The sequence below is a fragment of the Apium graveolens genome, chromosome 4 (assembly GCF_009905375.1).
Source record: "Apium graveolens cultivar Ventura chromosome 4, ASM990537v1, whole genome shotgun sequence".
NCBI classification, from domain to species: domain Eukaryota; kingdom Viridiplantae; phylum Streptophyta; class Magnoliopsida; order Apiales; family Apiaceae; genus Apium; species Apium graveolens.
In genome coordinates, this window is record NC_133650.1 from 296,028,843 (window position 1) to 296,100,252 (window position 71,410).

Below are 71,410 nucleotides of genomic sequence, written 5' to 3' on the forward strand. Positions count from 1 at the left end.
ATTTTTATCTAAATTAAACATTAATTTTTATTATTTAAAAAACTGAAAAATAAATATTAAACTAGATTCTATGTACTTTTTAATGATAATTTTTTATAATTATTTTCAATTGTATTTTATATGAAATTTTCAGTCAAAAATAGGTCAATTTGACCACAAAACAGATAAATTGAGACGGAGTAATATAAATATCATGATGATACAAAACCGGTCAAACCACATATTTAATTTAAAAAAGTTCGATTTGTAAATTCCAATTAAACTATATTTCACTTGATTTGTAATTATATCCTATATATAATTGAAATGATTTGGTCGTCATAGGTACAATAGTAATTTCAGAAATAGTATTATCAAGTAAAAATAGGCAGAGATCCGACTTCTCACAAATACAAACATTAACTTATTATACCTATATATAATTGGATCAAGAGAGTTAATATGACATGATTTGGTCGTCATGGGTACAATAGTAATTTCAGAAATAATATTGTCAAGTAAAAATAGGTAGAGGTTCGACTCCTCACAACTACAAACATTAACTTATTATATCCTATAATATTTTATTTATAATTGGTATAAAGGAGTTAACTTGATTTGGTCAGTACTAACTTAATTATGCGGCTAAATAATAATTTCAAAAATATAAAATATAACGTGGATATAATAAAACAAACGGTGGCAAAAATAACCAAATTAAATAACATATTATCCGATGAACTGGATAAAACTTAAATAAATATAGAAGTAAATGTTAAGGAAAAGATAATAACGAGTAAAATTAAAATCATGATGGTCTTAGTATGTGTCCAGCAAAGCAAAAGGTTTTGGACTTTTGGGTTTAAAGTTTAAACTGGAGTTGCATTGGTGTTTAAGGCTGTGAAGCTCATTTCGCCCTCCCCATTAGTAGGCTTGGCCCAATGATTTTATTTAATTTACTAGCTACTGTAGAAACAGCACATTTCTGTTATTCCACTTGCATGTATGATAGAACTCATGCTGCAACTAAATGAGCTTAATCTCCATTAACAACAGAATGATAGCTCTTTATCTTTATTCAACAATGAAGATTACACCAAAGTCTTACACAGTCACAATATAGAGAATATTGATGAAGTATATTGAGAAAGTAAAAATATGATCTTTAGTCTGTTAAAGAGCCCATACATCTAAACTTATACATCACAAGTTCACAAATCTCACAAGCAGGTAGGATTATGGCATTACGCTAATGCATTATGCAACCCCCAGTCTGTTACCTTTTCTACTTTTAAGCGGACGAGTCTGTACAATTTATTTTTCTCAAATCCCAACCCTATTTACGAGTTCATCATTTTTCTCATACTCTACTCTCGACAGTGATGCACCGAATATGTTTGATTAGGATAGTCTATTATGAGTTCTATGACTATTGACTGCCAAAGGAGGATGCACCGGAGACTTGAAGAACCTCCTCGTACAAATATTAAGCAACTACAATAAATTAGCTCATGGTTGCAAGTTTAAACTATAAGTTATTCACTTAATCTATGCATAAAACATCTTAAAGCTTCAACACAGAAATAGCACTAGCACACTGAATATTCCATATCTTGATTCAACCAAATATTCTAGCATTCTTCTTATCTGGTTCATGTATTTAATTCTAAACAAAGGACTCTCAGTTAATATCCTCAGCTTGAATATGCTCCGATATCGATACATGAGTCTACCGTGTCTACCAGAGTAGGAGTAGCAAAATATAAAATGTATAGTCCCCATTCCTCTGAAAGTATATAACCAGAAGCAAAATCCAAAAACATAGAATAAATAAATTAGCAGGACCTAGTGGGACTTTGGGAGTGTGGAATTGCATAAAGAAGCTCATCCACAAGCAGCTAACTAGAATAATCAATAATTGTTCAAAAGAACTTTGATGATTGCATTTGAAAATATCACAACAATTTTCGAAACTTTCAGGGTTTACAGATTACCACAAAACAGGGAAGGAGAGCTCTGGGATTTAGCAGATAAAGCTCCTCAATATTAGCATGAAGACCAATTTTCCCGGCCAACGAATCAAATCCTGACTGACCAGCCATTTCTTGTATGTTTTCCAGAGGTCGATGTACTCTCCCTGCTATAACTCTGCAAACTATTAAAACTTTTCTCAAGGTGTGATCATTTTCATCCATTTCTATCGACTCCAAAGCTTTCTGACTAGTGGAAGTTGTGAAAACACCTATGCCGCCCTTCAGTTCTTTTTTATTAGATGACCCGTTTCTTATTATTCGACAAACGCAACATTTGTCAGATAAACAGAGGCTGCAGCAACCATTTATGCCGAGGGAGCAAGACACGGTTGTTCCATAAAACCTCAATAGTTCATTACCATCTGCAAGACAACGGGGATGTTTCTTTTGGAGTCTGCTAGCGTTGAGCTTCACCATCTCCCTGTATTCTTCAAATCGAGCCAACATCTTTTGCATGTTATGAACTTTAAATACCTTCTCAATTCGACCACAATGGTTTTCTGATTTTAACCAGCTTGAACGGCAAATTATTTCAACAATTTTCCTAGATGAGTCACCCTCTACGAGCTCAGTAACTGTGTAACAAAACATTTGTAAGCCTCTAGCTAAACTAAAATAAACAATCTGAATGCAACTGACTTTCCAAAGCTATAACTGTGCATCAAACAGACATGTAAATATAATCATGTGCATTAAACAACAAAGTAGAAAGATCAATTGACAAAAGGCACAGTCTACTGAGCAGAAGGTTATCAAGAATCTAGCCTTTTAACTTCAAAAGTAGAAAGTGATAAAAAGAAAATTTGGTTCAGATATGAAATTATAGTAGGCAGTAGTCAATCTTCTGTTTTACTTTGAAAAAAAAGTACCACATCCTCAAAACAATCCCAATGGCCAATACAAAAAGATAAAATTGTAATCCAATTCACTATCATTTCACATTGCAGTCTATATGAAAGTTAGGTCCTTCAAAGAATAGTTGGCATATATATAGAAATACAAGTAAAAAAACTGTTGTTTAGAGACAAAAAAAACACTGGTAACATGGTAAACAAGGCTAACTTTGATATGAGACTGTGAGTAAAGAACATGAACAGAAATGCAGAAATGCAGAATGAGGAATACTTGCCAGCGTGCTTGGACAGGTGATGAGCTTCAAGAGCTTCCATTTTCCCAAACTGCTCTCCACATTTATGGCATGTCACTGAGGAAGAAGACCCATTATCGTCTGTCTCAACAGTCGGTCTAGCTTCCGAAGAAATTCCATTTCCACCCCTCAAATTAGAAACCCCTCCAAATCGAGTCCCTTCCCTTTCAGCCAAAAGTGCAGACTTTCTGGGAGGAGTTGCTGCCGGATTTTTAATCGAAGAGCTAAAATAGTGCATTGTAGAATGCCCACCAGGCCCTGGTGTACCAGGCCTCAAAGTACCTACATAAGTTGAATTAACACCACCACCAGCACCACCGCCGCCATCTTCTTGAAACCCACCACCAAAACCACTGATATGAAGCTCAGTCTTTGAATTACTCAAAATGACTTCATGTGTAATTGGGTTCAAGAACTCACTGCTACCAATTGATCTTGGACTACAATTAACAGGAGTCTCCCAGTGTCTTTTACTCCCATGAATCACATCTTTGAGATTTGCAATAGACCTTGAACAACCTGACCTCCTGGACTTTCTAGTCAAGATGTTGCTCAACTGTTTCTTGGTTTTTGGATCATGAACTTCTGATGCTTCTGATTTACAATGCAAAGATCTCTTCAAAGAAAACCACATTGTTGGCATTTTAAATTACCCTTCTTTCTTCTCACCCACCACAAAGCTTCAAACTCAAAACCCCTTAAATTCTTCAAATGTTAAAAACCCATCTTCATTAACAAGCTGCACAATAGCTTATACAGATACAATATTAATTCTACAAATGGTAAAGAAATTATGCTTTTTTAAATGCAGAGAATCAAGAACACAAAAGTTAAAAGAAATTACCTAATCAGTGAAAGCATTACATCAAGTGGAGCTTAAAGATTTGTCTGAAATAATTGTTGCCCATAACAGTGAAAATTCAAATTACTAATTAAAATGGATTTTTATTTTTATGAATTGTAGTAAAATGCACTGTAATGACTAGTTATATCTTGGCAGTGTGACCAGCATCCTGGCTGTAATAAATGATACTAAATGCTTAGGTAAACATCATAAACAATGAAAGAGACACCGCCTGATTTTAATATAGACACAGTCTGTACAGTTTTGCAGTTAAATTTATTAAAGACTTAACCCATTCATTTTTTTAAACTACATGCATATGAGATTTTTGTAAAGATCTGACAGATTTTTACAATGATTTACTACTAGATTCTGTATTGATGTTTGAGATTTTTAGCTTAAATTTCAGGAAGCACAACAATGTCTCTCAGTTTTTTTGTTCAGTGTGTTTGATGAAACATTGTGGGACAATGTTACAAATTTCACTTGTTTCACATGTGTGATGTGTTTGTTATTCAAAATTGTTAAGGTGACATATGTTGACTTGTAAATCTGATGGCAATCTTGAAAAATGTTGCTAGCAAATAGTACTAGAAAGGTAAAAGTACAGGGCCTACATAAAATAATTTTTTAGTTATATGACATAATCAATTCTATTCTTTACCCAAAAGGAATAATCACTAATTATCTTAGTGCGGGAGCATTTATAACATAAGAACAACTGAGTGCCCATTTACCTGGACAGGCTTAAGATAGAAGTTATCATCAACTGTTTTTCTAAATCTTTGCATCAGCCGAAATAGTACCAAACATTGCAGATTTGCAGTATTTTGTAATTACATCTTCGCCTGTTTACACTACGGCTGCTAAAGTTTGAGCCCATTGACCCAATAATGGTCCGGAACCAAGGGAGATAAAGATCCACTACAAAGCTCAAGAGGCCCACGAGTATATGAGCTCGTTTGAAAAATTTTAAAATATCTAATTTATAAATTAGAATGAATAAATAACTTATAAGTAATAAGCGGATGAATATTTATAATTTACTTATATAGTTTTTTAGATAATTTTACCTATGAGTCAGTTTTTTTTTACTTAAATGTATTAAAATCAATAGTTCTTAAATACAATTATCTTAATTCGTGAATTTTACATTATAAACACATTTATAAACATTTCTACTATATTATACTAGACAAAACATTAAAAGTTTGGTAGTCGGTCGGTCGGTACTAGCTGAAATTACTTAATTACCCTTACTCAATTGTTCGAATTCTAATTATTGGGTCGATCAATTTCAATTCTAATCGATATTGAAGTGAACTTCCTCTATTAATTTACTACATTCAATTCTATTTTATATCGAACTCTATATGTATCACTATAATTTATGTTAAATTCAACTTTTTCTACCATTTAAATTTTAATTCATATCGAGTTCTTTATCATCCTAATTTGTTAATTCGGGTTAAATTAAATTTAAACAAACTAAATATAATTCTTAAGATTTAATTGATATATAATGTGACTCGGGTTAAGATAAATTAATAATACTATCAATTCTCCTAAAAAAATTATATTAATGAACTTGGATAAACAAAATAATATATTTTATTTATCCAGGATAAAAAAATACATTAAACAATTGATTCAGACTAACACAAAACTAAAATAAAAATACAATTCGACCAACAAAAAAAAACATAAATACTAATTATTTACTCTAAAATAAAATTATTTTATTGATCTGGAATTTTAAAAAAATTAAAATTAAACTAAAAATAATTAGTTTTATTGGTCTGGGCATCAGGTTAAAATAAAATAAAGTAAATCATTGATCCGAGATAAATCAAATTAATATTAGAATAAGTATAATTCGTATCCTATTCATGTGCAATAAAAAATCAAATTTTATTTAAAACATAATTTTTTTTTTAAATACACTTAAAATTATCAATAAAACTATATCGTTCAATCAGTAATATTGCCTTTTTCAAATATTTTTTATACAATTATAGTTAATCGATTAAATAATCACCTTGCTAAAATAATAGATTCTTAAGGTATCAACATAATAAAGACATTATATTTTTACCCTCAATAAAATAATAAATTTATTATAATAATATTTCCTCCCTTACTAATATGATCACTTTAAATAAGTTTAAATGTTCTAAAAAATTATGAAAATATACGTTTACTTATATAATTATCATGAAATCGTATCATTTAAAATTTTAAATTAACAAGATTAAGAATTGAATTTAACTATTTTTTAAAAAATTATGTAATATTAAAAAAAAATGTGTGATCCGTGCATCGCACGAGTTTTAAATTAGTATATTTTAAAATTAAAGTTAATTAAAAGAAAAAAATCAGAATAACTTTAGGGCGTCGTTACTAACATTCAATTATCAACTTATAAGTTGTAAATTCGACTTATAAGTTGAGTTGACAAACAATCGTAAATAAGTACTGACAGTCTTATAAACGATTAAGCCACTTAAATCGGGTCAGCCAAACATGCCCTATATATGTTGTTTAGAGTGCTATCCAGGGTAAGATCTACGCGTAACATGCCTCTATCCTTTAAGTTTTAAGTAGGTCGGTTGTTTTCGTGAAGACCCTCGGTGCAAAATTAATAAATAGTGTGATATATGACAAGAGGCCAGGTATTTTGAAGATAAATTTGGCATAAATATACTAAGGAGGACAGCAACATGATCATGCTCACATGCCGCATGGTCATGCCAAAATAATAAAATATTCAAGAAGCCAGGAAGGACAACAACATGATAATATTGACGGGGTGCATAATCATGCCAAAACATGAAAGTATTACAGTGATTTGAGTTTTATGGTGCATGATCATGGTATTTTTATTTAATATTTATTTTAACTATATTTGTTTTTATATTATTTTAGGTTTAATATCCCTATATAAACAATGATATTATGTAACATGTGAGAATCTTTGATTGGATAAAAACTCCAAGAGTTTTCTCTTATTTTTCTTATGTATTCAAGAATTCTTACTCGTAAATTCGATTTTTGCCTTGTGAATTCAAGGTTTTTAAGTATTTCTCGTGTGAGATTCCTTGCGAGAATTAGCATTTGATTTTTTTCGCTTTATCATGCGTCATAGTGTGTGATTTTCTAGAATATACCTAGGCCTTGACATTGTTCCTACATGAATTATTTCAAATTGAATGCATGTACACAATCAATGCAATCCTAATATCCAAGATAATTGTCGATGAACGTTCGTAACTGATTTAATGGATCAAAAATGAAACGTGATTTTCTACCCACCATGATTGCCTTACGGGCGGTACGTCTAATCCAAAATTACCAAAAAAAACTTCATAAAAAGACCTTTGTCCTCTACACCACAATTGACGGATTTAGATTGTTTGTTGCTCGGTGATAAGGGTGTTCATCTAATCCATCAAAACGCAATTTTAAACCAAACCAATACAATTCAGTTCAATTAAATCCGTAACCACAATTTTTTTTCTTAATGGTTATGTTATTTGAACCATATAAATATAAATTATTTGGTTATGGTTTGTTAAAAATAATTTATGGTTAATCTGAACCGGACCGTGTAGATATTGTAATAATAATAATATATTTATAATGAACAATTTATTTATTTAACATTCTTGATTTAGTTCTATAGTTGCCAATTTTATTTTCTGATGAATATAAAATAATCAGGGTGTGTGTTAGTTTATGTCTTTGTTGGAGAGTTTGAAAAAAAACAATCTAGCAAATTATTACAACTTTTGTCTCCCTCATTTCTTTACATTTTTTCACATGCTTCATACGTATTTTAGGGCAGCTATAAAGTATAGTTCTGGAATTCATTTTTAAAATTTTCTTGTTTTATAAAAAATTGAACATTATATTATTATTTAAAAGAAAAAATCAAAAAAATATGCAACTACGTTTAATAAGAGCATTAAAGTGCGAGTCGAGCCCCGTCACTCGATATAAAGAATTGAGGGTGATAGAGATAATACATTTTAGAAAGTCTTTTTACTTACTTTTTGATAAAAAAATATTATTTTTTTAAGTATTAAACCAACAATCTCGTTATACAAAATAGACCGCAAAACTTCTATTATGATATCATTATGTATTTTATGTTGACATTTTTAAATTATTTTTCTACACATTCTTTGTTTGGTATCATTATTTACGGTCTCAAATAATGTTTACGATGGTGAAATAAAATCTTATACAATAATCAATTTTTATAAAATTAATCCGCGGTTAAACCGACCAATCCATCTTATATAGATTGGTTTGGTTTGGTCTCTTCATTTTACCGGTATGGTTTGGTTTCAAAATTTAAAAAACTGTTATTATCGGTCTAATTCAAGAAAGTGTAGATACCGGATTAAACCAATCCGTGAACACCCATACTCGGTGATAGGAATCTTATATGTCATGTTTGACAATTGAATGCAATGAATAATGAACATGGAGTTTTAGAGAATATAAAGGGGTGGTGATTTGTATGAAAATATATGTGTTGTGCAAAACATGCATGTATAATAACAAGTCTAAGTCATATTGACAGCCCTGAGATTAAGTTGTATGATAATCAATATTTGTATTATGTAATTGTATTACTTGAGTCTGTAAAAATATTTAGTAGATTAGACTGGGGGATTTTTATGTGAACGAATTCTAAGATAAGGAATAAATTTCGGAAGAAGATCAAGTCTTGATCATGTCTCAGAGAAAAATGAAGAAACTTGGAGTTAAATAATGCTGTTATAGGAAAAATGTTCTAAGTCCAAATGACTTATAGAGAAATCTCAGATATATCGACAAGTCAAATGAAGATGTAGAGAATTGGAGATATCGACAAGTCAATACCTCATGTAGAGATCTCAAAGATATCTACAAATTAAAATTTGTATGTAGAGATCTCAGAGATATCGACAAGTCATTTTTGCATGTAGAGATCCCATAGATATCGACAAGCCATTTTTGCATGTAGAGATCTCAGAGATATCGACAAGTCATTTTTGCATGTAGATATCTCAGAGACATCGACAAGTCATTTATCGGCTCCAGTGACTTTTTGGAAAGAGAATAGAAAGTAAAAAGAGTAAAGTAAAAGAAGAAAGTGAAAAGACTTGTATTTATTGTCAGTGTTTGTGCCCCTATGATGTTTTAGTTTAAGACATTTGGATTATTAGTATTTATGTTCTACCGATTATTCTTTTTATAATATATTAATTCTTAATTTACTCCGATATAAATGTTAGATTAATAAATGTCCTTGAAATATAATATGAATTCTATAGCTCTAAGTACGTGACTTATAAATGAGATTATGAGAATAGTAACAATATTCTTGAAGGTCCCTGGTCAAGTATTATTATTAATGGACAATAATAATGCATTAAGACTGGTGTGTTTGTTGACTGATGATCACATCTCATTGATCATGGGTATAGTGATACTAAAGTAAAAAACACAGGCATATGTAAATGTATATGGTGCTGGACAGATACTATATGGGGTTATACTCTAGAAACAGCTGCATATACACTTAACTAAGTTATGACTAAAGCGGTTCAAAATACTTCGTATGAGATATAGAGTGATAAAGGTCATAACATGTCATTTATGAAAAATTGGGGACGTAAAGCGTTTATAAAACATTTAGCCTCTGACAAGCTTGAACCAAAATTAGATAGGTGCTATTTTGTGGGATACCCAAGTGAGACTAGGGTTTAGTTTTTATAATCCTTTCGAGAACAAAGTGTTTGTTGCTCGGGCCGCTGTATTTCTTGAGGAATAACTACTTTCTAAGAAAATCAGCAGGAGGACAATACATCTCGATGAAGATCGAGAACCACACGATAACATTGAACCGAGGTTGGAATAAGATCAGGGTGTACATCAAAATGTTGAAAGTAATCATGTTCAGGAAACACAATTTATTCGCAGATCTAGTTGGATTCACTATGAGTCCGGGAGAAATTATGGATTTTTTTTACTCAAGATAGTGATGTGATACTTACGGATAATGATAAGCCTCTCACCTACCAAATGCTATGAACAGTCCAGACTCCGAGAGATGGCTAGAGCCCATGAAATTTAAGATAGAATCCATGTATCAAAATAAAGTATTGATTTTAGTTGATCCACTCAAAGGGGTAAAACCTATAGGGTGCAAGTGGGTTTTCAAGAAGAAAACTGACATGGATGGTAAAGTACATAACTATAAAGCGCGAGTAGTGGCAAAATGTTTCAAGTAAATTCATGGTATAGACTATGATGATACTTTTTCACCAGTTACTCGTCACGTCTATCAGGCTTTTGCTAACAATAGCTGCTTACTTTGACTATGAAATTAGGCAAATGGATGTCAAAACCGCTTTATTATATGGGAGCCTTGGAGAGGATGCGTATATGATATAACCTGAGGGTTTTGTCGATCCAAAGTTCGCTAAGACGTTTTATAAGTTGCTTCTATCTATTTATAGATTGAAGCAAGCCTCAAGGAGAACGAATATTCATTTTCATGAAACGATCAAAGAGTTTGGATCTTGCAGTTTTCGTATTTATAAAATTTGTGTAATAATCAAACAATATGTTGATCTACGAATTAAATATTTGTTTTTCGCATAAATCCTGCGACGGGTTTCGAAAATTCTGTTTTTCACGTTTTTAATTACTGTTTTTGTTGCGTTTATGTGCTCGAAACCCTTCATTTATAAGTGAAAAAACATGTGACAGTTGTCACGTCACGTCAATCACGTCTCTCATTATTCTCGAAAAAGTGATTGTTTAACTTCTGAGGCCGCGCCCTATAAAGAAGGTACGCCCTATGGATTGATTATTACACAAATTTTATAAATATCGAGAAAAGTTAAAAAACCAATTTTTTTTCAATAACATATGTAATTTGGTGGTAGCTGTTAGGCCCAAAATTTGGTACAAAGATTATTCAGGTCAAATGAATGAAATTAGGTCAAAGGTATAATAATCCAAACAAGGATCGGGGCTTGCCTACATTCCTAAAAAGGGAAGGGCACTCTCTCTTAAAATGACAACTGATGTCATATTGAAAGACAAGGAATGCCCTAACTTCCCAAAAGGTTAGGGCACGCCTATGTATTAAAAGACAACCCATTATGAAAGAGGGATAAGAATAGAAAACATCTTGTTGGGCCTCAGAATAGGAAAACAAGTAAAGATATTAGATATGATTAGATGATATGAATTTCTAAATTAATAGCCCAATAGGGGTCCAATTGTAAGAGAAAAAGGCCCAATTGGGACTACCTATAAATAGAGCATACTTGTCCTACTTGTAAGGGGTTGGAAAAATAAGTATCAATAAATAGTATTGTTTCTCATATAACATGACTCATATTTAGGGTAATCATCACAACCCTTAAATAAGGAAAAGTCTTGGTTTTATTATGGGACAAGGCGCGCCCTCAATTGATAGACCAGGAAGAATATGACCAAATTCTTAATGAGCACCAACACATTAAAATGTTAGGGTGCACCTTCATTGGTAAGATTGGTAAGATGGATTTGGGAATAAACGTCAACATATTGTTTGTACGAATTTTTTGGATGCTTCAAGTGGGGAAAATTATAGTTACTAACATATTTGTTTTAGGGGGTCTATAATTATTAAAAAATAAATAATTAAAATAAATTAAATATATAATTTTACGTGCTTATTCCGTTATTTTGGGTACCCGATAGAAAATTCGTTTTTAAAATTATAGTAAAAACTTTCCGATTTTAAGAGGGAGGGTTGCTTATTTCAAAAACAAAACCAGCACGTACTGATTGGTGGGACGTGGGAGGGAAATAGGGAGCGCGAATCTGAAAAACCAAAGTTAAATCCGCGTGTCTCTTAAACGCTCATCCAACCGTCAAACAAAAACCACATCCAACGGACTACACTCTAAATCCGCGTGATCACCTCTCATTGGCTAAAAATCACACCCCTCTACTATATAAACACACATCTTCTCTCATCCACAACCACAAAAACCCAAAATTCAAATCTTACAAATCCCCAATTCAATTTCTTCATACTCTCAATTCAATGGCAGGAAGAGGAAAATCACTCGCAGGAAGCAGCGCTTCGAAGAAAGCTTCGACTTCTCGTAGTAGCAAAGCAGGCCTTCAGTTCCCCGTCGGTCGTATCGCTCGTTTTCTCAAAGCCGGCAAGTACGCTCAGCGTGTCGGCGCTGGTGCCCCTGTTTACCTCGCCGCCGTTCTCGAATACCTCGCCGCCGAGGTAGTTACTTATTTAATTGATTGATTGAATTGATAAATTTTTGATATTGTTGTGTTTTTGATTGATTGATTGATTGAATTATGGTTTGATTAGGTTTTGGAATTGGCCGGGAACGCGGCGAGAGATAACAAGAAGACTAGAGTTGTTCCGAGACACATTCAATTGGCGGTGAGAAATGACGAGGAGTTGAGTAAGCTATTGGGAGCGGTTACGATTGCGAACGGTGGAGTTATGCCCAATATTCATGTTAATTTGTTGCCCAGGAAGGCTGCTGCTTCCAAAGGCGGCGATGAAGATTAGACTCTCAAAGTATTGATTTAGGGATTGGTGGTGGGGGTTTATTATTATTGTTCTTTGAGGGGATAGGATTAGTGATTGTGTAGATTGTTTCGTAGTAGTTTCAATGCTGATTTGTGATTTACGTTTTTTAGATTATTAGTAGAGATTCGAGTTTAAGTTCAATGAAATAGTGCTTTTTTTAAATCATATTTATGATTTATTGCAACTATATTTTTTTATAACTATCTACCGATTATGATGTAACTATAGGGGATAGACCTTGTTTACACAAGCTTTATCAAGCATATATGATAAAACACAGGAATTGTAACTTGAAATTTAACCATGGAATATTTTAAAATACTTTGATTTTGGCAGAAGATAATAGGTTTGATTGCTTCTGTTTGTCATAAAATCAGAATCAATTATTCGCATAATTTATTTTCTGTTTGTTTGTTAGAAATGAAACGGAAGGTTATGTAAATTAGGAAGAAGTGAACGGAAAGTATTTATTGGGGTTTTGGAATCTTTGAAAGATTTTTTTTTTCATTTTAGGATTTAATTAGGATTTCGGCCATGTTAAAAAATCAAACTGAATCAGCTTGGCTGATTTTGGGATTTGGATACTTGAAATTATTTTATTCGACATTTGAAGACAATTTCATCGTAGTAACTAACTATCGGTTATGCAGCCCTGTTTTTTTTTTATTTGAAATTGGGCATCACATTTTTTAAACTTTGATTGGCAATTGTTAAATTTTGCATATTTTTTTAACAGAAATTTATTTGCATAGATTTGTTTAAACCTTTTGATGCAGCACAACCAATTGTATTGTAGTTGTGCAGGCCGAGGTCAACTTTTCTTTTAGCTGTGTATGTTTAGAAGGTCAGTAGCTCGCACTAGAGACCCCTCGGGCCTTCTCTTAGAATGAGGAAATGTTACGCTTTTACTGAACTAAAATTGGGCTCGTCCAAAAAGTAGCTCAATAAATTATGGGCCTGTTTGGGAAGAAGAAAATAAGTTGCTTATGGACTTATAAGTCCGTAAGTACTTATCGACGAGTGTTTATACAGCCAATTTATAAGTAAGATTTTTCAATTTATAAGTTGATAAGTTAAATGTTAGTAACGACGTACTTTTTTCAACTTATTTTGATTTTTCGCCTTTTTATCAACTTAAGTTTAAAAAAACATATTTTTAAATATTAATCTAATCTCAAATTCACAAAATAAGATAATTATATTCAAAAATTATTTATTTTAATTAATTTATGTAAAAAAATTCTGACTTATCAAACACTTATATAACTTATAATGATTTAGTTACTTATCACTTATAGATTAGTTATCTGTTTTAAGTTATAAGTTACTTATTTTAACGTTTTCCAAAAATGCCCTCCTACTAAGCTGAGACCAAATTTCTCCTTTTACTGTTCGCTCTAGTGCAGCACCTTATTTTTGTTTGAAATGTACCATCCACTAACTGGTCGGTCGCAGTGGCAGCCAACCGACCCGGATCCGGACTCGGACCCAGATCCGTTAATCTAAATGTCAATATTTATGTCCAATTTTTCGGGTTTCAGTTTTTATCGGGTCTCAATTTATTTATATAATTATTTATTAATATTAGAAAATTTTATATTCAATTTTCTTTTGAATAGATAATCAATTTACCTAAATCCCTAGCAAAAACATTAGCGTACTAAATTCATAATTTGAACTCTAATTAAGTACACGAGTTTAATAAATTAAGTAGATTAAATTAAGTTTAAATATAAAGAAATAGTAACTATAGATACTGGTTGATTGGCCCAGCTCATTCGACCAAGCCCAGACCCTCTTTAAGGCATAAAACATGGGCCCAACTCAACTCTACATCCGAGTTTCGTACTCAGGCAGGGCAAACCAAGTGTTAGCTATAGGTCCAATACGACCCACCGGAAAGCTAAATTATTGAGCCGAAGACCCAATACGCTCATGGACCGAATGCCCACTTTGACAAAACCGTTCAACAAAGGATCAAAACGCCTCCACTTTTTTCCGCTCCAATTTTCGTCCGTGTTTTACGTATAACAGGCGAACATTTATGGTAGGTTTGGGTATAAATACACCATAGAATGTAAGGAACACAAAGTTCAACACACACCCTCTCAAATTATCTCTACGTTCTTGTATTCCTAAAATCCATTTTAAATCCAGATTACTTATTCTCATAACGGAAGTGAATCAGGGGACAATCTCTCACATTATCTTACTTTTCAGGTCAAAGCCGAATGACTGTCTTGACTAGCCAAGGGTTGTTTTTTAAGCCGAAGGGATCTGGGCATAACACCGAGTAATGCCCGACAAACTTTACTGACACGACACATAGGCCACTGAAATCGCCGTAAATAACCTACGCCTGATATCGCCGCCTCCTACGCCTGCAAACATGACATGAACCTCCACTTTTCCAGGGACGTGTGCCACTTTTGTTTTGGAAATTTATCAAAAATATAATTTTTTGTAAAATAATTTGTAATTTAAAATATGATATTTATACGAGTAATGGTATTTTTGTAATTTTTTTTAAAACTAGGATATGTATGAAAACAACCTCTTTTTTTTAGCAGGAAAGTTTGAACCTATTATTTAATCAATCAAAATATGTAGTACTTGTTAATGAAGGTTGGGAATTGTAACTTTATTAAAACTTGGAGTGGGCATTGTGGGCAAGTTGTGAAGCCTATTCAATTGAACCCCGAATTCATGTGGGGGTAGGTCCGCTTAAAATATAGAGGACCACATAGAAATCAGAATGATTGGTTAAAAGGAGGTCCGCTTCAATCCACTCATTTTCGTTACCTTTTGCTAACGTTTTTTCACGGTTTCGAGAGGTTGGATTTGAGACTACACTCCAATATCATTCCTTCTCTTAATGCCCTTTCAACACGTTAACTTCCTTCTCCACATTTAACACCAACTTTAAAAATATCTATTCAAGTAAAATATAATACGTATAAGAAAAAACCTATAGACTAAGTGTTAAAATAAATAGTTTGGAGAAAAATTAGTTGAAAACAAATTTATTTGTGATTGTAATTTATGTTTCGTGATTGTAATTTATCACTAAAAAATGGACTTCAGCCGTCACACATAATCATCATAATAACTTGCTCATAAATACACGTGCTACTTGACCTCATTCAATGGATGCAATAAGAAGCAGCCCCACAAATTTACCGGAATATAAAAAAAAAATCATAGCTAAAAGCCTAAAATACACTGCTACGATTACTTTAAAATGACCACACTCCCCACTGTTAATTTTTTAATTAAAAAATTGAACGATGCTAATGCATTGTGCGCTTTCTTATCACCATTGTCCATAAGCGTGGTGATATTCTTTTACTACACTGTTTATAATGCTTTTAACTTTTAAGTTGGTGTTCGGGGGTTAATTAAACTAGTTTATAATATTCAACTTAAAATTTTTAAATTTCAAAAAGAAATTATTACTATTTTAAATGGCACCTAATTTCGGTTGATTAACATTTTCATTCATATTCTACTTTTTGATTCATTTTAAAATAATATCTCCCCTGATTATTATACTTTTTCCCAGATATATTCCACATATAGTTATAAAATATAAATAAGAACATTAAAGAATTCATACATATTAAATCTCATTAATATTCCGATTCTCTCAGTTAAATAAATTATCATCTCAATCTCCAGATATATCAATATTATAAAATTACACTAACAACAATTCCAACTACAATGGCATATTTCTGGGATTTATTACACTCCATAAAAATTAAATTTAACACTAGCATTTGGTTCGTAAACGAAACAAAGTCGAATCTAATTCTATCCGGACCCAAATAAAACCCATCCACACTCTTTTACCGTCCCGTCAACCATATCAAAAAGGCACGTTTTCCCAACTTGCTTCCCATCTCTCTCTCTCTCTCTCTTTTTCTCTCTCTCTCCTACTACTACCAAATTCGCCGGAAAATCCCCAAATATCCGGCAATCAGGGACGATGGTGTCACCTGAAAACACCAATTGGCTGTACGGATTGCTGGACGATATTGCAGTTCCCGATGCTAATTTCTCTGTCACACCTCCTTTTAATTGGCCTACACAAACCCTAAACGACTCTTCACTTCATGTCAGGTTCTGATTTTTATCATTTCTATAAATATCCCTTTACATACATGTTTTTACTATATTTATTTATTTATTTGTTTTATGTTCAAATCTGGAAACCTATAGTCTACTGATTAGATTTAGGGCTCCATAGGTATAAAACAATTTTACATTTGTTTCAATAAATTATTATTTGTTTGTTTCTTGTTACAATTTTCCTCTTTTTATTTGTATAGGATTTGATTTTATATTTAATTATTTTAGTTTTAATTATTTTTGCTTGATGTATTATGTTGAATTGACATCTGTATTAGATATTGTTGTATTAGATATTGTTGTATGCGTTTCAACTAGTTATAGCTTGTTTAAATACGTATATATTGCAACTTATTTCGGGTAATTATCAGATTATTATGTAAAATTGTTTTCTGGGTTGCTTACTTTTTCAGTTATATTTTGTTTTTTTTAGTGTGGAAACTGATGGGTCAAAAGGGAACTCGGGTGTTCTTATGGAAGCAGGCTCGAAAAAGCGGTAAACAATCTTGCTCCTAATTGTGTTTCTTTTGATTGGTGTTTATGAATTAAACTTTGGCTATAAAATTTTTTGGTAGCGGTAGCTATCTATCATGGTATTCTTGGATATGTGAGAGTTTCATTGCTTCGTTTCTCTTTGGACACTGTTAGCTGTTAGATGACTTTGGTTCTCTGTAGTTGTTTGCCTTTGGTTACTGATATGTGCCTTGTAATACAGGGTAAGATCTGAATCATGCAGTGGCTCAAGTAGCAAAGCTTGCAGGGAAAAGATGCGGAGGGATAAGCTTAATGACAAGTGTGTCTCTCTTCCTTTCTCCCTATACGTATCTTGGATTTGAACTTGATAAGTTTGGTATCTTGGATTAGGTTCATGGAATTGGGTGCAATTCTCGAGCCAGGGAGGCCTCCCAAGACAGACAAGGCAGCTATACTTATTGATGCCGTTCGAATGGTAACTCAATTACGTACTGAATCCCAGAAGTTGAAGGATACAAATTCAGATCTCCAGGACAAAATCAAAGAGCTGAAGGTGGGCATTTAGTGCATTTATCTTTATTTTTGGACGAGAATTTAGTGCTTCTATCTTCATCTGGCTCTGGCTAAATTACAGATTTGTATGCATTGTTTTAAAATTTTAGGCCAGTCATCTACAATTGCATTATAGTTACCTTCAAAGGTACTTTTAGCATTAACCAGTATTTACATTTACTGACTAATGGTCATGTCTTATTTTCTAGACTGAAAAGAATGAACTCCGAGAGGAAAAGCAGAGGCTGAAGGCAGAAAAAGATAAGCTGGAAAACCAGTTAAGTACGATTAATGCACAGCCAACCTTCCTGCCTCCGCCACCCGCTATTCCTGCTGCCTATCCTCACGCAACATATGCTGCACAAGCTCCAGTGGCAGGCAACAAATATGTACCTATAATCAGTTACCCAGGAGTTTCCATGTGGCAGTTTATGCCACCTGCCTCTGTTGACACCTCACAGGATCATGTTCTCCGCCCACCAGTTGCCTGAGTTGACAGTTGTGCTGAACATGTTTTGATATAGTCTGTCTTCATCAGAAACTGTAACTCTTTGATAGTTTTTGCTAATGTAAACTGGATTTGAATATTTGATAACTGATTCTGCAGTATGAATTAGAATGTTGCCATATTGGTAAACTCATTGAGTTGTGGTAAGTAAGATAAGTTATTGCTGCTTGTTGCCTATTGGACGAGGCACTAGGGAACTTCATATTAACAGTTTTTGCGCCAATTTTCAGACCAACAATTTTGGTGGTTATTATGCTGCAAAACAATTCAGTTAATTGTGAAGCAGATTGTTGGAACTCTTGAGTATGCACGGTTTCTTCGATTTTGGGTTTGTATAGTATCCAACCATGACCATTCTGATTCCAAATTCGTGTTTCCATGTCCTGTAGGAAATAGACTTCATAACTCGTAACATATCAGTCTAGCAACACACTGTGCCCGGCCTATCAGATGACAAGGAATTGTGTGAGACACAACATCAGAAGTTAAAAGATGTGGAGTAATCAATCAAATTGAAAAAGAAGTGTTCTCTACATGTAAAAAGGTGCGAGTGTGGTGCCCTGTCATGTTTTTCACTTGCAGGATGCACAAAAAGCCCGAGCCCGAAAATCTGGCTTGGTTCGATCCGGTCAAAGCCCGGTCCGGTCAAAACCCGGCCCGGTCCCGGTCCGGGCTTCAGGCCTCGACGGACCCTATATTTTTAGGCAAAGCCCGGCCCGGCCCGGTTAAAAACCCGGGCTTCGGCCCGACCCGGCCCGATTAAAAGCCCGAAAAAGCCCGGTTATAATCTGATTATTCTAATATATTTTCTTATATATTTATAAATTCACATTTACTATACATATAAATAATACTTTAAACACATATATATTTACATATTTGTGATTAATAATATTATTTATATACTTCGTTGCATAAATAACGAAAGAATATATAATAAGTACACTATATATATTTGGATATCATTGTCATGAATATTTGGATATCATTGTTATCATAACAATGATATCATTGTTATTATTGTTATCATAACAATGATAAAATATATCATATAAACATGTTTATTTTTTGCCGAACTTGAATGTTTTCAATAAAGTAATGTTGCTAACACATGTATTCTTCAGAATCTCTAATAATACTAGATCTGATTTAAATTAGAAAAAAGCCCGGCCCGATCCGATCCGATTCGAAAAAAAGCCCGGTTAGGCCCGCCTCGAGGGCCCAAACGGGCTTTGAAATTTCCGGAAAACCCGGCCCGGCCCGGCCCGGTCAAAGTCAAAGCCCGAACCCGGCCCGGCCCGGCCCGGTCAAAGTCAAAGCCCGAAAAGTCCGGTCCAGTCAAAGCCCGGGTTTTTTAAGGCCCGGTCAAGGCCCGGCCCGGTGGGCCTTTTGTGCATCTCTACTTGCGGGACATGTTTATAGAAGGGGAATCCTTCAAGATATTCTGGAGTTTTTAAGTTTGTTGAATATTAGTAGTAACTTTCCTGCTTTTATTATACCTTTTGTCCCCGTCGACCTTTGTCAATTTTATTCATAGAAAATACAGTTATTTATATCACCTCTCCAGACCCCAGGAACAGAATTCCCAGATTTAGAACCTGCTAATTTATTGCTCAAGGAAACATTATTTGGATCAACATTTCTTGATCTATCAAGTCACTGTTCTTGTTATTTAGGTTTTCTCCGAGTCTTAATGCAGCAGACAACTTAATTTGAACATCAAGTGACTGGGAACCTTATGCGGTCGACTGTAAATAAATATAGTGTCCCTTCGTTCCAGAAAGATTTAAAAAATTTTCTGGTTATAATTAATTACATTCGGTTCCAGCTGATTCTGTCATTTAGCATAATATTGGAGTCTTGTCGGATCTTTTATTCATCTTTATGTAGAAGTAGAGCACTATTTATTCTCCACTAATATAAGATATAGTAGTCTGATTAAAGATTATACCACATAGCACCTACAAACAATTTTACTAGCGTATGCGTATAATCGTTCATGAGTCTGATGTTAATAGTTTAAAATTTGGTTCCGGCCTAAGGGAGGGTGAGACATGTTACACTACTGAAGCTTAACAAAGTATTATATAAGTTCAGTTGTAATTTTCATGGCTCTGATGTTCTTAAAATGAGATCATCAGGCAAAATCGGGTTTTAAGGAAATATAAATTTATTTTTACAGAATTTTGTTTAAACTTCAAAATGCTAAATTCTAAAGACAATTTGCTAAACAAACACAACTCTCAGCAAGTATAGTCCAATGCATCTGAGACCTGGTGCTGTCTCGGCCTTCATAAAATATGAGAACCTTAATATGTTGAAGAATTCACCCCCTTCTTCTGTCCCTGTACATTGTTAAGCCAGCTCGTTATAGCCCTCTCCAAATCTTTCACATCATGTTCTGATATGACAACTTTGGATCAACTTATCAGTTGAATTCACATACTTTGTCCAAAGTTTTCGAAGTTGTGGAAATGCTATATCTAGCCATGGCTTTGCTCGACCATTAAAATGTATGACACCAGCACTTTTAGCATCAGCAATGCTTGTATTATCCTGATAACCAAGTCCTAGCATGTGCCAGAAGGCGTCAATAATTTTGACATGGCCATGGAAAGCTATTAAGCCTGGTGGTAAAGTTCCAAGTTGCCACAAACTTAGGTCTGATTTCAAGTTCTGCAACGAAATTTATCAAGTCATTACCTAATTACTCCATGCAAGTGGATCTTAGAAACTTGCATAATGTATTTGAGTGACAGATATAGTAGAGGAAAATGATGTACTCACCTGTTCAAGCCAGTAGTCGTATGTTTTGCTTATGTCTGTCCTCCTCCAAGTCTCTAAATCAAAGATGTTCATCCCATAGGCCCATGCACATTCATCAGGATCAAAATTTTGTGATATCAGAGGATGAGAAAAATTCAAATAGCTCTTAAGCCGCTTCGACATCACGAAACTGTCTCCTCCCCCACATGTTTCGACTGCACCATTTACTTTGCCATTCATGTCAATATCCCATAGAGCAGAAAGATCGGTTTGAACCACAATATCATCATCTAGGAAGACAACTTTAACAAGACTAGGAAACAACTGCAAGAAAGTGCACAGACATCATATTCTGAGCATAGAAAGTGTTAAAGTTTGGATCTCTGACAGCTTGACCATTTACCTCTGGGAGATATATTCTTATGTGGTTCATCAGTGAATTGTACTTGGGACTAAGTGCTTGTAATTTGGATGCAATAACATAAGGCTTTTCAGTTTTAATTGCTACAATGGCAAATGATCCTCCTCTAAACCGCGATCTCACTTTTTGGTCCTTTTCCATAGCTTCCAAAACTGGAATTTTTCCTTTTGTCAGCCAATCAAAATGGTGTAAACCCCGGACCTCAATGATTGCAGGTGTCACCGGGTGCAATGAAAACCATGCCTGCATTGGGGAGTAAGTTTTTCTATCCGTAATAATATGAAGAACAACTTTTTCAGGGTACAATGAGTTGTGAATAAGTGAATTTGCCACAACAGAAGCTGCAAGGATGTTATCTGAGGCAAGGACAAAGTGAAAGAAGGAATTGTCAACCAAGGCAGGGACTAGTTCAGGTGAAGGGAGCTGAAGGCGTGCATTGGCATTCATGGCATGTTCATTTGCTAACTGTAAAGAAAGGCAGTGGAGCTGTTTAGGTATGCCACTCGATGCTACATGGCGATACAGATATTCCTGAATCTTTGCTGTTCTTGTTCTCTGTTCAAGTAGTGTAACCTGCCAAAGGGAGAAACTTTATTGTAGTGAAGTGAACAACTTCCACTGAAAATTTAAAAGCATGTATATAGATATTATATTATTTGGAGTTTAATATACCATGGCTTTGAGTTTGACTGCAAATGTCTTAGCATCTGAGACACCATCTTTCTTCATTTCAGCGACAAACTCATCTATAGACTGAGGTATCTCATCTTCTCTTTTGATTTCATCTAAGCTAGGTGGTTCTTCCAGAACTTGATATATAACTTCTGGAATCTATTGGCAAATAACAAACAAATAAATAGAGTAGCACAAAAACTAATTCTGCTATTTAATGGAAATAGGGACAGGGGAGCTACCTGTGAATGAAGGTTCTGTCCCAAAATTCTTGGCCCTAATCTTTTACCCAAGCAACCTATCAAAATAGATGAAGCATAAATATAACATGTACTCTATTAAATCATTGTGTTAGCAGATGGACAATGAAAATAACAACTTGTTTATAATATTATCGCTTTATAATTAATGTTATCGCTCTATACATTATAAGCAAAAGGCTATTTTATTAGCAGGATTATCTCTATAGTAAACAATATCACCAAGATTCTAATTTTGTTGGATTAAATCAAATTAACTAGTGCATTGTAATTATATAACCTAACACCTCTTCAAAATAATTGAACATCTCTTCTTACTATTTAATATGCAACAAATTGCTACAAGTTATAACAAAAATTAAGGCAAGAGCAGGAAATATGCTTAGGTATGTATGGGTATATACAGACAGATAAATGCATGATACAATATGCAAGGAAATTACCAAGACTCGAGCATTTGGTTTGTCCATCAATTGTGTTAACTGCGCCTAAAACAAAGATGAAGCGAAGAAGAAAGGTAAGAAACAAAAGAGAATATATCACCATGCGATAAGATAGCATTCTCGACCCAACTTTCACTTTTATAAATTCTGTGACTCCTTTTCTTGGCAAAACCTTTACATGCCTAAAACTTGGAGATATATGAAGCTGCATTTTATATACTATGCAAAAATGAATAATCGTCACTAGCTTCTTATTTTTCTCTGTTCCTATGTAAATGCAGCACAGCAGCAATTGTTTGATCAGGCGAGAACGCCAATGACAAACAGCAAATGACCGTGAGGAGAGAGCTGTATAGGTTAGCTCATTTAGAAGAGAGATACTTTGTTGTGCACTGTATTGTGGTTTGAGGTTGTTATCACTTAATAGTTACCTAACTTGCATTGCTTAGTGTTTAGGTTATACTTATTTCCATGTATTGGAGAAGCTAATGTTATAGCTAAAAAAAGAATAAATAGAAAAAGGACTTAAGGAGTGAACAGGACAGGATGTGTTAGAGAGGGCGTCTTTGGGTGTTAATAATTTGAGGGTGAATTTGGGTTGGGTTTCAAAAAGAGAGAAGATTGGAATATTTGTTTGCAGTAGAAAAACAGATGAGATGGCGTTGTTAATTTGGTGCAGTTGCTTGGCTTTGCAAATACCCGAAGCTTTTGAACAAATTAAAACGACTGACTGACCCAGGCCACAAGAATCTTGGTGCATACATTGTCCACTCATACATTCATGCATATGTATGCGCAGATAAATAAACTTGTATGCATCACACCTTGTTTCATCTAAACAAATTATTACAAATCATGGAGTTGGAGCTCCAAGGTACTCCTCTACAAGTTGCAACTTGCAACAGAGCTAAGAAAATTCGAGTTAGAATACTTTTCAATTTTTTGATTTAAAATATTTCTGACCATCGCATGAGTGACTAGCATTTGGTTTCTTCATTTTATTCCTCCATGATTTAGGTTATGACGGGAAGGAGAGGTAAAATAGCACCTATGGAGCTGCATATAGTAGTTACATTATTGATCCTCATTCCTGTGCTTTGCTGCGACAGGTCCTATATGAATGAATGCATCATCATTTTTCAAATAGAAGCTTAGCTTAAGCTTGCTAGTTGATTTATTACATATTTTTACTTCACAACTTCTCAAGTTCTGGTCAGTAATTTAGTACAGGTGCAGACTTGGAATGCAGATAAGCTCGAGAAATGTTTTTCGTATACAATCATCTCAATATCTGTAATAGCTCACAATATCAATATCCATGATAGGTCACAAACTCAGTGTCCCAGTAGGTTGAGTACGAAAGTGTTGAAGCCAAAATTCAATGTTTATAACAAACGAGAATCGAGTCTAAACACCGATGTGACCTTAACATACTGGCAAATCTACAATGTAGCCAAATGATGTTACAGACAGTAGATTATATCGGTTTTACAATGTGCATCTGATCATCGGATAGAGACATAAGTTCAGAGCTCTGTTTATAAAGTTATCATATGAAAACCAGAAAGAACGGGGAATTTCGGCCAAACCAACTCGATCTACCACATCCACCAAGTCAAATTTGCTCTATTGAATTTTTGATGTTTAATAGAAAGAGCTCTATTACTCAGAACTCAGAAGTCAGAACTGCAAGTTTAATGCATGCATCCTGATTTGTATTGATAATATTTGATGGTGTCATCCGAAACCCTAAACAAGGGTGCTTCGTACACCGACTCACTGACCGGACATCGAGATCCCAGAAGTTCCAGCATCCGGGACATTTACCGATTTAAGCCATATTCTAACAATCTTATTAAACCAAAAACTGTGCTCGACTTTGCAGTAAAACTCAAATGAAGGAAGTTTGACTTGAACTTTCTTCAACTCAAATATACACGAATGAACTCGACAGTTTTGCGGGGGGGGGGGGGGGGCTATTTGTTGGGCTAATTTAATTATTTTGAAATTTATAATATTCGACTCGACAGTTAACAACTTGTATATTGTACTACTACTAGGCAGGTACTTTTATTATTTTAAAGCTATTAAGCAGGTACTTTTGCTTTAAAACCTTCAGCTTTAAGATTTCCAAACGCAAACAACGCCCACAAGCTGTGTCTTCCTGATCCTGACAGCTTATAATCGGCCCGAGATCCAACACCAGAGTTCCAATCCTCTACATCCTCACAAACCCCATTTCCCCTACTCCCCCACTTCAATCCTCACCGTCCATCTCAACATTTCAATCAAAAACATACATCGAGAGTAACAAAACCCAGAATCCTCTCACGTGCCTCACTTCATCGCACGTGCCAAGCCCCCCCTCTCTCTCTCTTATAAATCACTCCGGCGTCATCGCGGAGAGATCTCCGGCGCCGCTGAATTGACCATAGATCTGCGATTTTATCGGAATTCAAAATGGAGTCCATACTAGCACGAGCGTTAGAGTACACACTTGGCTATTGGCTCAAATCATTCACTAGAGATCAGTTCAAATTGAACGGCCGTACCGTACAGCTTTCTAATTTAGGTCTTTTTCAGCTTCATTTACTTAAAATTGCTACTATTTGCTTTAGTGCGTGTATATGTATGTTGATCCGATGATTGTGTTATTTGATAGATATTAATGGAGAAGCTTTGCACGCTAGTCTTGGTTTACCACCAGCACTCAATGTAACCACTGCTAAAGTTGGGAAAGTACAAATTACGGTTCGTAAATCTCGATTTCGTTTGAAATTTCTAAATTCTATTTTTGCTGCCACTGTTTAGCTACTGAAAATTACGTTTAGACTGTAATTAAGTAGATGGAGTGCGAAATTGTAGTCCTAGACTCTTATTTGTGCGAAATTGTATGGAATCGAATTAGTGCTTTTGATTGACTTGATGTTATTGTTGCTATGATAACTGAAGCTTCCGGCTATGAGTTATGTGCAATTAGAGCCAATTGTTGTTGAAATCGATAGGCTTGATTTGGTTTTGGAAGAAAATGACGACCCAGATGCACATAGGAGTACAAGCAGGTAATATAAATGCTCAATTCTACGGTGTGTTATTTTCATTTATGTTGTGATTATATGTAGAACTTATTGTTAAGTTTTTAATAGCTCGCAGGCCTCTGTGAGTCCAGCCAAAAGTAATGGTTACGGATTTGCTGAGAAGGTATGAGGTTTATATTCTTTGGGTGTCTGGGATGTAATATATCACAATAGTTGATGCTAATCTGTACAATAAGGTCAATGGTTAATGGTAAAAGTGATAACTGATCTCTGTTCTAATTGTGACAATTTAATTACCAGATTGCGGACGGAATGACCATAAAAGTTGGCACAGTTAATCTACTACTCGAAACACATGGACGTAAGGGAGGAGCAACTTGGTAGGTTGTTGCTAATCCACTTGTTTGTCGTTCTTTATAAAATTTTAGTTTTTCCTAAGTTGTCTTTTGTGTGTAATGAACCAATGATTGATATGCATCGAACCTATGGAATATATAGTGATAATGAATCTTGTGTAATGAACCTATGGAATATGTAGTGATAATGGTAGTTATGTATAGAAAGATCTATTAATGATAATGATGACTATAGTGTTTATTTTCTATTATACTGTTTTACCAGTATACTCCCTCCGTCTTTCCAATTGTTATCGTTTCTGAGAGAGTGTCCGACACACATTTATGATGAAAAAAAAGTATAGTTCTATAACTTTTGTTTTTATTTTCTCAATTAAAGTTAAACATTTTATTTTTATTCAGAGAAAGTTTTTTTTTTAAAAATAGAACTATATTTTATGTTCATCTTAACATACGTGCCAGACACTCTCTCAGAAATGATAATAATTGGAAAGGACGGAGGGAGTATTATATAAGAAGGTTTTTCGTTTTTCTCATTAAACAATTAAACAATAGTGCCAATATAATAATATAAGAAGAAAAAATATTGATGGTGAGTTTTGTTCTATCAAACAATTGGTAGAAATAATAAAGATTAAGGGGCGTTTGGTTCGCACCCGGAAACAGAATGAAATTTGGAAAGCAAAAGAAGGAAAAAGGAAAGAAATGATCCTACGTGTTTGCTTTTGATGAATAAACAGAATGAAAAATTATATAAAAAATATTTTTAATTTATAAAAATTAAGTTCTAAATAATTTTTAGTTTTCAAAAATAATTTACATGTTAATCTATATTTTTATGCTTTAAGATGTAATTTATAATTGAAAAAAAAACTTAGGAAAGGGAAAGGAAAAATACCTAGTTTGGGGGGGGGGGATGAGTTTTGAGGAATATGGGGTAAATCTGAAACTAAAAAGGGGAAAGTGAATTACAGTTTTTGTAGAACTAACACCAACAAAGAGAATGAACTCAATTCTTTCCCTTCCCCTTTGTCTATTACCCCTGACCAAACGCCCCCAAAGTTACTTGATAACTGATATCCTTCATTCCTAAAGTCATATCCGTAGCAAAGTGTTTGATATACTATGTTAAATAATTTTTTAATACCGTGATCATATGATGAATTGGTTTGTATGAGCCAAGGAGGACCTATTTGTTATATGTAACAATCAAATAGAAAGCCTTTTTTTTTGTTGGTCATTCGAAGTCCCAGATATATTGTTAGATCAACAATACATACCAAATGGTTCTGGAGTAAACAACTTGTCATATTATCTACTTCTTTATTGCTGATACTTGAGTGAAGGCGTTCTTTAAATTCTTTCCTAAAGTTTGTTGATCTTTTTATGTTTCAAGCAACAGTGCACTTTGTTTTTTATATTACTTTGTAATCGTTCTACATTTTTATGGGGTCACTGTTAATGGACACTACTTTTTAATCATTCATGTATCTTGAAGTCGTCTTTGTTCTGTCTATCTTCCATATCAACATACAACAGGTTTTGCTTCCTGTTTATGCTTAAGTCCTTGGATCTTTTACAAGGCAGATTTGGTTGCTTTAGTATTATTTTCTGTTTAGTATGGCAAAGGATTGTTCCTCACAGTTTGCATTTTAATTCCCCCATCCCCGGCTCTCACTCACTAGGGCATCTCCTATGGCATCTATCACAATGCGCAACCTTTTGCTATATACCACAAATGAAAGCTGGCAGGTTATCTTCTATGTCACACCATCTTTCCTAAATCTATGTTAATTACTATAAATTGGTCAACTGACAATGATTTGTTATAGGTCGTAAATCTCAAGGAAGCTAGGGACTTTTCTGCTGACAAGAATTTCATTTATCTTTTCAAAGTAATTACATCATTTTAATCTCTCAAAAAGTTTGTTTTTTAAGTAAATATCTCAGCTTGTGTGGTATTGTAAGTTCTATTGTTTAATACTTGCATGTATGTCTACAAACTGTTCTTTTAACTACCCTGTTCTTCTAGATTCACACTTTTATACTAGATTGTTTAGTTTTTTGTTCTGCTTCATTTATAGCAAACCATATTATGAATATAAGGATCATGCCATACTACAATAATGTCTTTTTTGGTCTTCAGAAACTTGAATGGGAATATTTATCCGTCGACCTTCTGCCCCATCCTGATATGTTTGCGGATGCTCATTTTGCAAGCCCTCAAGAGGGATCTTCCAGGAAAGATGACGATGGTGCTAAGCGGAGTTTCTTCGGTGGCGAGAGATTCGTTGAAGGAATATCAGGAGAGGCTTATGTAATGCAAATTAACGGTTTGAGTTGATTCTCTGTGAGTTCTTGCATTTAGCTGGAGACAAGTGCCATGTAGAGAACACTGTTTGATCTGTTGATTTTTTTTTGTCCTGATAATAAACAGATAACAATTCAAAGGACGGAACTAAATAGTGCTTTGGGGCTTGAAGTTCAGTTGCATATTACTGAAGCTGTTTGCCCTGCTTTAAGTGAACCAGGCTAGTCTTGCATTGTCTTCTGTATAGTCTTTGTTATTACTTATTAGTAACTCTTGTTAACTTATTTGACTAACTATATGTGCAGGATTGTGTGCTCTCCCGTGATTATGAATTCTAACTTGTTTGGCTTATTATGTTTGCAGGATTGCGTGCTCTCCTTCGCTTCTTGACTGGATTCAATGCCTGCTTAAATAGAGGGGATGTTCATACCAATGTTCAACAGGTCTGTTTTGCCTCCTTCAGTAACATTACTAATAAAAGCACACTTGTGGATGTGAATATTTAAACCTAGTTTTTTCTTTCTTGACAGCATCATGCAGAAGCTGCAGGGCGCTCTCTAGTCAGCCTAGTTGTGGACCATATATTTCTGTGCATTAAGGATGCTGGTTAGTTCTCTCTGTGGAACGAGTCTCCTCTTATAGGGATTAGGTTTTTGTTTATAATCTACATAGATTTTCGGTTTTGTAGGACTGAAATCTGTTACCTACTAGCAATTATTTTACAAATGGGGGTTTGTGCCTACCTTATTTTGTATTGGGTGTTCCCAAAAATGAAAATTTATAATGATTATAATCTTACTTGCAGATTTTCAGCTTGAACTTCTTATGCAGTCACTTTCATTTTCTCGGGTATATATTCTGGGCAGTTCTGAAGTGTTTTGTTTATTCTTGTTGTTTTCGAATGAATTCATGCAATTGATGCTCGGACTCTTTTAGAAGGATACAACAATGACACAAATGGACGTGTCAGATTCCCCAAACTCCAATACCAAAGACCCGGGGACAAGTTTTATCATTGTAATCACGAAGATGACTAGTCGTCGACTAGTCGATGCGAGGGTACTCGGACTCCGAGAGCCGAAGCCTGACTTGTCGATGAACAGTTGTCGCGTATGCACTTGGTTCGGCGCCCAACTAGGGACGATTGTGATCAATGACAGTACATAAGGAATAAATCTGAGGGTTTTATGTGTTCTCTTCTCCTTCTACATCAATTCAACCTCTCTTTCTTTTATTTTCTTCTTCTTTTTCTCTTTTTTCTTAGAGATTGGTTGTCGAAGTTAGGTTCGGTTGTCGGAGATGAAGAGTCCTTTTTCTCATAGAGGATCTGATCCGGATCCTCGTGTCCGTGTCGTGTCATGTCGATGCGGGAGAGTCTGAGCATCACAGATAATTCATGCGTTGCTAAGCTATTGCTCTTGTTATTGCATTACCTTTAGTGTAACAACTAACAAGGTTGTAAATGTTGTACCATTTTTGCAGGCAAGCGTTTCTGATGGGGAACATGCTAAATACTTGACTCAGGTTATGCTAGGTGGATTATTTTTAAGGTTTGTTCTATTAAACATTCTCATATGTTTTTGCAGAAGTTATTTTTTCACAAGTATAATGTTTACCTGATATTTTCATTTCCATTCTCCTTGCAATGATATGATTTCAGGCAGTTTTCCTTAAGTTTTTCTTTTATGAAATTGATACTGGTAAGGTCTTTTACCGATCTCTTAAAGAAAACCTCAAAGATCATATTTTCTCATAAAACTTTAAAAATACTTTATTATTTAAACCTATATTTAGGTAAGTTAAATATTAATTACTATCAGTTTTCACGAGATTATATGTTTTGTTTAATGTTTACTAACATATAGAAAAAGACACATTTTCCAACTAAATATATATCGTTTGTGTCACAGTATGGAAGTAATATTTAAAATGTATCTAGTTAGCCTTTCCGATTGAGCACTAATTATTCAAATGACTTTTAATCTTGTTGATTAGGATTAGGCATGTCAATTGTCAAATAGTATCGTATGATTCATGACCATTTATGGCATCATAAACCAATTGTACTTGGTAATTTTGTTCCACAAAATATTACTTCTACTTAGCTTGGTCAGAGTATTTGTCTGTTATAAATAAATATTTTGCTCTCTGGTGAAGCAAATTGTAGTCTCTCATAGATGAAATAAAATTATTAAAAACTAAAGCACTAAATTGGTCGGCACCACAAATTCCACCTCAAAACCATATATCGACTGCAGTACAACTATACCAGCCATAATGTTGAGATGATCATAAAAGTTGATGGCATTCGTTGTAGTGCTCTTGCATATGTTTATGAAAATTTTAATTTATACGGCTCCTTGAAGGTCCCAAACCAGCTATTTTTTTTTTTCCTACTACCATGGATTCGTAAATCATCAAAGAATGTAATAGCTTTATTGGATTTCGGTGAACTTTGCAGCTGTGAGAAAGGTGAAGGCAGCAGTTTTTCTTTTTCCCCTCGTTCTACTATTATTTTACATATATTTTCCTCAATATCGCATATTCGATGGGAACTTTCTTGAGACTCCAACAAGTCATGAGAAAAATATAATATTAATTGGTTTATGTTTTCTAGAAGTTTTAAAAGAAATAGAATATAAGAAGAGTTATGAAAAATGAAGCAAATACTTGAAATGCATAATTGCATATTTAAAAAGGTTTGAAGTCTTTTTATTTACAAGTATAAAACTCTGATTGAGCCCTAAATCAATATGTATAGTTAGACTTAGACCCCTGGAGTTTTCTACTAGTAATTAAACTCCATTTTGATTACATATTTTATGAATGTGAAACGATGATTATATGGTACAAAATATGTCTGGTAAATTGTTTTTTCTGTTAACTAATTGCGTTTGTGTACATTGAGGATGCAGGGATACTTTTTCACGTCCTTCATGCACTTTAGTTCAACCACTAATGCAGAAAACTGCAGATTATTCTCTGCATATTCCGGACTTTGGTATTGACTGAATATTTTTTTTTTAATAAATGAAAACACATTTGTTGAAGCTATTAATGTGGTGGAAATAGTTTTATCTTATTAAGAGTTAATTCTTTTACCAGCAAAGAACTTCTGTCCTCCAATATACCCGTTGGGAGCCCATCCATGGCAATTAAATGAAGGCGTGCCGCTAATAAATCTGTGTTCTCTTCAGTTCAAGCCTTCGCCAAGTCCACCATCTTTTGCTTCTCAAACAGTTATTGAATGTCAACCTTTGATGGTATCCATCTTTTGCTTAATATGTTCACCAGTAAAAATGCACTTACTTTTTTTTTAAAGCTTTACTATCCTCTTTGCAGATTTATCTTCAGGAAGAATCCTGTCTGAGGATATGCTCGTTCGTAGCTGATGGAATTGTGATCAATTCCGGTGCTATTTTGCCTGATCCTTCAGTCAATTCCCTCGCGTTGAATGTTAAAGAATTAGATGTAACTGTTCCTCTGAAGATGGAAAGCCAAAACCATCATACTGATGGTGAAAACAATACCTTCCAAACCTCTTTTTCTGGAGCAAGACTTCTTATTGAGGCGCTGTTCTTCGTAGAGTCACCTTCTCTAAAGCTTGGATTACTGAACCTCGAGAAGGATCCTGCATGCTTTTGTCTGTGGGAGGATCAACCAGTTGATTCTAGCCAGAAAAAGTGGACTGCTGGAGCTTCTCTTCTTAGTCTGTCGCTGGAATCCTGTGACAACTCAGTTGGTGTTCAATGTTCTTCTGGATCTTCAAATTTATGGAGATGTGTCGAGTTGAAAGGTGCTTGTGTTGAGGTTGCAATGGCAACTGCTGATGGAAGTCCGTTAATAGATATTCCTCCTCCAGGAGGTATTCTCAGAATAGGGGTTGCATGTCCACACTATCTATCCAATACTTCTATTGAGCAAATGTTTTTCGTCCTAGATCTATATGCCTACTTTGGTAGTGTCAGTGAAAAGATGGCCATAGTTGGAAAAAGTAACCGAGCAAAGGTAAGAAGAAGCGAGTCATTGAATCTTTTTGATAAGGGTCCAGGAGATACTGCCGTGAGTTTAATAGTTAAGGATCTCCATCTAAGATTTTTGGAATCTTTTTCTAGCGACACACTAGGAATGCCCCTTATTCAGTTTGTGGGAGAGAATTTATCTGTTAGAGTTGGTCATAGGACTTTAGGTGGTGCAATAGCTATATCTACTAATATATGCTGGGAAACAGTTGAGGTGGAGTGTGCAGACATCGATAAAAACATGGCTTACGAGAATGGTATAGTGCCGCCTTTTGTTGAAAATGGCCATTTGGGTGACAATGGCTACTCGCAACTGAGAGCTGTCTTCTGGGTGCAAAATAAAATTAATAATCAATCAAATGACTCGTTGCCATTTTTGGATGTCAATATGGTGCATGTGATCCCATATAATGCAGAGGATATGGAGTGCCACAGTTTAAATGTGTCAGCCTGTATCGCTGGTGTTCGCCTTGGGGGAGGAATGAATTTCACTGAGGCTCTGCTGCACAAATTTGGAATTTTGGGGCCTGATGGTGGTCCAGGAGAAGGCCTTTCTAGAGGGTTAGAGCATTTAACTGCTGGGCCGTTGTCAAAACTTTTCCAAGCTTCTCCTCTGATAGGAAATGAGCTCCAATATAGAGAGAGTAAGCTATTTTGCCTTTTATGATATGCTATCTACCCTTCTAGTATTTACATATCATATGTTTTGATGGCCACCTCAATTTTCTACCCTTACTCTTGTTTCTCCTCTTACAGGTGAAAGTCCTGGAATCAAGAAAGAAAGTACCATGTTGCACCTGGGTTCACCGGATGATGTGGATGTATCTATTGAATTCAAAAATTGGCTGTTTGCTCTCGAAGGTGCAGAGGAGATGGCAGAAAAGTGGTGGTTCAGCGATTCTAAAGATTCTAGTGGAGCAGAGAGGTGCTGGCACACAACTTTCAGGAGTTTGAAAGTGAAGGCAAAAAGCAGCCAGAGGCATTTGCTAAATAGTAGAGAAATACCATATGGAAGAAAGAAGCATGCCATAGAATATATCACCGTGAGTTTTTTTTACCTTGGGGATAGCTTAACAAGATCGACACAGTAATTTGAGGGTTTTGACTGTAAATGCGTAATAAACATTGAACTGTGAGTTTTTGTATGACACAACCATTATCTGAAAACTAAAGGCTTGTGACACCTGTAGCCTGTTTCAAACATCTGATGGAACTGAATTTTACAGAATGTGAAAAATGAAAAATTAAAAAGGAATGGAACAATTAAAAATGAATTGATTGTTGGGTTTTGCGGGTCGGGCTGCAAAAAATAAAAACGAAATAATGAAGAACAAAAACAGTTAATATTACTTGTTGGGTAGTAGAAGTCGATCTAGGTGGTTGCATTGATGTTGAATCTTGAGATTGTTGTGTAGTTCTTTCTTCCATATTTCGAATTTGTGGTTGCATTCCGAATTTTTTGCGAATATTAACTTTGCTGGGCCTGGGCGGGTCGAATGAACCCTCCCTTTTGGCCACCTCTAGTCTAAGGGTAATTCCTTGTCTTTGAGTGTATGTGTTTTCCATGGCTCTCTGCTAAAGAACTAAAGTAGTTTGAAGAAATGGGAATTTTTTTTCCGATTTTAGGCCGTAGTTTAGGTTTAGGTTTGCTGCGAATTAATCATTTTGATCGAATTATCTTAGTCTTTAATTTTCTTTTGCTAAGAAATCTTTAATTTTTTTGATAATGCTATAGTGCAAGAATCAAATACGATTTTTTTGCCAGATTATTGCTGAAGGCATAAAGATTTTAAAACCCCAGCCTTGGAAACACATCCAACAAAATGGTGAACCAGCTAAAGGGTTCAAGCAAACTTCTGAGGCATATGGTGGGATTAATTTTGAATTTGATATGGTTATATGCGAGGATGATGTTGATGATGCAATGACCAAGTGGGTAATTGAAAATGTGAAATTCTCTGTCAAGCAGCCGGTAATAAGATGGACATATTAGCAGCTTTATGTCCATTATTTCTATCCTGTATAAATAAGTGTTGATAATTTACCTTGTAGTTTGAGGCGGTCGTGACAAAGGATGAGCTGCAAAACCTTACTCTTTTGTGCAAGTCTGAAGTTGATTCTATGGGTCGGATAACTGTTGGTATCTTGCGGGTACTTAAGCTGGAAGGTTCTGTTGGCCAGGCAGCAATTACTCAATTAAACAACCTCGGTATTTTCTTCATCTTGTTGATAGTTTATCATTAAATGTAATTTGATCAAGATTTTATCTATAGGGATAGGACTAGGAAAACGGGGGAGTGGAAAGATTATTTTGAAGCTGCAATCAGACTTTGCAGATTGACTAGGAAAGTGATACTAGAAATTCAGAAGTAATAGCCGGATTATATCCAATCTGTAAACTTATAATACTAAGCTGAACTTGAGACTTGAGTTCTCGAAGGTAGAGATGAATCAATCAAAACATTGATTTTTACCAGGGTATCCCTATTAGTATGTCCATTGAATATAAACTCAAGAACATACCTTCGGAGGTAAGGATGGTAGTTTAACCAAAAATTGTGACCTTTTAGTAGAACCTATAAACTCTTCTTTTCTCTAAGGAAGCGTAATTTTCACTTGTTAGTACAAGACACTGTTGTGTTTTGATAATATTATAAATTACAAGTTCCTGAATGAGACTAAACAATAAACATAAATTGGGGTGCTTGATTCATGGTTAATGTGCCCGGTTAACGGGAGTCGGAACCTTAAACCCAAGTGATAGTGTTTGGATTAAATTTAGTGGTGTGGAACGGGAACCCTCTAGGTGGGTAAATCAAACCCATCAGACCCCTTGGACTTCCATTTCATTCCCATTCCCTTTAATCCCCATTTCGATAACCTTCATTCCTGTCCCGGATTCCCATTCCAATTCCCATAATGCATCCAAACTCCCCTTAAAATACACATAATATATACTACAATTGTTTATTTAGTTTCGTTTGGTGGAAAAGAAGTAGTATTATTTTGGATGGAGGGGTTTCTTTATTGTATATTGCAGGTCAGTATAGAATTCTCAGTTACAAACAGGTGGTTTCGTATTCAATTTGTAATTTTTTTTTTGATATCAATGAGTTGCAGGTAGCGAGGGGTTTGCCAACATTTTTGGCCCACGTAATTCAAACAGTGGCAGTACTAGAGGGAATGCTGTGGTCTCTCCATCTTCTAAAGTGGTTGGTGAAAGCAGGAATCCAGGGCTTGAATCAACAGTTGCTTCACTCAAGGCGGCTGTGTTGGATTCTCAGGCCACATGTGCTGTTCTTACCGCTGAAATGGGTAATCCGGGAACATCTGTAGAGCATCTTGATCATATTAAACAACTCAGCTATAAACTTGAAAGCATGGAGAAATTGCTTGCTCAACTGAGACCTTAAATATAATTAGTTATTTTTTTGTTTGTACAATTTTGTGATGAAAGAGATCCCCACACATAGGTTACCCATTCTTTTTGTTCAAAATGTATAGAATATATGCATCAGTCACAACTCACAAAGGCACCAGTTACAGATCCAGTAAATTTTGTTGTACGGCACAATTGTAGGCATTGGATCCTAGGCGTTGGATCCTACCTGAAATGGATTATTTGTAGATATGCAAGTAATTATTACTAGTTTGAATCTCAGGCTTTCAGCCATTTACTTCAGGGTGTTGTATATATTTTTTTTGAAGCAGTAATGCCTTTTTTTTTTCTTTGCACGATATTTTAATATAGCTTTTGATTCTGGAAATGTCTAAATGATGGAGTTATTTTAATTCTTAAGTCTGCAGTGTGCTTTTAATAATTACTTTAAGATTCCGTTAAAATTTTATTATTATGAAACTCCTATACTTGTGTCAATTTTGAACCATAACTGGGATGGACTAAAGGGTAGCCTTATCTTCGGTATTATATTTCCATTTGGTGGCTCATAGCTCCTTACCATGGCTTCTTGTGTCCTTCAATTTCTCAATCCAACGCATCTTCTTCAGCCTCAGAATCAACTCTCTCCACGTGTACATATTCGAAGTTTAAGCCTCAAAATTAAATGCACGAATTCAGAAAATTCAGCCCCAGATGATTTTCCAATCCCACCTCTATACTCTGAAGACCCCGAGAGTTTCCCAATCGAAAAACGAAGAAAATCAGAAATAATACGTGACCGGAAATCAAGCAGCGGGCTAGTAAAACCAGAGCCACCTAACTTTGAAATTGGGTGGAAAAGAACCAAACCGATTCCACTGGAGAAACCAACTGGGTATATGATTATGGATTTTCTTGAGAAGTTGGAAGAGTTAATGGGGAAACAATACGGGTCGACTGAGTTGTTAGAGAAAGTGGGAGAAATAGTAGCGGAGAGAGTGGTAGAAGAAGCTGAAGTGCTGAGAGATGAAGGTAAAGTGGAGGATAGAATGGTTACAGAGTTATTTAGAGTTTTGAAGTTGATGAAGATGGACTTAGCTATGGTCAAAGCTGCAGTTAAGGATGATACATTACAAGAAAGACTCGAGCAAGCCAAGGCAAGATGCAGGCAAGCTATCCTTGTTGCCAATTCTTTTTGATTTTTTTTCCAACCAGAAGTTAACCTAGTTTTTGACTCTTTTGTGCATGTTACATTTTGGTCGAGTGTAGAATAAAATTCTTGCAGTGCTATATTTTCTGTCTCCGACCACATATTGTAAACTTATCCTAGAAACCGAACCAGATTAGGATAAGTTAAAATTCTCTGTTACCTGAGGACTTGACTCTGGCGAAGCTGAATTTATCCAAAACTATACGTAAACTGACCATTACAATTTTATTTTAAACTTCTGTGTCCTACATCAGATCTCATTTCCAATTCGTTTCAACACATCTGAATTCTGAAGTGAACTGGTTATGGCAAAAATAATTTCTGTAATGAGTAATGACAGAGCTGGCTGTTATTGCTGAATATTGCATATGTGATCTTATTAGTATATCATATGTTATTATTACTTATCAGGCCCGGCCCCGGGAATTTGGGTGCCCAGGCGAGATCTGAAAGTGGTGCCCCTGTTTTTTCACTTTTAATTTTTTACACATCTATGATTAAAAATTTTATGCTACTTGTATATGCAATAACAGATTAAAATGCATATATTAAGTTTTAATTTTCCGAACATTACAAATTTGATAAATTACATCATACAAGCCTATCCATTATTCACAGTTTTAATCTATATATTATTTTTATATAAAGTTGATAGTTATACGAAACTTAGTTTTGCGCATAAACTCTCAATTAATACTTAAGTCTATCTTTTTATCTGTAAACTAATACACATTCATGGAAGTCTTGATTGCTTCGAAATATACACATATACACTACATTAGATCAAATCAATGTCGTCTTCTCATAGCTAATTAATTACGTGTACATCATATGTTAACGGTAATAAATTATTTAGATTTTGGTCAGAATTATAATTATAACATGTTTCCTCCACTTTAATGTCTTACGCGACTTTCTAGAATTAAACTCAAAATATATTTACGTCAACATGACTTTCTTAAAATGAACTCCGAATATATTTACACCATCCAAGTTAGAATATGTTATGAGGATTAGTTCTAATATTTTAATTACAAAACACAACTTATTAAAATGAAATTTTTTACCAACTCTAATTTACTTCATCTCTCATGGTAACATTATAACGGTGAATTGTCCTATAATTTTTGAACAAAATATTAAAAATGCATGATTTTATAATAATAAGTTACTACAATTGTGCTTTTTTTTTTGAAATTTAAACGGTAAACACAAGTATTTTTTGCGTTTAAAAGAAAACACATTAAGTAGTACATCAGTTTTGGAATTTTGTATAAACACATGTTTATATTATGTTTTTTAAGTGATAAAAAAGGTCATATTTTAATACTTGTGAGATTTTGGGTTTCCCCCCAAATTTTAAGATTAAAAGTCATTTTTCACTTGAGTCTAATAGGCATTTTCTTAATTTTTAGGCGGGTTAAATATCAAAGTAATTAATCATTTAAAGGTTATATATCAATTTTATCATAAAGTCAAATAAAGGAATGTATTCATTTGATATTTTAATGGATTGATAATAGTGCATGAATTTTAATAGATTTTGTAAATTCATGAATTGCTTAAATTTCACAAAAATTTGAATGTTGATTTTTTTTTTTAATTTTATGCACATTTTGATGGTTTAATTTTGGTGTATTGAATAAAATCTCATGGATTTTATTAAATTTTATTTACTAATATTTTTTTTTCATTTTATAATATTATATATCAACTAATATCAATGTTATAGTTCGGCCAACTGGTTGCCCAGTCATGATTGTATGGGAAATACTTCGGGAAGTTAGCCAAATACGCAATTCGAGCGTTAACATATTTACATTTGCTATTTACTTGAGAGTCTCCGTCGATGATTATGACGGTGGTTGTGGTAATAGTGGTGGTGACTACAACCACAGTGAGAATGGAAATGAAGAGAGTTATTGAGACGATGCTACGGAGTTCTGTCATCATAATGAGTGGAGCTCAATGTAAATTGCAATATCTATACACTGAACTATAATACGTGTCGGATATATATTAAATTTTGAACGTGCTTACACGTGGAACTACATGCAAATGCTTCCAAATTATTTTTTATCTTCTTACATCTAAAGTGTATGTTTTGAATTTGAAAATATTTTGGTGTGTTCAGGGTCTTTCCCTACACTATAGCATTTGAAATTTGAATGATGCTTGTTTGTGTATATCCGCCCAACAAATAATATTTTTTTCCCTTCTTTGTGCCGAGTAAAATGATACTCCCTCTGTTCGGTTCATTTTTATACAGTTTCGTTTTTGAAACCTCTCTCTCAATTGTATACATTCTCAAAATAGTTAAATTTTATAATATAAAAATTGACCACATTCACTTATATCTAGTACTTTCTTCCCATACACTTATTTTATACATATAATATTAATTAATCCCACCATTTTACTATTTTTCTTATTTTTTCATTAAATTACACTATTTTTTAACCTCCGTACCACACCCTCTATGTATACTACTCGGTGAGACGGACGAGGTAGTAGATATATTTGTGTTAGGTAATGAATTACACACATAGGGGGTGAATGTGTTTTGGTGTTTTTATGCTTTTCTTGAACTATTTTGGTTTTTGAACAAAGTAAATCAAATCTTGCAGTAAGATGTGTTATAACAGAAATAATACATGCAACTATGAATAACACAGATTTTTCAAAACTTACTTAATTTTATATTAAAATTAATAATGTTTTGCTACAAAATTTTTAGCCTCTTTGTTGTTAAAGAGCTTAGCTTCAATCTTGAGAGAATACAAGAATTTCTGATCTAATTGTTGCAACCTAACAAAAGACCAGTGTTAACTTTATATCTCAGTTAGCTGCTGGTTTACACAGTGTATAATAAGACATGCTATTAACTTTAGTAAGCTGTCACAAGTCATTCCATTTAAGGAAAAATATATCTTCCATTTCTGGCTTAGCATATCTTTGCATATTATGCTAACTTTGATCTTCCTTTGTCAGTTAATCTTCACCCTTGATCTTGTACACTCTTCAAGCTGCTTTTTGTAGACTTGTCAATCCAACTGGTTGAATTGTTTGTTGATTGTTAATCTTCGATATTGAACTGGTCTGCAATTTGTACTTTGAGATTTTACCTCGAGATCTCCAGTTAGGCATGTAGAGATCTTGACATCTCGATCAGTATATTGACTTATCGAGATCTCTAATACTCCATAGTTGATTTGACTTGTAGAGGTCTCTGAGTTCTCTGTAAGAAAATTTGGCTTATCGAGATCTCTAATCTTCATATCCTCACTTTGACTTATCGATATCTCTGAGTTCTCCAGTGACATATTGACTTGTCGATAAATGTAACATCCCAAATCCGGGGTCAAGATTTGGTGTCACTAAATAATCTTTACATAAAACAAAAGAATATTCAATTAACCCCTTAAATCCGGATCGTTTACAGGTTATGGTATGAAACAAGAATCTAATCTTCCACAACTTACAACAACTAAAATACAAATAGAAATACCTTTGTACTAATTCTCTTGTCATATCCCATCCCTTGCTTTGACACTTGTTCCGGCCGTCCCTGTTTCTTTTCTCTGCCTTCTGTACCCGCGATTTTCCGGTCACTGCCATATTTTCCGGTTGGTTTCCGGCGGCCCATCTCAGTTATTTCAATGTGTATATATATATATATATATATATATATATACATATACATATACCCCCGTGCTGTGTGTGTATCTGTGTTTGTGTTTGTGTGTGTATCTGTGTGTGTGTGTGTTCATGTGTGTATTCATGCGTGTGTGTGGTGTGGTGTGTGTGTGTAGCTGAGAGGCTGTGATTGTGTGTCCGGTGTGGTGGTCGCCGCCTGTTAGTGGCTGTGCGACCGTGTTTATTTCCTTCCGTTTGGCGCGTGGCGCGCGTTTGTGACTCTATTGCTCTGTTTGACTATTGCTGATTGATTAAATTTTATTATTTTATTTTCTTACAGGAAATTATTGAAAAATTATTCGTGAAATAAAAAAATGAATTTCGTGCGGGAAATTATACAATTAATCGGTGAAATTTACGTAGGATGCCCGATATAACGGGAACCCATAAATTTTATCGCCGTCGGCGATGAGCCTCGGCGAGCCGACGGTGGACTATGATGATACGATCTGAGTCCTATGATTTAAAATACAAAATATGAATAAAATTTATAAAATGCGAATTAAAACGTAAAATAAAAATGTGAGTATTAATTGATAATTGTTTTTAATTGGTGATTGTGGATTTGCGAATTAATATTGTGAACTGAAATTGGTGGTTGGTAATTGAATTGTAGTTGGTTTGAATTTGGTTGTGATAGATTTGACGTCGGGATGTTCGACGGGTAGGCCGATAAACAAAGGAGACGCTGCCCGATTTTCGGGAAATTAATTTCGAAAAAATACGGGAACGTACCCTGTAATTATCAGAGATGACGAACGAGGAAATATAATTACATTACATGAACCCAAATTACGTGTCAAGACAAAATATTTTATGAATAATTGATCACCCTATTTTCCAAAATGACAGATATACGTATTTTCCGAAAATAAATACCGAACCGAGTCTTGAAGATGCAAATCATATTTGCTATGTGTATTTCGATAATAACTATAAATACGAGATGGGATATGAAATCGTATGGGTAGAATAGGGTAACGATTTGATGTTAAGCTTAAGCGGTTATCTGAATTAGGGTATTTCAATCCTGTAGGTTTTAGACGGAAGACCGAGATGTGACATCGGACTAGGAACGATCTATTGATTAGACGTCGAGATCAACGAAGTTCCAACCGAAGAGTCTGAATGTTGGGATCGTATCCAGAATAAGATAGTAGTTTGACGATAAAGCCGAACATTCAAGTTGAACCAAAGTCAACTATTAATAGCGGTTAAAACTTATCGAGGCAAGTATTCCAGAACATTCTTTCAATTACTGCAAGCATTCCCGATTTTCTTTTAAATTACTGCAATTATTTCTTCGTTCCTATTCTAAGTTCTTTTATTCTTGTTCCTGTAATTCGATTGCTCTCGTGAGCAAATACCCATTCTTTCGGGTTATTTGCGAACCCTGAGTTGGGATGTTTTAAATTCAAAATGATTTGACATCAAAATACTCCATGGGCTGGATAATGATGATGTTTTGAGGATTAAGTGTGTCTTAATCCTGAGGACCGGGATATGACTAGTGCCTCGAAATGGGTCGTAATGCCTAGGTACCTGAATGGACCTATACAGTTGGGTATAGATCCGCACTGAATCCTGACTGATCAGCAGGGCATAGTGCATATGTTGTTTTCTAGTGTCCAGTCTAATTTGTTGTTGATCGCCATTAACGACATTCTCTCTCGAATGGTTTTATGATTCCAGAATCGGACAAAACCCTAATTCAGGAGATGAATCGGGGAATCGCTTATCATTTTTGGATTTAAGTTAAAGGCTGGTGACAACCAACGTTTATTCACTCAACTCAGTCAAATAAATGGAATTGTTTAAAACTGTTTTAAGATTTTGTCCGGAAGTTTTCTTTTGGTATTAATGCTTAAAACTCAAATTATATACTTGCTGGGCATTTTTGGCTCACTCTTGCTTTGTAAATTCTTATTTCTGCCAGAAACAGATAAGGATAAAAGTGAATAGCTTTGATTAACAGCCGAAGTTAGAAAAATCACCGCTGCGAGAGGTTGAAGATGTTAGAGGAATATGACAAGAGAATTAGTACAAAGGTATATTCATTTATATTTTAGTTGTTGTAAGTTGTGGAAGATTAGATTATTGTTTCATACCATAACCTGTAAACGATCCGGATTCAAGGGGTTAATTGAATATTCTTTTGTTTTATGTAAAGATTGTTTAGTGACACCAAATCTTGACCCCGGATTTGGGATGTTACAATAACTCAGAGTTCTCTAGTCAAATTTGACTTGTCGATAACTCAGAGTTCTCTAGTGAATTTTTGGCTTGTCGATATCTCTGAGTTCTCTAGTGAAATTTGACTTGTCGATAACTCAGAGTTCTCTAATGAATGTTGACTTGTCAATAACTCTGAGTTCTCTAGTGAAGAATTGACTTGTCGATATCTCCAATCTTCATGTCTTCATTTTGACTTGTCGATATCTCTGAGTTCTCTAGTAGCTTTTCTGAGTTCTCTATAGGTCATATGGAGTTCTCGAGTGACTTCTCTATAACACTAAATCTGTGACTTGTAGAGATCTTGACTTAGAAATTTTTTCCCAAAACAGATTTATTCAACTCCAAGTTTCTTCATAATTTTTCTGAGGCATGATCTTCTTAATCTTCTTCCAGATAGAATTCCTAGGCCTGATACTGTTTTAAGAATTCTTAGGCTTAATACTGTTTTAAGAAAAAGACTCCAGTCTGCTCCTTTGACATTTTTACAGACTTTAAATGTTATAAGTACCAAATGCAAATTAAGATTATAATACAACTTACTTAGGGTTGTCAATTTGACTTAGTCTTGTTATTGTACATGCATGTCTTACACAACAATCTCCCCCAATTTGTGAGAAGATTGCTTAACACAAATTCATGTCTGTTAACAAGACTAACCCCAAGTTAAACGGGAAAATGGGACTAATACATAAGATTGACATTATTACAGATTTTATACATTAGAAGATTTATAGAGTCTAAATGATTACAAGCATCAGGTAAAAACTGTTTTTGCTTTTGTTTCTTCCCTAATGAGATCCTTTAAGAACACAAGAATTTCAAGTTCTTCTATAATAGGTGTCCCACTTAGAGCTTCTACTAGTTTGATCCTGTCTGCCTTTGGATAACCACTATCTAGTAAATCAATTCTAAATCTTGAAAATTTTCCAGCTTTTATGTTTAGAAACTTTCCATCTTTTACAATTACGCTCATTCCTTTAGCCTTGAGTTCTTCTGTTCTTTTCATGAACATTTCAATCTCTTCATCATACTTTCTTTTCTTTCCTCATATTCAGCCTCATTTCTTTTTCTTCTTTCTTCCCTTTCAATCAATCACTCAGCCAAAACTGATCTCCATGCTCTTGTAGCAGTATCCTTATCTTTGAGCAATCTTATCACTCTCTTACTTTCTGTGGGAGAGAGAGAATCCATTAAAGCATAGCCAATGAATGTGAAGGACCCATCTGCATAATAATTTCTGACTTCCTTTAAAGATACAACCCAGACTCTAACTATTTCCTCAGCTAGTTTTTGAAAATAATCTTCATCTGAGATGCACCAATTCAAAGGTAGAAAGTCATTTTATTTGAAATAATTCCAGAGGGCCCTTTCAGTGACTTCTACTTTTTCTGTAAGCTTGACTTTCTTAGATTTTCTCCCAACATACTTGTAATTGATTTTGAGTGAAGGCTTGTCTAAAGGTAGGTTTATGATTTTCTTGAGAGAGGTTTGGTTTGAGATGATTGGTGTTTAAGAAAGGTGTTTGCAGTTTGTTTGTATAGAAATTTTGGTTTAGAGGTTAGAGGTGGTTTGATGTTTGAGGTTGTTGACTTTGAAGATCGAGCTAAAGGTTGAGCAGTTTGTGTTTGGATTTTTAGGATTTGGTGTGATTATGAGCCATCATGGTTTTTCTTGCTTCCCCTCTCAATTCTTCTCTTCTTCTCATCATCCTTCTTTTCATCTTCCTTCTTCTCTCCTTGACTCTTGTCTTTGCTACCAGCTGCTTTAGAAGCTTGACTTGGATTTGAGCCAGAAGGCTTTTGTTTTTCATCCTTCTGCTCATCATCATCCTCATCTTTCCTTAAATTGTATTGAGTATTTGGCAGCATGGTGTCAGCATTGACAAGGTATCTATCCAAGATTCTTATCATCTCCACATCCTCTTGCTTCTTGTTCTTTTTGTGCTTTAGATCAAACTGTAATGTCATGGTCAGCCTCATGTTTGATCTAACACAATGTTTAGGAATAATTAGATATCTTGCTTGATTGGTAGTTGGACATACATAAACTACTTCTTTGTGTGGATATAGATAGGCTTCTGGAAAAGCTGCTATCTGTGCCTTTTTGAGCCTCGGAGAAGTTGAGTGTTTTCTTGAATTACTTGATTTACTCTGTCAATCATTACATCCAGTTCAGATGCTCTTAAAATTTGAAGATATGGAAGAGTCACCTAGAGACACCTGTCCACACCACCATCACTGATGTTCATGATAATCCTTTTCTCTAGAAAATTATCAACTTTCACCACCACTGCTATTATAAAATTGATGTTTTTGCCCAAAGCTTTCTTGCAAGCCATATAGTTGTGTTGAATAGATACCCTTAGTGCTGCAAGAAGGTCATTGAATTCCTGATCTTGATTTGGTCCTTCTGCAACCCTTAGTAGTCTTCCTTTCCCAATATCAAATTGAGCACTTGAGCTTTATCCCACATGAACAAACTCTTTGGTTTTGATTTAGCATCTCTGGACTGTTGAATCCTAGCCTCAATCTCCCCCTTAGTCTTGGTGACAGGCATGAGGAGGGGAGTTGGTAACTCTGGCCTTATGTGTTCAGGTAAAGCAGGCAGTAAAATGTTGAGCTTCTCCATGATGGCCCCAAAGCAACAAAATTCTGTATTTGAAGGTGCTTATGAGAGTCCACTAGGGCCTGGATGTCTGTTTGTTGACTCTTGACTAGAGAAGTCAAGGCTTGAACCTGTGCATTGAGAGTAGCATTAGAAGTCTGCAATTCTGAGACTTGGTTTTGGAGAGATTGGATTTGCAGATTTGTAGAAGTGGAGCCAGGCTGATAAGAGCTAGTAGATGTTGAGAAGCCAAAAGTTGCTTCCACAGCCTGTTTGATGCCATCCATGAGCAAAGCTGAAGGCTTATATCTGCTTTGATGAAGTTGCTCCAGCTTGACTTTTGTGTCATTTGAATGAGTAATTTGCTGTTGGAGCACTGTATGAAGAGATATAAAGGATTATTTGAGATTTTTGACTTCCTTTTCAATGGTAGTAAGATCCATCCTTGACATTTGATCAGTAAAATGCTTGAACTTGGAAGTGATCTGTACTTGAGATGGGATGATCTCATCCATTATTTCCTTCACTAACTTCCTTATTTTGTCCTCATGACTAGTCAACTTGAGTTCTAGGGCTTTACCAAACAGGTGAAAAGCCTTGAGTTGAGCTTTGTAGACCTCAATGACTGTATCATAGACATCTGGGAGTCAAGGCCTTGGCATTGCTCCCAAGAATTGTAATATACTCATCCCTGAATCTAGCCAAGACTTGATCCATCTCCAACACAAAATCCTGAGATAACCATGCATCTATATTCCCATCCTGCTCTGCATCATTCACAATCTTCTCCTTATGTTTTTCAACATCTTCATTGTATGTGAGCATGATGGCTTGATAGTCTTGATTGCTCATATCAGAAGTGAGTAGATGCTGTGAGATATTTGCCAGTCCAGAAATCTGTTCAACTAGAAGATCATCTATAGATGTAGGTTGAAAACCATATTATTGCAACCATTGAGATAAAATGTGTGGTTGTTGAGATTGTGAAGTGGAGGGTTGAGCTGTTGAGGGATCAGAACCACCTGTGACTGAAGTCCCAGTTTTGCTCACAGACTGCTCCGTGTTTATGACAATGTGTTGTCCTCCACTTGTAAGTGGGAACCTCCAATTGAATTAGAGGGGATTTGACTGGGTTACTGTTATGTACACCAGCCTCAAATCCTTGTGCTTCTTGCAAAACACTGTTACATGAAAGTGATAAACTTGCCTCCCCCATAGCAGGATCATTGGCAATTGAACTCCTAGCATCAACTGCTAATGCAATTTTTGCTAGGGTTTTGATGGGAGTTATTTCTACATGAGGAACCTCCAATTGAATTGGAGATGATTTAGATAGCTCCCCCTCAGGAGTACTACCCTCAAACCTTACAGTCTGTGAACACTGATTTACACATGAAGGTGCATTTAGTATCTCCATGGGGTCTTCAGTAAAAATTGATAAATCCCCCATGGTTTTGATGGTGTCATCAAGGTCTACCCCAGCTAGTAGCCTCTCACCATCTGATTGTAGTGTCTGGGTAGTGAGCAAGGTTTCTTGAACCAAGTCACTTGATTTAGCTTGCACTTGAGAAGTGGATTCAAGTGCTGTAGGTAAAGAAGAAAATTTTAAGATTGGAAGTTGTTGCTCAGAAGTGAGTGTTGGCAGCTCCCCCTGAATGGATGAGGGAGCTTCAAAAGATGTGCCCTCACTGTGTGTGCCATCCTTATTTCTCCTACCATATACTTGAATTGCTTCAGGTGCAGGCTGTGCAGACTCTACACAAGGTGCATTGGGGTGAATGCTCTTTTCAATAGACACATCCTATTGAGAGGATGTATCTAGAGTCTGTTTCATCCCCATTTTTACAACTGCATCCTGTTGGGAGGATACAGAGGTGGCTTGAGTGGTCAACTTAGATTTCTTACTCTTCTTTGATCTCTTGATCAATGGTGACTCAGGTTCTGTTTGGTCCTCACCACTCTCAGTCAAAACAGTTAAGGTTACCTCCTTTCTCTTCCTTTTACTCACCTCATCCTTTTGAGAAGATGAGATGGTTGGCTTCCTAGCTACTAATGGTTTTGAAGGAACATGCTCAACATGAGTAGGTTCCTGTGGGTGTGCCTGTGTTTGTGCTTCCACAAGCTCAGGAACCATTGTTGCACTAAGCTGAATTGCACTAGTTCTCATGTCTGGCATATAATAAGGGTAAGTCTTAAATCTTTCAATCATGAAAGGTGTTAACTTAAGATTTACTGGAACCTTATTCTTAGTAAGAAGTGATCCAAATAGAATTTTAGATACTTGCTTACAGTTGCCAATTAATGACCTGTTTACTCCTTCTAGCATATTTATGTCATCAACTTTATAGTTTAAAGCTGACATAATAAATCTAGGTAGAAAAATTTCCTTACCTCTTGATTCCAATGGCATTGTTAGCCTGGTGCTCAATTCCTCCAGTATGTAGTGTCCTACATTGATCTGTTTATTGGTGGTCATTGAGTAGACCAGCTACTGGACAACACTTGATATTGTCAAATCCTGAATTCCTGCAAGTGAATGCCCTTATTACTGAGTCAAAAAGAAAGGACCATTCCCTCCTTAGATGCTTCTTGTTCATGCCGGTTAGGTTGATCTTCTCAGAATAATTGATAAAGTCCATGAATTCATACAGTTCATACTGAGTTGGAGCCTCCACCAGCTTGTCTGTAGGAATACCCAGTGCCATATTGACATCATTTCCAGAGATCTCCACCTGTTGTCCCTTGATTGTGCAGTTTATCACAATTGTTACAGCTTGGTTCTCATGCACAATTGTCCTTGTTGTAGCTGTGTTCCAAAAGTCCCCTAACACATCCAAATACAACACAGGATTAGTAGTAAGAGCACCTACAAATTAGGTCTCAGATAAGAACTTGGCAAAGCATTGGAAAATCTCAGGCGCTGGGTTTGCATCCAGAAATGCAAGGAAGTTGGTCTCCTTGGGGATGAAGGGTACAATATTGTTGGCTGCCATTGATATGAGTATGAAGTTTAGTGGCTAAAAGAAATTAGTGAGAAAAGAGTGAAAATGAGAGAGAAATTTGTTTTGGATTGAAAAGCTAGGTCACTTGAGATCTCGAAAGTTGTAAGTATGTATATGTATCGAGATGTCTAGGTATTTATAGTAAAAGCAAATGACTTGTCGAGAACTCAAAAATAGATGTTTGGAATTTGTCTATCGAGAAGTTATTTTAAGAAATGAAAAACATATCGATAAGTCATTTTATTTATTCTTGTAGAGAACTAAAAAATAAGCTTATCGAGATGTCAAATAAATATCCAGTTTGCCCTAAATGGACTGAATTTGATTGCAATTTTTATTTGAATAAATTCAAAATAAAATTAGAATAATTTTGCCAAAAGTATTTTACCAAGATAATTTATCAGATTAAATTATTTCATTTTTGAGTTATTGTTAAGTCTAAAAGTAATTCTTGTAGAGAACTCTGTAAGTTAACACTTGTAGAGAACTCTACAATGACTTATCGATAAGTCATAATTAAGCTTATCGAGAAGTCACTCGAGAAGTCAGTAAATTGACTTATCGAGAACTCATTCGAGAAGTCTTAAAATGACTTGTCGATATGTCAGTTAGACTTATCGAGAATTCAGTTCTCTATATACTTTTGAACAGTTTAAGTTTGCCTTGTGTTAATTTGACATATTAAAGATGTACATTAACAGCTTAGCAGTTTACTTAAAATTTTGAAAAATTCCAAGTTAAGTTTTTATTTTGAAAAATAAATATGCAGAGATTTCTGAAATATTTATAATTCATATTTCAGTTAATTTCCAATTAAATCAAATTAATTTTGATTTACTAGAAATTAATCAGCTGCAACCCATTAGCTGAGTTCTTGCCTTAGGATGAAAAATTAAGCATTCCAATTTCACCTACAAGTCTAGTGAAAGTTGCTTCATCCAAAGGTTTAGTAAAAATGTTAGCTAATTATTTTTCGGTTGGAACAAAAATGAGCTCAATGGTACCATTTGTAGCATGTTCTCTAATAAAATGGTACCTTACATCAATATGCTTTGTTCTAGAATGATTAACTGGATTAGCTACTATAGATATAGCACTAGTATTGTCACACATGATAGGAATTTTGTGTAACACTAGACCATAATCCAAAGCACTTGAGCACAACAACTTCCTGCAGCTATGTATTCAGCCTCTGCTATAGAAGTTGATACATATTGTTGTTTCTTGCTATACCAGGATACAAGTCTTTGTCCAATAAATTGACAGCTTCCACTAATATTCTTTCTGTCAACCCTGCATCCAGCAAAATCTACATCTGCGTACCCAACAACTTCAAAACCAGTTCCCTCAGGATACCACAACCCCAAGTTTGGAGTCCCCTTCAAGTATCTGAAAATCCTCTTTACAACCATCAAATGTGATTCTTTTATATTGACTTGAAATCTTGCACATAGACATGTTGCAAACATGATGTATGGTCTACTTGCAGTTAAGTAAAGCAATGATCCAATCATTCCTCTATAGCTTGAAATATCTACACTTTTTCCCTTTCTATCTTCATCCAACTTTGTTACAGTAGACATATGTGTAGATGCAAGTGAACAATCAACCATGCCAAACTTTTTCAATAAATCTTTGACATACTTAGTTTGGCTGATGAAGATCCCATCAGTTCTTTGAGTAACTTGAAGTCCAGGAAAGTAACTTAATCCCCCCATCATACTCATTTCATATTCACTCTGCATAAGCTTAGAAAATCTTTGACAAAGCTTTTCATTTGTAGAACCAAAGATGATATCATCCACATAGATCTGAACTAGGATCATATCTTCACCATATTTCTTGTAGAAGAGAGTCTTGTCTATAGTACCTCTAGTAAAACCATATTTCAGTAGGAATTCTGACAATGTATCAGACCAAGCTCTAGGTGCCTGCTTTAGTCCATATATAGCCTTGAGTAACTTGTACACAAAATTTGGATTTCTGGATTTTCAAATCCAGGTGGCTGTTGCACATAAACCTCTTCTTCTAACTCACCATTTAGGAAGGCACTATTGACATCCATTTGATACACTTTAAAGTTTGAATGTACAACAAATGCTAAAAAATCCTTATTTCTTCAAGTCTTGCAACTGGAGCAAAAGTTTCATCATAATTAATTTCTTCTTCTTGTGAGTAGCCTTTTGCAACCAACCTTGCCTTGTTTCTGGTAACTATACCATTTTCATCCATCTTGTTCCTGAACACCCATTTTGTTCCAATAATGCTTCTATTCTTTGGTGCAGGAACTAACTCCCAAACTTTGTTTCTTTCAAACTGATTAAGCTCCTCTTGCATTGCAGATATCCAATTAGGATCCATTAGAGCTTTCTCAGTTTTCTTGGGCTCTATTTGAGATAGAAAGCATGCATGGAGGCACTCATTAATAGTTGCACTTATAGTACTCACACCAGCAGTAGGATCACCACTAATTGCTTCTCTAGTGTGACTTCTATCCCACTTCCTTGTATGAGTTTGTTGATTTGTGCCTTCATCATTTTCTTCATCATTGATATGACTTGCAGATCCTTCTTCTCTTTCTCCCCCTGAGTTTGTGCTATCAAATTCAGGTGTTTGAGATGAACTTTCATTCCCATGATTTTCCTGTTTAGTAGTCTCTTCATTCAACATCTGTTGTGCATTAACTTCATCTTCACCATCAGAATCACTATCAATATTGAGGTTTTCAAATGCAAGGGCTTCAACTTCATTTTCATCAAGACATTCCAAGCATGGACACTTGTCATCATCAAAAGTCACATCTGTGCTTTCCATAATCTTCTTTTGATCAATCACATAGACCTTGTAGGCAGTTCTCTCCAAAGAATATCCCATAAAAATTGCTTCAAAAACTTCTGAGTCAAATTTTCCCACATATTTAGAGTTGTCTTTCTAAATGTAACACTTGCTTCCAAACACATGAAGATGCTTTATAGTAGGCTTTCTCTTAGACATGATTGAGTATGGTTATTTGCCATGAGCTTTATTAATGAGATATCTGTTTTGAGTATAGCATGCAAAAGAAGAATGCATCTTCCCAGAAACTTGTTGGCAACTTGGCAACTTGAAGCATTGTTCTAGCAGCTTCAACTAATGTTCTGTTCTTTCTTTCAACTACTCCATTTTGTTGAGGTGTTCTAGCAGCTGAGAATTCTTGAACAATGCCTTTGCTTTTGCAGAATTCACTTAATGTTGCATTCCTGAATTATGTTCCATTATCACTTCTCAATCTTTTTATGCAATTATGATCTTCAGCCTGTTTTTTTATTTTCATGATGTGCTCAATTATGATGTGTGAAGTCTCATCTTTAGAGTGCATGAATTCTACCCAAGTGTATCTTGAGAAATCATCCACCATCACAAGTGCATATTTGTTCCTTGAAATTGATAAAACATTTACTGGCCCAAACAAGTTCATGTGAATAAGTTGCAATGGTGCACTTATAGAATTTACAGTTTTTGACTTGTGACTTGATCTTTTCATTTTTCCTTTCTGACAAGCTTCACAGACTTCAACTTGAGCAAACTCCAGATTAGGCATGTCTCTTACTAACTCCTTTTTGACCAAGGTGTTCATTGCCTTGAAATTCAAGTGAGACAACCTTTTATGCTATAACTTGCTTTGTTCTTTTGATGCCTTGGTGTAGAAGCAACAAATACCATCCTTATTTATTGAGTCCAATTCTGCAACAAACAACCTTCCTTTTATTATTCCTTTCAAAGCAACTTCACCAGTTTTCTTGCTGATAAAAGTGCATTCTTCTTTGTTGAATAAAACTTCAAAACCTTTGTCTGAAAATTGACTAACACTGAGAAGATTCACTTCAAGCCCAGCTACCAGTGCTACATCATCAATGACAACATTTCCAGAAATAATCTTGCCATATCTCATTGTGAATCCTTTGCTGTTGTCTCCAAATGTCACCAAAGGGCCAACCTTCTCCTCAAACTGTGATAGCAGGGCCTTATCACCCGTCATATGTCTGGACACCCACTGTCTATGATCCATATGACCTTCTTCATTTTTCCCTGCACACAGTGAGTATTAAGTGTGTTTAGCAACCCAAGCAGTGTTGGGTACTTTCTTCTTATTAACTGATTTAGCAGAAGTAGAGTGAGTTGTTTCAGATAAAATAGAATTCAATGACTGTTGTGCATTTTTCCTATCTGTTGTAGACCCATTTTTTATTTTTTTAAGGTCTATTATCAGTTTGTGACAACTTTTCATCACTTTCAAGTTGCAAGGGATGCAATCAAACTTGTCACATAATGAGTAGGGATCATTTGCATCTGCTTCATTGTATTTGAAAGTTCCTCAGCTGGCTTGCTAACAACCTGATAGGGAATAAATAAATCCTTATTACGTAATTAATATTGCATTAATTATACATGATTTGGGCTACAAGGCCCAATAAGAAGATGTATGACATTCAGACCAAAAAGGTTAACACATTGATTAGGCCTGATGGACCAGATCAGGCCTGATGGAACAAAGAAGGCCTAAAACCCTGAATATTAATTAATTTCATAATTAATTAATAAGGGAGAAGAACAACTATTAAGATAAGTCCTAGTGGGGATATAAATCCTTGTAGATTGGCCTCCAAGGAACCTCATGGGATAATGATCTAGCTTCCTACTTCCTAGGACTCCAAAGTCCATTCTAATTCAGAGACTTGCCCATCAAGTCTCCTAACCCAAGTCCAATTCAAGGACTCCCAACATCTATATAAGGGGCCTCACCCCCACCAATCAGAACTACATTTTTTGGCTTGATTCTCTAAACTACAGAGATACGTAGGCATCTCGTAAAGGCAGAGTTAAGCTACGAAACACGAGAGCAGCCATTAAAGGCCTTGAGCTCCCGAACCTTAGTATTAAATACAAAAATTAATATATCTTAAGTTTGTATCCATAACATTTGGCGCCGTCTGTGGGAAAGCACAACAATAACCATGGCGAGAACATGGAGTGGCAACATCACCCATGGAAGTACACTAGCTGCGACAACCCAAGTGATTCCGTCAACAGTGGAGATACCTCCGCATTTAACCTATGCCGTCACCCAAGGAGGAGCCCAGGTGGGGGAAACTGAACCTCAACCTCAAGGAACGATTCCCCCAGCTCCTCAAGGTACAAATCCCCAACTTCAACAGCTACATACACCTGTGAATTCTCGACCCGTAGGGTATGAATATTCAACTATTATGACCACTAACCCCCTGTATGGGATTCCCCTTTACCCCGAGGTCGGAGGAAGTGGACATGCGGGATGAAGTGAAGCACGAAGGAAAATACCCCCTACATTCAAGGTTTGGCTCCTATCCCGGAGGATCAGGAATTTTCTGGTCCTTATACTGAGAGAGATTCCGAATCCTCGAATGATGAAGTGGCCCCAAGAAGGAGGCGTGCTGGCAAAGAACCGATGGATGATGGAAACCAACGTCCTAGGAGTACCCAAGGGGTCAATCCCCAAGAGGTGCAGGAGAGAATCAAGGCCCACGAGGCTGAGATTCAAAGGCTGAAGCGCGACTTGGAGGCGCACCAGGCTCCCAGACTCCCATTACCACCTAGGGGGAGAAATCCTCCTCCAATCATAGACCTGGATGGTCCGTCACAAAGAAGGGCTGTAGTCCTAAGAGTTGATCCAAGCAATCTTCTTCCCCTTGGAGATCCTGATGATCCTACTCCAACATTTACTGAAGAGATAATGAATGCCCACATCTCAAGGAAGTTCAAGATGCCCACTATCAAAGCTTATGATGGAGCGGGAGATCCCGCTAATCACGTCAGGACCTTCTCCAATGCACTGTTATTGCAGCCCGTGAATGATGCTATTAAGTGTCGGGCCTTTCCTCAAACCCTGTCGGGTATGGCTCAAAGATGGTATAGTCAATTGCCCCCGAACTCTATTGGGTCCTTCAGAGAATTAAGTCAGGCTTTTATTAAACAGTTCATCAGCGGAAGAGTGCATGAGAAAAGTTCAGCATCCCTCATGAGCATTGTGCAGGGAGTGAAGGAATCCTTGAGAGATTACCTGAATTATTTTAAAAAGGAAGCTTTAAAAGTCCCGGACTTTGATGACAAGGTAGCCATGATAGCACTGCAACAGGGAACTAGGGATGAGTTCTTCAAGATGTTCTTGGCCAAGCGCCCCCCTGAAAGCATGTTACAGCTCCAAGATAGAGCCGGGAAGTACATCAAGGTGGAAGAGAGCATGAGGAAGACCGTAGTAAGTAACGAGCCCGCTGGAGGCAAGAAGCGGAAAACCGATCTGGAATATATTGCAAAGGATAAGTATCCTATAACTGAGCAAAGAAATGACACAACCCCGAAGAAGGGAGGACCTGGACAAAAGTTCACTGAGTATGCTAAGTTGAATGCTCCAAGAAGCCAGATTTTGATGGAAATCGAGAAAGATCGAGATATTCGTTGGCCTAAGCCCTTGAAGGCTGATCCTACCAAGCTACATTAGAGCAAGTATTTTAGATTTCACAAGGATGTTGGTCATGACACCGATGAGTGTAGACAACTGAAAGATGAAATTGAATTCCTCATTAGAAAAGGAAGATTGAACAAGTACACTGGAGATGGAGGAGATAGGAGCAACAACATGAGAAAGAACTTTAATAATCGAAGAAGAGATCAAGATGATCAGGGGCGAAATCCCCAACCTAGGGGACCGGTGATAAATGCAATTTTTGGAGGACCGCGACCCCGAGGGCCTGTGATAAACACAATTTTTGGAGGACCAAGTGCTGCTGGATTATCCAAGAACTCCAGGAAAGCGTATACCCGAGAAGTTATGCATATTTTTTGGGAATCCCCGAAGAGGGACATGAAAGGAGTAACAATGGCTTTCGATGATTCTAATTTGGAGGGTGTGAAATTTCCCCATGACGACCCGCTGATCATAACACCGATAATAGGGAACAACCCCGTTAAGAGGGTCCTCGTAGATAATGGTGCTTCAGTGGATATCTTGCTCCATGACACCTTTTTAAGGATGGGTTATGATGATTCCCAATTGACCCCAACCGACATGCCGATATATGGATTTGCGGGAGTAGAGTGCCCCGTGGAAGGAATAATCAAGTTGCCAACAACCATAGGTCAGGAACCAAGGCAAACACAGATGTTGGACTTTATGGTGGTGAAGGCTAGTTCAACTTATAACACTATCATGGGAAGGACAGGGATACATGCCTTCAAGGCCGTCCCTTCTTCCTACCATTCAGTTATGAAGTTTCCCACCTGGAATGGGATTGGAGAAGAGAGAGGAGATCAAAAAATGGCGAGGAGTTGTTACGTAGCCTCTCTAAGGGCAGATGGAGTTGGGGGCAAGTTCTGCCTATTGAAGATTTGGATATCCGAGAGAATGATGAGAAACGAGGGAATAACAGAAGACTTGGTTACGATTCCTTTGGCTCTCGAGGATCCTGAGAAAGTGACTTTCATTGGAGCAACACTAGAAGAGCCCCTTAGAGGGAAGTTGGTGAAATATTTGCAAGAAAATAGTGATGTGTTCGTATGGTCGGTAGTTGATATGCCAGGAATAGACCCGGAACTGATCACTCACAAGATGAATGTGGATCCAAGTCAGAAAATAGTGAAGCAAAAGAAAAGAAGCTTTGCTCCGGAGAGGCAAGAAGCTATTAAACAAGAAGTAGAGAAGCTCTTAGAGGCTGGTTTCATTGAAGAGATTCAATTTCCGTAATGGTTAGCAAACCCTGTAATGGTAAAGAAGGCCAATGAAAAATGGAGGATGTGTGTGGACTTTACTGATTTGAATGACGCATGCCCTAATGACTATTTCCCATTGCCAAGGATAGAAACTTTGATAGATGCCACTGCTGGACATGAGATGCTGAGTTTCATGGATGGATTTGGTGGATACAATCAGATCAAGATGCACAAGAACGACATCCCAAAGGTATCATTCATCACTGACGTTGGTGTTTATTGTTATCTTGTTATGGCATTTGGTCTCAAGAATGCAGGAGCCACCTATCAAAGGTTGGTAAATAAAATTTTTAAGGATCTTATTGGCAATACCATGGAAGTTTATGTTGATGACATGTTAGTCAAGAGTCTAGTAAAGACTGACCATATAACCCATTTGAGGGAAGCTTTTGAGGTCCTGAGATACCATAAAATGATGTTAAATCCTACGAAGTGTGCTTTCAGAGTAGGGTCTGGAAATTTTTTGGGATTAATGGTCTCCAAGAGAGGAATCGAGGCTAATCCCGATAAAATAAAGGCAATCTTGGACATGGAGCCACCAAAAACTATCAAAGATGTTCAAAAGCTCACAAGAAGGGTTGCTGCGTTGGGATGATTCATCTCCAAGTATGGGGACAAGTGCTTGTCGTTCTTCAAGTCCTTAAAGAAGGTTAAAGATTTCGTATGGAGTGAGGAAAGCCAGAAGGCATTCGAGGAATTAAAGAGGTATATGGCCCAGGCCCCGTTGTTGGCCAATCCAACTCTGGATGAAGTTTTATACTTGTACTTGGCTGTTTCAGAGAATGCCTTGAGCGCTGTATTGGTTAAAGAGGAACTTAAAATCCAGAAACCCGTGTACTATGTTAGCAAAATTCTGTATGAAGCTGAGTTGAATTATTCAACTATTGAGAAGTTTGCTTTAGCCCTGGTAATGGCTTCAAGAAAGTTACGTCCTTACTTTCAGGATCATAAGATTGAAGTACTAACAAGTCAGCCCTTGAGAAATATTATTCATAGTCCCAAGGCTAGTGGGAGGCTGATTAAGTGGGCAATAGAGCTGGGAGCATTCGACATCAAATATAAGCCATGAACGAAAATAAAAGCCCAGGAATTGGCTGACTTCGTGGTGGAATGTACCATACCTAACCAAGAACTCGGAGGGTAGGAAGATACCATACCTCAAGACAAGGAAGTTGATAAGGGGGACAAGGAAAAGGATGATAAGAAGAAGGAACATTGGGTTCTCTACTTTGATGGAGCATCAAAAACAAATTCAAGTGGAGCAGGTCTAGTTTTACAAAGCCCTGATGGGTTCTTGATTGAATATGCTATGAAGTTAGACTTCCTGACCACAAACAATGAGGCATAATATGAAGCTCTGATAGCTGGCCTTGGCCTAGCAGGGACACTGAGAGTCAAGAACTTAAAGGTCTGTGGAGACTCGAAGTTGGTCGTATCCCAGGTAAAGGAGAGTTTGAGGCAAGGGATGATACAATGGCTAAGTATGTCCGCCTAGTAAGGGCTGTGATGACCCAATTCGATGAATGCCATGTTAAGCACATTCCAAGGGAGGAAAATACTAAGGCAGATGCCTTATCAAAGTTTGCTTCATCTGAGATAGAGAAATGTTCAGGAAGTGTATACTTCCGCGTTTTGAAAACACGGAGCATTGATGTTAAGCTTGTAGCTCCTATTGGTCTAGGGACGTCATGGATAGATCCCATTAAGACCCATATTCAAACTGGTTGGTTTCCAAATGATGCTACTGAAGCACGGAAGTTGGCTGTTTGAGCACTAAGATACTCCTTGATAGATGGGATTTTGTATAAAAGATCTTATGTGGTTCCCTACTTAAGATGTCTCAGGCTCGATGAGGCACGCTTGGCTCTGGAAGAAGTACATGAAGGTATCCGTGGGAAACACTTGGGGGGAAAAGCTCTAGCTCATAAGATAACATGTTTAGGCTTCTATTGGCCAGAAATGATGGCTGATACCAAAGAGTATGTGAAAAAGTGTGACCGCTGTCAGAAGCATGCGCCTGTCGTTAGACAACCCCCTCAAGATGTTGACCTCCATCAACTCACCTATCCCCTTTGCTATGTGGGGAATGGATATACTTGGACCTTTCCCCATGGCCACGACACAAAGAAAGTTCCTGATTGTAGCCATTGATTATTTTACTAAATGGATTGAAGCCAAGCCATTGGCCAAAATCACGACTAAGCAGGTTGCACAATTCCTGTGGGAAAACATCATGTGCCAATATGGAATTCCCCGTATCCTGGTTACCGATAATGGAACACAGTTCAATAATGAAGAATTTAAGAAGTATTGTGGAGAGAATGAGATTGAGTTACGATTTACCTCTATGGCTCATCCACAAGCTAATGGGCAAGCGGAAGTGGCAAATCGAATAATACTGGATGGACTAAAGAAGAGGATTGAGAAATCCAGGAATAATTGGGTGGATGAAATACTCCCAATACTTTGGGCTTACAGAACTACTTGTAGATTCACTACCGGAGCCACTCCCTTTATGTTGGCGTATGGGGCAGAAGCAGTTGTCCCTGTAGAAATATCGCACTCATCTTCCCGAATCCAGGCTTTTAATATTGAGGAAAATGAGGAGGGGCAAAGATTAGCCTTGGACTTAATCGATGAGGTACGGAATGAAGCACATGCAAAGATAGTGAATTATCAGAAGAAAGCTTCGTTCTATTACAACCTAAGGGTTAAGGAAAGGTTCTTCAAGCAAGGAGATTTAGTCTTTAGGAAAGTGGAAGCCTCTGGAGTAGGGCAGAAAGGAAAGCTTGCCCCAAACTGGGAAGGGCCCTATAAGGTTAAAAGCGTTCAAGGAAGGGGAACCTACAAGTTAGAGACTATGGATGGTTTTGAAGTCCCGAGAACTTGGCATGCACAAAACCTGAAGGTTTACTATGTGTAAATCAGTTGAACACGATTCTCACATGTCAAAATGATAAGTAGGTTGAAAAGCACCTTGAAGCTTTGCTTGCGTAGGATTTTATATTCTAATTTCAGTAGGATTTACATTATTGATTCATTATTGTTAAGGGTTGAACCCATACCATGTAAGGATTTAGAAAACCAGACTTTATATTAATGAGTTTAAAATTATTTCAACCTTTGGATATTTAAGTTGTGATAATACTTTGTGTAATTTCAACAAAGATCATACTTTGATCATTAAAAGAAAAAGACTTTAAAAATTCTTCTATTATAAGGAGTGCTAGTTGCACAACTCAAAGGGCCAAGTAGTTCCGAACATTTAACATTCTCTTTAAAAGCATAATAAGTGCTGAAAAGTTAAAGGAGAGAGGTATGAAGAAGAAAGCAGCATAAATAAACCCCGAAGGGTAATAAGTTCAGAATAAAACAAGTTATGAATTAAAATTACAAATAAGAAACACTAATCCTCTATGCGAGAGTCTTCATTCCCTTGCTCTTTATCAGCAGTATCCTTCTCAGCATCCTTTGCGGGAGAAGTAGGAGGAGAGGCAGTGCTAGGATCCAGGATGCGATCATCCGGCTGAGGGGAGTTGAAGAGGGTGTCCAAGCTATCCTCTGTCTCTGGCTGCTCAGGACTTATAAAGTCCTTGGGATCAACTAAGCCAGGATGCTTCTCCGAGATAGCATTCATAGCTGCATCCCATCCCTGGGTAAACTGCAGAGAATAAAGACCCTCATCGTGGATTTCCATAAGATTCTTGAATTTATCAAAATCCATGTAATCATCAATGAGTTTTTCCTTATCACTCCTAAGTTTAACCAGCTCAGAATGAGCCTTAGACAACTCCTCCCCCTTCGTCTCTAACTTTTTCTGCAGGACCTCAGCCCTCTCCTTCCATTTCTTCATCTCCCTTTCGAACTCATCGGAATTCCCCTTCCAGGACCTAGCCTGATGAAGGGCCGCCTGAATGTAAGTGTTGCTCTGCACAAAGAAACGTGAGTTAACACAAGTTTATAGAAAAAGGAGGAAAGTTGGAATTTAAAGAGAAGAGAAAGGGATGTTACCTCTGCTTGGGCTTGAGAACCCAGAAGCTCAATGGTCTCAATGTCACTCCCCGTGACGATGTCAGTGAAGTCGTGGGGAGTGATGGAGTGGTACGACCAGTCCTTGGCATGTTTGGTGGATCCAACCACCGTGTCACTTCTCCTAAAGCCCCAGTTAGGCCTAAAGGAGTGCGCCATAAGTGGAGGATCCACATCATCCCCCAGCTCTACAACAGGGACGTGGGGCCTAAGGAAGGTGGGAGCATCAGGCTTGCCCCTAGGATCTCTGTTTAGCTTGGCCCTCTTTTGGCGGCCATATTCCCCCTCCTTAGGCCTGTTGATGTTGTTAATGGCCTCGCAAGCTGAAAGAAAAAGAAGAAAAATATTAAATTTCTGGAGATAATAAAGTTGCAATAAAAAGGAAGAAAGAAATAGCTGCGCAGATATTAATTTACCCTTATCACTGGCCTGAGAGAGACCAACTTTCTTCAACGAGAACTCCTCTAAAAGGGTCCAAGTGTCTGTTTTTCCATCATCTGAAATAAGGGCTTTATAGGCCACCTCCTCCTCATCAGTTAACCTGATGCTACCAGGACTACCATCTGACACTTTGCAAAAGGGCCTACGGAAGAGTGTGGCCCAATCACCCCTAGCCCAGGTCAGCCTAACAAACTCGTCCCTCCACTTAGGGTTATTCTCAACTATAGAGTTGCTATAAAAAATATGAGGAATTTTGGGTTGTTGACGAATTAAAACCCAGCCCGGTTGACCCATGGAACTGTTATAAAATTGGAAAACTTTCCTAACGACAACTACGGAAAGAGGAAATTTATTTCTAAGACACAGAATCATAAAACATATAATATTCCTCCATGCATTAGGAGGGAGTTGACAAAGGTTGATTTTTACGTCTGCAAGTAAACGAGGAATAAATTCGTGAAATGGGAACCTAAGACCCGCGGTTAGGGTCCTCGATAAATAAACAGAGTGTCGCCCTCCTAGTTACATGTCCTATCCCCAGGGGCGGCTGGGGTAATTCTAAGGTGGGGTGGAAGTTTATACGTGGTGTTCATGGACTCAATCCTACCCTCAAATTCGTGGAAAGTGTTACCATGATTGTATGAATCTAATTCAGATAAAGAGGGATATTCATCGCCTCTAGTGTTTATCATATCAATTAAAGAAGTGTACGGAGATTGGATTTAAATGGAAATACCTCTCTTAGAAGTGTTCATCTTCCCCAAACGAGCTAGATCACGATCCGCCATTGATATTCTTCGAATGAAGGCTTGAAGGTGGTGGAACTGCGGTGGCTGAGGTCACCGGAAATCGCCTTCTTAAGAGAGAAATTTGAGAGAGTTTTTGAGAGAAGATTTGAGATATGAGGAGTGAAGTGAGGATTCTCACTTCTCACTTCTCTTTTATAGGCGAAAAGCTCGGAATACGAGGCATTTTAAGGCCCATACAGCAAGGCCCAACTTGAGGAAAGCCCACTATGGGGAAGTTTTAGGGATATTCTAGAAGCACGGATGGAAACTGAATGGTCAAAAATTGACCAGAATTTCAAAGAAATGTTTCGATCAGAGTCCTGATCGACAAAAGGTAGGAATCCTGATCGAATTTTCATTCGATTAAAAGGGTAAAAAGCCATTTAGTTCGATCAGAGTCCTGATCGACGAAAGGAAGAATCTTGATCGAATTTTCATTCGATTAAAAGGGTAAAAACCCATTTAGTTTGATCAGAGTCCTGATTGACGAAAGGAAGAATCTTGATCAAATTTTCATTCGATTAAAAGGGTAAAAAGCCATTTAGTTCGATCAGAGTCCTGGTCGACAAAGAATAACATCCTGATCGAATTTTCATTCGAACAAAAAAGAATAAGCTTGTTTAATTTGATTAGAATCCTGATCGATTTCGATCAGGAATCCTGTTCGAAATATGATCGATTAGAGCGGCAAGTCTTAAGCTAGTTCGATCAGGATCCTGACCGATTTTGATCAGGAATCTTGGTCAATTTTTGCACAAATCCTGGTCGAATTTCCATCGACCAGAGAAACAGAATGACAGCTAGTTCGATCAGGATCCTGATCGATTTCGATCAGGAATCCTGGTCGATTTTTGCACAAATCCTGGTCGAATTTCCATCGACCAGAGAGACAGAATAATAGCTAATTCGATCAGGATCCTGATCGATTTCGATCAGGAATCCTGGTCGATTTGAAACATTTCTTGATCGATTTAGAGCCAAAAAATTGAGAATAAATCCAGAAAAAGGATAAATTCTGAAAATTAAGGGAAAATCCCTGGAAATTAAGGAAAAATCCCAGAATTAAAGGAAAAATCCTGGAATTAAGGGAAAATTCCTTGAAATTAAGGAAAAATTCCTGGAAATTAAGGTAATTCCTAACAATAGGGATTAAAGCAAATCGTTGTAAATATGTAGGTCGCTCCACACTTTACACAAAACGATACCATTTAAGGGAACAAGTGAACTTAACTTCTGTGAAACCTAGCCACTGTTTTCCAAAAGTTGGGGGGAAAATGATAGAGAATAAATAAATCCTAATTACGTAATTAATATTGCATTAATTACACATGATTTGGGCTACAAGGCCCAATAAGAAGATGTATGACATTCAGACCAAAAAGGTTAACACATTGATCATGCCTTATGGACCAGATCAGGCCTGATGGAACAAAGAAGGCCCAAAACCCTGAATATTAATTAATTTCATAATTAATTAATAAGGGAGAAAAACAACTATTAAGATGAGTTCTAGTGGGGATATAAATCCTTGTAGATTGGCCTCCAAGGAACCTCATGGGATAAGGAATCAGCTTCCTACTTCCTAGGACTCCAAAGTCCATTCTAATTCAGAGACTTGCCCACAAAGTCTCCTAACCTGAGTCCAATTCAAGGACTCCCAACATCTATATAAGGGGTCTCACCCCCACCAATCAGAACTACATTTTTTGGCTTGATTCTCTAAACTACAGAGATACGTAGGCATCTCGTAAAGGCATAATTAAGCTACGAAACACGAGAGAAGCCATTAAAGGCCTTGAGCTCTCGAACCTTAGTATTAAATCATGCAATTAATATATCTTAAGTTTTTATCCATAACACAACCTTTTTACAAAGGTGAGTTAGGTGATTCACAGAGCCATATTTTTCACATTTCTTTCTTGGAGCATCTATAACACAAAATTATTGCTTTTGTTTATCCCTATTTTCCCATTTCTATTTTTTTTTTCTTTCTTGCATCTTCAGTTTTGGTTTCTTTGACAGGTGTCTTGGAAACTTGATTATTCATAAGCTTCTCTTCAGCTTTTAAAGATTGAGTTTCTTCTGCATCTTTCTTCTCATTATCTTCATCAGCAATTTCTTGCTTGATAATCAACTCTTCTTCACTGAAGTTAACTTCACATGCCTTGAACATAGGTGAATCAACCTTTTTCAGGATTGTTGGAACATTTTCATTTTCAGTTGCTTTACCTTTGTCACCTATATTTTTCTTCTTTTTGTTCAAGGCATCATAATCAAGACCAATAACAATATTTGCACATGACTTGTTTTTCTCATGGTATTGTCCAACTAACTCAGATGCATTCTTAAAGGACTTCAATTTAACTTCATTTTTTTCTAGCTTCTCCCTTAGCACTGCTTCAATTTCACTGGCACACTTGAGCTTGTTCTTCAGATATGCATTTTCTTGTCTTACAACTTCAAGCTCTACCAAAAATAATTCAGCTTCTTGTTTCTCATTTTCAAGCTTCTCATTTATCTTTGTCAGTCTGCTAACTTCTTCATTAGCAGCAACCATACTTCTATGAATGTGAAACATTTCTGTGCTCATCTTCTCCACAGTTTCCTTATATTGATTCATATTTAAATCAATGGTAGTTAGAGTTGGTACCTGTGATTTTGATGAGGATGATTCTCCTTGCTCCAAGGCCATTAGTGCATAATTTCCAACTTCCTCTTCTTCATCATTATCAGAATCATCCCAACTTTTTCCCTCTACAATATAAGCTTTGCTTTGCTGTTTCTTCTGAAGAGCTTCATACTTTGCTTCCAATTCAAGATAAGCTTTGTCTTTCTTTGCTTTCTTGGGTTTCCTGTATTCTGTAGCAAGATGGCCTAGTTCATCACAATTGAAGCACCTTATCTTTGATCTGTCAACAGATCCAGTTTTGTAACTATTTTTGCTATCATATGTGTACTTCCTTTTTTCCTTTCCAGCTGCTGTCTTTGTTGAATGATTATCCTTTGCCCTTGAAGATTCTTGGCTTCTTTACTCTAATGTTATATAACTTTCTTGCCAGATAGGCCATTGACTGATCAAGCTCATCAAGTTCATCCAGGATGTAGATATCATCTTCTTCCAATTCCAGTATGACTTGTTCCTTCGAATCATTGGTTCTTTTCTCACTTGTTGAGGCAACTGGAGTCTGGGATCTTGGCTCATCATTAGAGGTCTGGCTTTCATTGACAATTATAGCACTTGAACCATCTACAACACGCCCTTGACCAGCTCTTAATTATTTTCTTTGAATCATTTCTAATTCATATGTTTTTAAGATTCCATAAAGAACTTCCAGTGTTATCCTTCTTAGATCTCTCCCTGCTCTGATTGCAGAAATTTTCTGTTCCAAATGGTCAGGAAGTGTAAGCAAAAATTTCAGATTCACTTCTTCAGCTTCATAGTATTTGTCATGGAGTTGCAAGTCATTTATCAGCTTATTAAACCTTTCAAACACATCAGTGATACTTTCTTTTGGCTTGGCCATGAAACCCTCTTATTGTGAAATCAATATCCTTCTTTGATGAGATCTAACTTCCTCAGTTCCCTCACAGAGTATTTCAATCTTTTCCCAGATCTGCTTGGCAGTGTCACAGTTGACAATGTTATTGTACATTACATTATCAAGTGACTATACCAATATCAGTTGCAAGCCACTATCCAGGGAGACTTTTTCTTTCTCAGGCTCAGAGTACTTAGAAGGGTCTTTTGGAGCATAATGAGCTGGAATAACCATATCACCAAATGTAGATTCCTCAACTCTAACCATAGGAGTGAAGGGCCCATTTTTGAGAATCTAAATGTAGAGTGGATTGACCATCCTGCTAAACAACATTTTCTTTTTCCAAAGAGTGTAGTTAGCTTTGTCAAAAGTAGGAATTTTGATGTTACTGATTTTTTATGATTCGTTCTTCCAAGATCTTGAATTGGTTTACTTTCAGATTTTGCTCCGATACCACTTATTAGGTAATGAATTACACACAGAGGGGGGGGGGTGAATGTGTTTTGGTGTTTTTATGTTTTTCTTGAATTATTTTGGTTTTTGAACAAAGTAAATCAAATCTTGCACTAAGATGTGTTATAACAGAAATAATACATGCAGCTATGAATAACACAGATCTTTCAAAATTCACTTAATTTTATATTAAAATTAAGAATGTTTTGCTATAAAATTTCTAGGCTCTTTGTTGTTTAAGAGCTTAACTTCAATCTTGAGAGAATACAAGAATTTCTGATCTAATTGTTGTAACCTAACAAAAGACCAGTGTTAACTTTATATCTCAGTTAACTACTGGTTTACACAGTGTATAATAAGACATGCTATTAATTTTAGTAAGCTGTAACTAATCATTCCATTTAAGGAAAAATATATCTTCCATTTTTGGCTTAGCATATCTTTGCATATTGTGTTAACTTTGATCTTCCTTTTTTAGTTAATCTTCACCATTGATCTTGCACACTCTTCAAGCTGGTTTTTGTAGACTTATCAATCCAACTGGTTGGATTATTTGTTGATTGTTAATCTTGGATATTGAACTGGTCTGTAATTAGTACTTTGAGATTTTACCTCGAGATCTCCAGTTAGGCATGTAGAGATCTTGACATCTCGATAAGTATATTGACTTATCGAGATCTCTAATACTCCATAGTTGATTTGACTTGTAGAGGTCTCTGACTTCTCTGTAAGAAAATTTGGCTTATCGAGATCTCTAATCTTCATATCCTCACTTTGACTTATCGATATCTCTGAGTTCTCTAGTGACATATTGACTTGTCGATAACTCAGAGTTCTCTAGTCAAATTTGACTTGTCGATAACTCAGAGTTCTCTAGTGAATTTTGGCTTGTCGATATCTCTGAGTTCTCTAGTGAAATTTGACTTACTGATAACTCAGAGTTCTCTAATGAATGTTGACTTGTCGATAACTCTGAGTTCTCTACTAAAGAATTGACATGTCGATATCTCTAATCTTCATTTCTTCATTTTTGACTTGTCGATATCTTTGAGTTCTCTAGTAGCTTTTCTGAGTTCTCTATAAGTCATTTGGAGTTCTCAAGTGACTTCTCTATAACACTAAATCTGTGACTTGTAGAGATCTTGACTTAGAACATTTTTTCCAAAACAGATTTATTCAACTCCAAGCTTCTTCATAATTCCTCCGAGGCATGATCTTCTTGATCTTCTTCTAGATAGAATTCTTAGGCTTGATACTGTTTTAAGAAAAAGACTCCAATCTTCTCCTTTGACATTTTTACAGACTTTAAATATTACAAGTACCAAATGCAAATTAAGATTACAATACAACTTACTTAGGGTTGTCAATTTGACTTAGGGGTCATTTGTTAAATCTGAATTATTTTTTCTGGATGATTAAAATTCTGAACGATTGATAATCTGAATGCTGGACTATTAATCCTGTTTGGTAAATAAATATGAAAATTTCTGAACGCTAATATTTGTTGATTTACATATATGTAAAAAATAATATGTATTTTAATCCTAATAATCAAATAACAATTTACACGTATTTTGAAAATTTAATAATAGAAAACACACATATATTTTGAATAAATGTTATCCATTTAAAGAGTAAACAATATTTTTCAGTCTTAACATAAAAAATATATAATTGGAAGTTTAATTTAAAATTATTAAACAAATTTAAGACAAATGTATTCATATTAAAATCCAGATAATTACTTGAATATAAATATATTTAAAAACTAAAAATATAAGTTAAATGTTAAATAAAATTAATATATGGCATGGAATTTTAATTTTATACTTTTTTTAAGAAATCACTTATGTATTATATATAAATATATTATACTTTTGCATTATGGTCTTCTGCCTTGATATCACTTGAGAAAACTTGGAGGTTACATGAACCGTCCAGCTATATTTTTTTGAAGGAGTCATCCAGTTAAATTCTTGACTCGTTCAGCTAACAAAATTTTATATCAAACAATCTTAACAGGTGATTCAGGCCTCGTTCAATACTTTTGGTATGGTACAGGGGTTAACAAATGACCCCTTAGTCTTGTTATTGTACAGACATGTCTTACACAACAATTTGTATATTATTTTTTTATACCTATGTACGCATTTTAAGAATTTAATCATATAAATGTTAATCAAAATAGGTCTAAAATCTTTAAAATATGAGTGATATTGTAAAAAAAGGGAAGCATTTATTGATGATATCAGTTAAGTGATGATTTGGTTGCTAGCATTAATTCTTCAAAAAATGCAAAAATAAAATATAATGGGCATAGAAATCAAGGAAGCTGTAGAGGTAGGGAAATATGATGTAAATATGTTAGATGTTGCAAAGATCCTTCTTGAAGTAGCTAAATTTGAGGAACTGAAAAGGAAGTAACTTAGTTGGGTGCAACGGCTTTTCAATTTTCTTAGTATTTAATTTCAATTTCATCTTGTTATTCTCTTAATTTGCCTAGTAATTTTAGTAATATTGTTACGTTTGATTGAAATTTAGTGACAAGTAGTAAGAAGACGATTCCAATGTATTGATGTAAGCAACTTCAAGTCGTTATGAATACAAACATTGAATATTGACAAAAATAATATCAACAACTTGTGATATTAGTTAACAGACGAACATTATACAATTAAAAGAAGATTGTAGGTATAATGTTTTCATTAACTAGAATTTTTGAGTAATAATATTCGAGGCTTATGGATGCTCTTTGACTTCGTATCATTTTTTAACAACATCATCAGTGTAATACATTACCTTATTATATTTGTAAAGTTTAAGTTATTCTTTTGTTATGAATATGTTGTGAACTTGATGATAAGTTGAACAAAATACCTTAGTAGATTTAACTTAGTGTTTTTGTAGCTTTCGACGGATGTTCTAATATAGTCCCGATGGATGAACTTTATAGTCCCGACGGATGACAATTTAACATCCATCGAGAGTGTAGCTTATGTAACAATAAGTATTGTAACACATTTCTGCAAACAATAATGTTTTAGTTGAGTAGATACTGTAGGATTCTTTGAGTCATGTTGACTACTAGATTGATATGGAGAATAGGTTGGCTAATTGTAAATATAAGATGTCTTGTAATTCTGCATAAGTGAAATAGAATCAAGTGACAGAAAGACTCCCGATGGATGATCTACAAAGGCTCCCAACAGATAATCAACAAGGCTCCCGAAGGATGATCAACACAATCCCGACATATGATAATATTCAAAATAGCAGTTGACAGTGACAACACAGTCACATGCGTCAGGTGTTTGCAAATGGAATGTGGCATCCTAATTGCAGGATTTAGAGAACAAAGAAGCATTACCATTTCCATGCAATTATGAAGATATTCAAAGATGCTGGATAGAGTAATGTAGCAGCATGAAGTTAGACTAGATATAGTTTGTCTTATTTTCTTGTCTTACTATCATTTAACTTGGTGATATGTAAACCAAGTGTAGCAAGTTGAATAACTTAACTGAGTAAACATTATTTTCAGAGAGATAGAAAAGGCTGTATATGTTAAGAATCTCTTTATAATTCTGTAAGTTCTCTTGTAAGCAGCTATGTGTTATTCAAGCATCACAGAGTTCTCAACTTTATATATCTCTGGTGGATAAGTTCAAATCCACCAGAAAGTTTTAAAGCTTTGTGTTTTATTGCTTTGTGTTTTTATTTCTATTTTATTCTCATTCCGCACTTCTTGCAAAATCAAACACAGTTATATATTAAGTAAGAACATTCTTAAAATCGGAAAAAGTAGCCAGAATTACATTCAACCCCCCTTCTGCAATTCTTGTTGCATTGTTTGGGATTAACAATTGGTATCAGAGTAAGCTCTTGAAGTACAAAGAGTGTAAAGATCACCACAATCAGCAAGATGATCAGAAAGGATGTTGGAGTGAAAATTCCATTTCTGGTCAAAGATAACTATCACCACTGGAAGGTGAAGATGCACCTACATCTTCTTTCTCAAGATGAAGTCTATGTGGACTGCATTGAGAGAAATCTTCATGTTCCTATAAGAGCTGCTACAGGAAATGAGCCATCAGTTCTAAACCCAGACATGAATGGTCTGATCCAAATATTGAACAAGTCAGGAAAGATAAAAAGGCCATGAACATACTGTTTAATGCTGTTGATGGTGATATGTTTGACAACATGATAAACTGCAAAACAATAAAAGAGGTTTGGGTCACAATTCCAATTATTTGTGATGGAACTGAGCAAGTAAGAGAGAATAAAATGCAGCTCTTGATTCAACAATATGAGCATTTTCACTGTGAAGAAAGTGAGTCACTCACTGATATATTTAGTAGATTTCAAAAGCTACTGAATGCTCTCAAGTTGCATGGAAGGGTCTATCAAACAAAAGACTCAGACCTTAAATTCCTTAGATCTTTACCAAAGGAATGGAAGCCCATGACAGTCTTTTTAAGAAACTCTCAAGATTACAAGGAATTCACCTTGGAAAGACTGTATGGAATTCTAAAAACCTATGAGCTTGAAATAGAGCAAGATAAAAGGATGGAGAAAGGAAGGAAGAAAGGAGTACCCATTGTACCGGTTGCTGAGCAAGAAAAAGGAAAAGGAAATGAAGGTTGAAGCTATTGAATCTACATCAAACTCAAGGGTCTGTGAAAGCAAGGGTAAAGGGCTTGTAGCTAAAAATGAAGAACAGTTGAGCTAAGATGACATTGATGACATAGATGAACATCTTGCTTTTCTATCCAGGGGATTTTCCAAGCTTAAATTCAAGAAGAATTTTGGAGGTAGCTAAGTCAAACAGAAACATGGTTGATAAGTCTAAATTCAAGTGTTTCAAGTGTGGCATGGCAGGTCATTTTGCAAGTGAATGCATGAAGCCTGATTCTGGTAAAAAGAAGTTTGATCCTGTTGATTACAAGTAAAAATACTTTGAGTTGCTCAAGCAAAAGGAAAGGGCTTTCATTACACAAGAAAATGACTGGGCTGCAGATGGATTGGATGAAGATGAAGAAAAAAACTATGTCAACCTAGCCCTAATGGCCAAATCAGATGAAACAAAAGTTAGTTCATCCAGTAATCAGGTAATCACCACTAACCTAACACATTTAACTAAGTCTGAGTGCAATGATGCCGTCAATGACATGTCTACTGAGCTATATCATTTGCGTGTAACTCTTAAGTCTCTCACTATGGAAAATGCTAAAATTAAAGAAAATAATTTATTTTTAAGTGAGAGGAATAATGTGCTAGAGACTCAATTCATTGAGTTTGAAAAATTGAGAATTGAATGTAAAACTGTCAAGGATGAATTACCCGAATCTTTAAACAAGAAGTAATTAAGGCATGGAAATCATCTAGAGATGTCCATGCTCAAATTACTAAAGTTCAAGGTATAGAGTCTTTTTGTGATGCAGCCTGGATAAAGAACAAGGAGAAGCTTGATTCCAATCTGGTTGAAGGACTTTCAACGGATGTGGATTCGACGGATGATGAAAATTATCCGTCGAATAATCAAAAGGATTATCCGTCGAAAGAAAATGAGCCACATCCGTCGAATGTAAGTAATCCAGTTAGCAAAGCTAAGCTAGCTAAGTTGAATGATAAATATGGATCAGTTTCTAAAAACTTTATTTTAGGAGAATCAAGTCAAG

The 71,410-nt window shown here is 35.7% G+C and overlaps 6 protein-coding genes across 8 annotated transcripts; 4 read left to right on the top strand and 2 right to left on the bottom strand.

Moving 5' to 3' along the window:
* Positions 1-1,894: 1,894 nt before the first annotated feature.
* Positions 1,895-4,230, bottom strand: LOC141721269 (uncharacterized). Its single transcript, XM_074524099.1, has 3 exons — positions 4,004-4,230; positions 3,142-3,898; positions 1,895-2,587 (listed from the first exon to the last, which is right to left on the bottom strand). Exons 2-3 carry the CDS (start codon positions 3,800-3,802, stop codon positions 1,956-1,958), a joined length of 1,293 nt encoding a protein of 430 aa, XP_074380200.1. The 5' UTR covers positions 3,803-3,898; positions 4,004-4,230; the 3' UTR covers positions 1,895-1,955.
* A 7,795-nt stretch (positions 4,231-12,025) lies between these two features.
* Positions 12,026-12,782, top strand: LOC141721272 (putative histone H2A.3). The gene is made up of 2 exons (XM_074524101.1): positions 12,026-12,296; positions 12,390-12,782. The coding sequence occupies exons 1-2, from the start codon at positions 12,102-12,104 to the stop codon at positions 12,594-12,596; spliced, it is 402 nt and encodes a 133-aa protein (XP_074380202.1). The 5' UTR covers positions 12,026-12,101; the 3' UTR covers positions 12,597-12,782.
* A 3,689-nt stretch (positions 12,783-16,471) lies between these two features.
* LOC141721270 (transcription factor ILR3) lies at positions 16,472-18,411 on the top strand. Its single transcript, XM_074524100.1, has 5 exons — positions 16,472-16,739; positions 17,182-17,244; positions 17,464-17,541; positions 17,613-17,775; positions 17,984-18,411. Exons 1-5 carry the CDS (start codon positions 16,606-16,608, stop codon positions 18,263-18,265), a joined length of 720 nt encoding a protein of 239 aa, XP_074380201.1. The 5' UTR covers positions 16,472-16,605; the 3' UTR covers positions 18,266-18,411.
* Positions 18,412-20,379: 1,968 nt separating this feature from the next.
* LOC141717234 (putative galacturonosyltransferase 12) lies at positions 20,380-23,424 on the bottom strand. Its single transcript, XM_074519327.1, has 6 exons — positions 22,845-23,424; positions 22,384-22,439; positions 22,142-22,300; positions 21,452-22,042; positions 21,070-21,372; positions 20,380-20,958 (listed from the first exon to the last, which is right to left on the bottom strand). The coding sequence occupies exons 1-6, from the start codon at positions 23,053-23,055 to the stop codon at positions 20,677-20,679; spliced, it is 1,602 nt and encodes a 533-aa protein (XP_074375428.1). The 5' UTR covers positions 23,056-23,424; the 3' UTR covers positions 20,380-20,676.
* Positions 23,425-24,961: 1,537 nt separating this feature from the next.
* LOC141721273 (uncharacterized) lies at positions 24,962-36,281 on the top strand. 3 transcript variants are annotated; one of them, XM_074524102.1, is made up of 20 exons: positions 24,965-25,416; positions 25,507-25,595; positions 25,797-25,906; positions 25,991-26,045; positions 26,183-26,262; positions 27,924-27,990; positions 28,071-28,133; positions 28,385-28,555; positions 28,676-28,769; positions 28,913-28,992; positions 29,080-29,155; positions 29,355-29,398; positions 30,032-30,099; positions 31,465-31,550; positions 31,655-31,812; positions 31,892-33,215; positions 33,328-33,614; positions 34,337-34,543; positions 34,624-34,780; positions 35,692-36,281. In XM_074524102.1, exons 1-20 carry the CDS (start codon positions 25,305-25,307, stop codon positions 35,982-35,984), a joined length of 3,621 nt encoding a protein of 1,206 aa, XP_074380203.1. In that variant the 5' UTR covers positions 24,965-25,304; the 3' UTR covers positions 35,985-36,281. The 3 variants fall into 3 exon arrangements, with proteins under 3 accessions (XP_074380205.1, XP_074380203.1, XP_074380204.1); XM_074524104.1 differs by lacking the exon at positions 35,692-36,281 and having other exon boundaries at positions 24,962-25,416; positions 34,337-34,503; positions 34,624-34,774; XM_074524103.1 differs by lacking the exons at positions 24,965-25,416; positions 25,507-25,595 and having other exon boundaries at positions 25,821-25,906; positions 26,183-26,266.
* Positions 36,282-36,453: 172 nt separating this feature from the next.
* Positions 36,454-37,395, top strand: LOC141721274 (protein CHLORORESPIRATORY REDUCTION 41, chloroplastic). The gene has a single exon (XM_074524106.1). The coding sequence runs from the start codon at positions 36,532-36,534 to the stop codon at positions 37,147-37,149; it is 618 nt and encodes a 205-aa protein (XP_074380207.1). The 5' UTR covers positions 36,454-36,531; the 3' UTR covers positions 37,150-37,395.
* Positions 37,396-71,410: the final 34,015 nt, after the last annotated feature.

Coding starts and splice junctions, on each gene's coding strand:
- LOC141721273 (XM_074524102.1), top strand. CDS start 25,305: ATGGAGTCCATACTAGCACGAGCGTTAGAGTACACACTTGGCTATTGG. Junction 25,596..25,796: donor TTGGGAAAGTACAAATTACG/GTTCGTAAATCT, acceptor TGATAACTGAAG/CTTCCGGCTATGAGTTATGT. Junction 28,134..28,384: donor ATTTCATTTATCTTTTCAAA/GTAATTACATCA, acceptor TTTGGTCTTCAG/AAACTTGAATGGGAATATTT.
- LOC141717234 (XM_074519327.1), bottom strand. CDS start 23,055: ATGCAGCTTCATATATCTCCAAGTTTTAGGCATGTAAAGGTTTTGCCA. Junction 22,043..22,141: donor CAGTCAAACTCAAAGCCATG/GTATATTAAACT, acceptor TCCCTTTGGCAG/GTTACACTACTTGAACAGAG. Junction 20,959..21,069: donor ACGACTACTGGCTTGAACAG/GTGAGTACATCA, acceptor ATTTCGTTGCAG/AACTTGAAATCAGACCTAAG.
- LOC141721274 (XM_074524106.1), top strand. CDS start 36,532: ATGGCTTCTTGTGTCCTTCAATTTCTCAATCCAACGCATCTTCTTCAG.
- LOC141721270 (XM_074524100.1), top strand. CDS start 16,606: ATGGTGTCACCTGAAAACACCAATTGGCTGTACGGATTGCTGGACGAT. Junction 17,245..17,463: donor GAAGCAGGCTCGAAAAAGCG/GTAAACAATCTT, acceptor CTTGTAATACAG/GGTAAGATCTGAATCATGCA. Junction 17,776..17,983: donor ACAAAATCAAAGAGCTGAAG/GTGGGCATTTAG, acceptor CTTATTTTCTAG/ACTGAAAAGAATGAACTCCG.
- LOC141721269 (XM_074524099.1), bottom strand. CDS start 3,802: ATGCCAACAATGTGGTTTTCTTTGAAGAGATCTTTGCATTGTAAATCA. Junction 2,588..3,141: donor TCACCTGTCCAAGCACGCTG/GCAAGTATTCCT, acceptor TTTGTTACACAG/TTACTGAGCTCGTAGAGGGT.
- LOC141721272 (XM_074524101.1), top strand. CDS start 12,102: ATGGCAGGAAGAGGAAAATCACTCGCAGGAAGCAGCGCTTCGAAGAAA. Junction 12,297..12,389: donor TCGAATACCTCGCCGCCGAG/GTAGTTACTTAT, acceptor TGGTTTGATTAG/GTTTTGGAATTGGCCGGGAA.